At 34.9% G+C, this 72089-nt stretch overlaps 1 protein-coding gene and 1 long non-coding RNA gene across 2 annotated transcripts; both read right to left on the reverse strand.

Annotated features, from left to right (window-relative positions):
* Window positions 1-2923: 2923 nt before the first annotated feature.
* LOC121730596 (larval cuticle protein LCP-22-like) lies at window positions 2924-5230 on the reverse strand. Its single transcript, XM_042119705.1, has 4 exons — window positions 5126-5230; window positions 4744-4832; window positions 4232-4465; window positions 2924-3416 (listed from the first exon to the last, which is right to left on the reverse strand). The coding sequence occupies exons 1-4, from the start codon at window positions 5138-5140 to the stop codon at window positions 3194-3196; spliced, it is 561 nt and encodes a 186-aa protein (XP_041975639.1). The 5' UTR covers window positions 5141-5230; the 3' UTR covers window positions 2924-3193.
* A 15554-nt stretch (window positions 5231-20784) lies between these two features.
* LOC121730643 lies at window positions 20785-28702 on the reverse strand. Its single transcript, XR_006036140.1, has 3 exons — window positions 28605-28702; window positions 24384-24389; window positions 20785-20795 (listed from the first exon to the last, which is right to left on the reverse strand). It is a non-coding gene; the product is annotated as an uncharacterized LOC121730643 (long non-coding RNA).
* Between the last annotated feature and the right edge of the window lie 43387 nt (window positions 28703-72089).

Genomic DNA, 72089 nt, shown 5'->3' on the forward strand with positions numbered 1-72089 from the left:
AACACGGTTTTTTACATTAACGCGGCGTCACCTTAAATTGGGTTGCACGAACTTATTGCCAAAATGTGTTCCGTAATGTAAACGCACCTTAAGCGGGATCAAATTTACGTCCACTGAGTATCGTAAAAAAGTTAAGAAAGGTTAATAAATGGCTGGACCTATTTGGCAATGTTCATAATATATTTGAGCAAGAAATAATACGGTACGCAGTGCAGCAGCCTCGCTGCGGCGCAATGGCGCCAGCTACTTGGCAGCGCGTTCGGTCATCGTACCCCTGTCCCCTATGCCCATCCTCACAATCTTGAGCCAAAACAATTTCGCCGATATTCTTGCCAGCAGGTTTGAATTAGCGCTGGCCTAGTGCTGGCAATCGAGAGGTTGGATTTCTGAACTTAAATCAAATCAAAATCAAAAAATCTTTATTTTCGTTAAATTTACATATTTGCAAGGTGGTGGAGTTCTCCTTTTAAGTAGAACTTGTATTAGGAGAGACCCGCTCTTTCGGTCTAACATGAAATACATTATATATATAACATTACAGTGATTTATGCTTGTTTCATAATAATTGATTTTTATCTAAGATATAAAGGGCTAGTATAAATTAAATAATAATTTATACTAGCCCTTTAACTTTAGAGGTTTAATTTCTGAACTCTCGTATTCCTGGCGGATTATCCATTGTGATTTGGTGGTTTGTGTCTATCCTTCGTACTTATTTATTACTAGATGACGCCTGCAACTTGGTTAGGTTAGGTTAGTGTATTGTAGTATGTGGTTTATTGCGCGGGAACCGTACATTATTCTGGAATAAAAAGTAGGTATCCTACGTCCTTTCCCTGGACTGAAAGTATATCTATATTCTATATCCAGCAAAAACAGTTCAGCGATATGATTGTAAAGAGGACAGACAGACACACTTTCGCATTTATAATATTAGTATAGTATGGATTCATAGGTCCACTTGCATGATACGGGTGCAAGGATCTATGAATCATGACGATACGGATGGACCTAGACGACTGTCATAACTCATACCAGTCCAAGTCCAACTCATTGCTGCTGGCTTCAAGCACAGAATAAAGTTATGGCTTCTAGCAGGCCTTCCTTCTAATGGTACAAGTTGGAAGTCGACTACATGAAGCGGCAATACGAAGCTAGCGATACTTTCTAATAGAAATATAATATTATAGAATATTATAGTAGATAGTCGCGACACTATATAATATTATAGTGTCGCGACACAAGTCGTCTGCCGCCGCTTCATGTCGCCCACTGCCAAGCGGCACCTCAAAGGCAAGCAGCAGATGATGCTGCGTTTGCATACCACGCGTGCCATTTCAGTGGATCAGATAGAATAGGTCATGTTTACACCTGAGTGTCGATGCCTGCATATTTTAGCTTATCTTTGAAGACTTCGTTTTTGCTCTTTGCATAATTATTGTTACTTCAGAATATTCTTAAACAAAGACTCAATAGTAAATAATAGGGATGATGGCAAGGTCAAAGATTTGCGAATTTTGTTAATAAAATAAAGAAATCACGGTAAAAAATAAGTGTTCCCAAAATTTCAGCTTGATAGCATTTGTATTTTTTTTGTTATGCGCCTTCAAAGTTGGATATTCAAGTCGAATTTTTTTTTCAATTAAATTTCTTAATATTTGTATACAATTCGATAACTTATGTAATTAAAAGCAACTTTTTTTATGAAACCACTTTCATAAACGCAATATTTGATACCTGTCGAACAAAGTTGTCTCCCGATGCGTAAAAACTACGAAAGACTGACGTCACACTTTCGTAGCACTTTGCATGGAGCGTTTCGGGGTCTTTTTTATGAGATATTTGAATTGTCATATCTTGGTGAATTTTTAAGCTATCAGAGTCATTCTTTCAACGATGTTTCTATTTTTAAGTGTCTTTCAATTACCGATAAGAAAAAAAAATAGTCATCATGCCTATTGAACTTTTTTTAATGGCATAATTGAATATATTTTATATAAAAATTCTCAACAGAAAGTATTAAACAAAAACAAAATAAAACAAGGAAAAATCAAATTGGCAATTACGGAATATTTGATTGTAAAACAAAAAGTAATTTTGCCACTGTTACATTATAAAACCAGTATCGCTTTTATCCAAATATAAAATTCAACTGAGCTAAAATATTATTTATATGGAACTAAGCTTTATCTTCTGGACAAGGACGCATTCTTTAAAAAATCAAGTTTCTGCCAATAAAAAATTCCAAAGATTGCAATTTTATTTTTGAACACCAAAATATAGGTGTGTTGTAGCCTGTGTAAAAAGCGTCCGTGGCCTAATGGGCAGACCTTCGGTTCGTACTCCTAGAGGGTGCAGGTTCGAACCCGGGTGGAGGCGTGTACCTATGAGACATTTACTGATCTCAAGTACATAATACGGACGCTCGTACGGTGAAGGAAAACATCGTGAGGAAACCCGCACATAGTTGGTCCCAGACGTATTGACTAGTTCTTTCCTCTGGACTAGGCCGACTATGATGCGAGAATGCCGTATGCGCTTGGGCAACCATATGGACATTTAAAAATCTTGTCCCAGGCACTGCAGTATTTGAGGAGTGGTTACTTCGCTCTGGAAAATACTGTATAAATCATCCACAACGGATGTAAAGGCCTAGTTTTTGTAGCCTGTAGGTAATTTGAACACCAAAGATTTTATTTTGAACACTAAATAAAAATTTAATGGAAGGAAAATACCTAATTAGGAAACCCTAATTAGATATATTTCTTTAATTTAATTATTTTTTATTAATTATTATGAGTATTAATAAAATATATACTCGTATGTGTGAATAAAACAACTAAGTAACTAAAGCTAAGTGGACACTTGTCAGAAGTTGCAAGAGATGAATATCTAAACGGGAAGTGTAATAAAATACAGAAAATATTATAAGAAATAAAGTTTATTATCACATTTCATAAATAAATATCTAAACCGAATGATCTAAACTTAAGCCTAAATAAATTAAAATAGTCTAAAGCAAACACGTTATTTTTCGTGAGGAACTTTTTCTGGTACCCACATGGCATCGAACATTTTTAAATGACTAAATGCAAATGCCACATTCGTGCTGGAGAATCGTGATGTCCAAATCCTTTAATTCCAAGGTGGTCTACTTATATCAATACTGATTTATGAGGGGGCTGATAGCGATCTAGTTAGTCTTCTCGTAGACCCACTTTCCGGAGTAGGGGGTTTCCAGCCTCTTCACCTTGGGCCTGAAGCCGTTTTCGTCGGCGGTGTAGTCGACGCGGTACATGAAGCCGTCGGGTCCGATGTACTCGTAGAAACCGGATGAGGCGATGCCCTCGTCGATAGAGTTGGGGTTCTTGAGGACGGCGTTCTCCTTAGCGCGAATCTTGTTCTCGGTTTCGAAACTGCAACAAGAGAGGATGGTGTTATGCAAAATGCTAATGTACATGCAGCTGCTCATTATTCGAACTGAGAAATTTTACATAACGCTGGTTGAAACCAATTCAATGAGACCAATGAATGAAGTCGTTTTCAGTGAATAAATTCAAGTGCTATTGGTTCAGTCGTTTCATTCACCGGTTTTACGCTAACGATCAGGTCATTAAATAGTGTCGCGAACAGTGCAAAAAGATCGATGAACTCTCAAGTTCATTCAAGAAACTTTACTACAATATAATACAGCTTTATAGCTGATCATGATCATATTGACTTTATTTAAATTAACAGTAACTATTTAAAGGTCAACAGCGTTATCACTATTACGAAGAAACTGAGCAGGAATTTTTATCGTAACTCCAATAAATAAAGAAGCTATATTTGACATTGACCTTTAACATCTTATGCATTAAAGAATGACAAGGCCGAATATCTGTATCAAGAGATTAGAGCCTTGTCAAATTAAACTCGCCGTGTTTTGTTTTTAAAAGGTTGCTTCAACCTGATCGGGGTCAATAACCAATGCAGGCTCGATCAAAACATTACGATCTTTTTCGATCAACAAGTTTTTTAATGATCCCAACAAAACCTCTTACACCTCAACTCTTTTGAACCGAAAAAAAAATTACATCGATTTGTCAAATCGGCAATAAATTTTAACGACTTTAATTAATTTGACAAATTGCCATTGATTGGGATCGCTTGTGAATTGGGTTAATCCGTTGATTCAATTTTTTTTTTCAAAGACTTACGCGTAGGCAAAGATTTTTTTTTATATACTTACGCAAAGTCGTATTTGTCCTCGTCGTAGTGATGTTTCTGGTTCAGGATTTTGATTCCGTTGTTCCTGTAGTATCCGTCCTTGTAGTAAGGCAGGTCGTTCTCGGGGGGAGTGTACACTAGCTTGTAAGTATCTGCCTCCGGTACGTATGGTTCGTAGTCGTGGATGTAGGGGTTGTCCATGTGAATGTATGGGTTCGGTATGTGGATGTATTTCCCCTCGTCCGTTGGGATGTATCTGTCAAAGAAAATAGTATGTAGTAAAATTGCTTGATAGTTTTTTGCTTGCAACTTTTTTTTATACTAAATTTTTTTATGAAAATTTTAAATATTGGTTACGGTTGAATTTCGCTGGAGTCTCGTCTCGAGGTATCTTTCATTTCAATGTTTAATGTTTACTTTCTCAGTTAAATTAACCGGATACGTAAATGCTAAGTTAACAATAGCTTGTACCAATTGAGCAAGAATTCATTTTGTTCGATTGGCTTTTAACACCGATAGCTGACATTTACTTACTTGCCAGTGTTTCCATATTTGTAGGGATTCCATCTTCCGTCTTCGAGAGGGTTTCCTACCACCGCCACCACGCACAGAGCGAGGACATACTGTAACAATATTATATTTATTTTAGCCACTTTGTCGAATAAAACTAGTAGAAAATGCTTAGCTAATAATATGAGACATCCAAATTTTCATTTGAAGTGACTATCCGTTAGGCTAGATTTAGCCGTCTAAGTATTACTTGGTGTCGTAGATTTTCACGTTTTAATTTTTTTACTTTCAAATACGTTAGGATTCGAAACATCTAAAAAATTACGCCTCCATGGCGACGCGTTGCATCACCAAAATAAATTCCTTCCGATGTTCGACCGAAAAAAAATTTCGCCAAAAAAATTACCATGAACGAATTCATTTCGAAGTCACTTTTCAGAATTAAAAACACTTCAATTTCAATTCACTTCACTCCACTTCGCGATTCGAGTCGTGTACTCGTATGAGGTTTTCAAATGATTGTGATGATTTCGAAATCCGAGCTTCGCTTTTATACATTAGCAACATCGAGTTGTAAAGGAGCACGCACACACGCGCGCGGGTGACGCATACACGCGTGGCCTACGTATTTTTGCATACCATTGTGGTAGGAATTATGTTGGGATATCCGTGTCACGCACAGACGCCGGTCACAGTGCTCAGGTACTTTTCTTGGCAAACAAAAATATTTTTGCGCAAATACTGCGCAATTTTTTTACCAATTATTTGCTCCCCTTTTTTTTCGATTATTTTATTTTCTACACAAATTATTGTGTACAAACTACAAATTATAACGTAGGTATTGATATTTACCTATTCATTTAATAGATTTTAATTCATTACAGATTATAAATTCATTAATATTTTAACTAATATTAGAATATTATAACATGAAATGCAGCTGTGGATTATTATCATTGTAAATTTAAAAATAAAGTCACAAAAGTAAAATATGTTTTACTTTTGTGATTAAAACTTGTTTTTAAATAAAACAATTTGATAAAAGATTCTATCCCTAAATTAAGTTTTAGACTTTTAAAAGGCTATAAATATATTGTAATTACTCTCACTACATTGTAAATCCAGATTATCTGGCATCATTAAGCATAATTTAGTAATAATATTTAGCAAAAACATCAATAAAAAATTCTACAAACCCAAAAATAATGGGTTTTACCGAAAGTAATTAATTACTTTTTTTATCAATTTTTTTAAATTCTTTCTAAAACGTGTGTGTTGCGATTATTACAAAAATAATTATTATTGAAATTTTCTTAATATTTTTCCTTGTTACTTTTACTAATAGCCTTGATTAAAAAGAACCATAACTATCCATAATATCCACATCCATACTTCCACACTAATATTTAAAATTATAAATGTAATAGTGTGTCTGTCTGTTTGTCTGTTACCTCTTCACGCTCAAACCGCTGAACCGATTTTGCTGAAATTTGGCATGGAGATACTTTGAGAGCCGGGAAAGGGCATAGGATAGTTTTTACCCCGGAAAATGTACGGTTCCCGCGCGATAAACGAATTTTGGCGCAACGGAGTTGCGGGCGTCATCTAGTTCTCTATAAATCCAAAAGGTAAAACGAAAAAAGAAAGAAAAGCAAAATAGGTCACTAAACCTATTAAGTATAAAAATTATAATTAATTCAAAAAAGTAATTATTGAATCCAAAATATGTATTGTAGAAAATACCAGCTAAAAATATTTTCGAAACATCCCGAAAACGTTTTTGACAAATAATGTATTGATACACTTTGTAATATATTCAATTGTCTTTAGAGTTTAAACTTTACATTCTACTACTTATCTAACTCTATTGTAACTCATGTCCTTATTAAAATTAGTTGTATATCAAATCTTAACTGCTACTTAACATTATGAAACATCCAAAATAACCGTTCCAACTACAGTAAATCCAATTGATTCAACGTATTCTAGGAAAATCATAACATATTCATATTTTGTGTCTTCTTTAGAAAGAATTATAATTAGGAAGTAGATCGACGCCAGCCGGCGCCAAAGAGATCGCCTAAAATCCTTATTTACCATCATAAAGTCCAAAATAATTCCGGATTCGAGTCCGGCTGCAAATTCTTATATTTAAATTTATAATGAGTGCCATTCAACTTTAAAACAGTTCATGTACCTGCTCTAGTTATTGACGAATATAATTATGATAAGCCGATTTACATAACTGGATATTTTTATTGTGATTATAAATATTATGTTAGAAACTGTTTATTTTCTTTTTCGCTAATCTACGCATCCTATATATTTTTATGATTTGGCTTTGCCTACTTTGAATCAGCAATACAAATATGGTAACGTTTTGCTCCGGGGACCGGGAATGCCGACAAAAATTTGAAAAGTTGCAAAATTAGAAATTGCAGGCATGCGTTTTCGCCGCCCGGGAGAAAAAAGGGGATGTCATTTCTTCTCCTACTACTCTCCCTCTTACAAATTTTCGACTCTACTATTACAAAAAAAGAGCGCAACCCTTACGGGACAAAAGTCCCGTAGTCGAAATTTCAAATTTCTGCTTTTGACTTTTCCAAGCACACCCCCTTTTAAGCATTCATTTACTAGGCTATTAGCATAGGTAAGTTTAAATTATTTTAAGGTCTATTTACTACTCTTCCATTCTAAATTCCATCGCATAATATTCTTTTTTTATTAGGTTTATACTTATAGATATTTAGTCATATTTTTTGATGTAAAATCTTTAAGGCCTCTTATTATAATCGAAGATAAAATTCAAGAAAAAAGTAGAGCAATATTATAATTGATATCGTAATCCTATGATTAATTGAACCCAATTCAGACTAATCCACAACAAATCGTAGAAAGGTAAGAATTGAACGAAATACGAATCGATTTATAATAATACTAGATGACGCCGGCAACTTCGCTGCGCCTAAATTCGTTTATTGTGCGGGAACCGTACATTTTTCGGGTATAAAAAGTACCTAGGATACTTTCCCGGGACTCAAAGTATCTCCTTACTAAATTTCAACGAAATCGGTTCAGCAGTTAAAGCGTGAGGAGGTAACAGACAGATACACTTTTGCATTTATAATAATATTAGTATGGTAACGCCTCTGTGGTTCGTGAGTTCGATTCCCGCGTGTGAATGTTACTAGTATTTCCAAGTTTGGTTAGGACAATGCAGGCTGATCACCTGATTGTCTGACAAGTAAGATGATCCATGCGTCGGATGGGCATGTAAAGTTTGGTCCTGTGCCCAATCTCTCGCCAGTCGTGTCTTCCGTCCCACTGGGTTATGTAAAGGAATAGAGAGTGCTTTTGTGTACTGCGCATACACTTGGGCACTATAAAGTTGCTCCTGCGTACCTGGCCTGGTTTCAATGAAACTGGCCACCGTCACCGAAACCGGTGTGGGGGGTATTATAATATTAATATGGATAATGAGATTAATAAATTATCTTAATTTATCCGCAACTTTGTTGTACCGAGATTTGTTTATCAAGCACCGCACATATTCTTTTCTCGGAAATCAATATCAGTCGACAGTCCATTTACGCTTAAATCGGTGCAGCGGTTTAAGCGTAAATGGGTAGCTTACAGACTGACATACACACTTTCGCATTTATAATATTAGAGACTGAAAGGCACTGGAAATGAAAATGAATAAATGATAATGTTTTATATTTTCTAAATCGGTTAAAAATTAACACTTTTAGAATGTCTTCAGTGAGGCCTACCACCAATTGCATTTCAGCGCATTCCAATGCCCGTTTGAATTAATCCAGTAGTAATCCAATGCTGGATATAAACGATGGAATAATATAAACCATGTTATCATAGCGTAATAATTGTCAATTATATCGACGTAGCACACACTGATGGCTTAATATAAAATATACAATCGAATCACGTGTGACACAAACCGGTGTGATTTAACAGCTTTTGACTTACACACATTATTCATATTAATCTGGCACGTCAATGAATAGAGTTTAATTCAGCGGTAACACCCATCACACATTAAAGACACTTATGTAAAAGAACAAAAAATAAAATAATCTTACTCATAGATGGCGCCCGTAACTCCGTTGCGCCAAAATGAATGTGTCCCAAAATTATGTTTGCAATCCTATCTCCTTTCCCGAGACTCAAAGTATTCCCATATGAAATTTCAGCAAAATCGGTGAGGTAGTGGTTTGGGCGAGAATAGTCCGGAAAACAAACAGACACACTTTTAATATCGGTAATCAAATAATACTTATTTAAAATGTTTTCCAGTGTATTATTTAAGTACATAGGAACCAGCAGCAACGGAGCTCATTATGTAAAAATGTAATATATTAAGTATTAACCTACGAATAATAAAAACTAACCGTTAACTTACCGTTTTAAATTTGGTTCCTTTTAATCTGTCATGTAACGTCAGCCTAGTACCGCTCAAGGTCACCTAAATATTGCAAATGTATTGAAATGTGTACCTAAGGTACACTTTTTTGACAAGTATCGTGGAGCATGTTTTTTGACGGAGTTACTTTTCCTTAGTTTTTATTATTCGTAGGTATTAACCATTTCTGTAGTGTAGAGGACGCTGTAATTTCATTGGTCTTTTAATATTACGACGCATATTAATGTAATTTTAAAATAATATTTCTATGTAATCAGTAATCACTAATCAGTGAAAATTTCATTTTCTGTTTTTACACCAATGATTTTATAAGAATCAAATTGAATTATTAGAAACTAGGGTTGCTGAGGATTCCTCTTCCGCTTCCTCATAATGAGGAAGTTCCGCAATATTTTGGGTTCCTCAACCGTTACCGCATTCCTCATAAATAAAAATAAAAATTCCTCTTCCGCTATCGCTTCCTCAAAATTTAAGAGGAATTTATGAGGAATTACACTGCGCATGCGCGTCGCGTATCCAATCACGCTCTGGCGCGGCGGCGCGGCGCCGGAGCGGTGCCGCACCGCACCCGTGTGGTTTCTCCCTGAGGGCCCATAGAAGTGCAAAGATGAGTATTGCAGCGGCGCCGCTGCGGCGTGTGTCTAAACAGCCTAAGGGCCGCTACACACCAGAATGGCAGCGGCGACGCGAGCACTTTCAGTGTCATAAGATTTTAAACTTTATCTTCATTTTTGTAATACATAGTACAGCGGCCACGGGCGGCCGTAGACTTCTCAAGCGGTACTATGTATTACAATAATGAAGATAAAGTTTAAAATCTATACTAATATTATAAATGCGAAAGTATCTCTGTCTGTCTGTCTGTCTGTCTGTCTGTCTGTCTCGCTTTCACGCCAAAACTACTGAACAGATTGCAATGAAATTTTGTACACAGTTATTCTAGAGTCTGAGAAAGGACATAGGCTACATTTTGATGTGGGAAAATATCTTATTTCCATGAAAATATCGATGAAAATTACTTCGCATTGCGCGTGGCCAGCGCTCATCCCGGGGGTCCTGGGTTCGAGTCCCGCAGGCGGAACAAAAAGTTTTCAATGTTCCTGGGTCTTGGATGTGTATTAAAATAATATTTCAAAAATCTTAAATATATTTTATGTATAATATTATAAAAAATCCAGAAATATATCGACGCGATGCAATGAACATTTTAGTTCTAATACGATTCAACAGATGGCGCTTTTTTTTTACTTCGTTGTAACATAGAACTAATCATACTTATTAGTTATTATGTATTTGTTTATAGTTTTTAATACGTTAGAATATTATGTTTAATAATATTATCACTTGCTATAATAATAATCAATCTATCTTATCTTATAGAACTCCTACTGCATTTCTAAGGAGTTCGAGTGTGTTGTGTTGGCCAATATTCCATCCAGAAAATATTTTTACATTTTAATTCTAATATATGAAAACAGATGGCGCTTTATTTTTTACTTCATTATTATAACAGAACTAATCATACCTACTTTATTATATATTATTGTTTTTATTCATAACTAGCTGTTGCCCGCGACTTCGTCCGCGTGGACTTTAGTTTATAGCGGGCGGTGTCAACAAAATTTGTGTCAAATTTAAAAACTTTTTAAAACCCTGGTAAGTGGTACCCCTCTTAGGGCCGCGCAGCGCGCTACACCGGAATGGCAGCGCTGAAAGTGCTCGCCTCGCCGCTGCCATTCCGGTGTAGCGCGGCCCTTAATTAATCAAAATACCCAAAAACAGCTGTGCAGTATGCACATAATCTGTACTAATATTATGAATGCGAAAGTATCTCTGTCTGTCTGTCTGTCAGTCTCGCTTTCACGCCAAACGCCAAAACTACCGAACCGATTGTAATGAAATTTTGTATACTGATAGTCAAAAGCCTGAGAAAGGACATAGGCTACTTTTTTTACTGGAAAAAAGGGTTGTAAGGGTCGTAAATTTGTTCAAAAAATTCATAATAGATGGCGCCGTGCGTCTTCTACATCGCGCTGACGCTTGTTCAAAAGTCTTTCTATAAGAGGTGGTATCATCTTACATTTAAGTCTCGATTTTTTTCGATTGTTATATCTATTCTACGGTATTAAATAACTCAGTACTTTATCTGTGCAGGCAGTGACGTAACCTTAAGACCAAATTTCACCAACGACTGTTAAAGTTAATGCTCGAATTAGTATCACGATAGCTGTTTCGTTTTTCATATGAATGAAAGAGAAGACAGGATATTTTAACAAGCTGTTAACACTAACAGACGTTGGTGAAATTGGGGCTAAACCTATCAATGATAAATAGTTTATGGGTAAAGTTGTGTAATTGGGGGGCTAAATAAGCTTTAAAATTTGGCATAATATATAAAGTTTAACATACAAAAATGAAGTACTTATTGTTTGCACACTGCACAGCTGTATTGATTTAAGGGGTACCAGGGTTTTTTTATAAAAGCTTTTGACACCAATTTTGTTGACATCGCGCGCTATAAACTGAAGTCCACGCGGACGAAGTCGCGGGCAACAGCTAGTCATATATATGACACTGAAAGCGCTCGCCTCGCCGCTGTCATTCCGATGTAGCGCGGCCCTTATTGCTAGACTGATTTTGATTATTCTTTATTGTGTGTGTTTTGAGAATGGTTTAGAATTTAGATTCATAGTTTGGTTCACTGGAAAATGCCCTTTTAATTAATTTTTGTGTAATGTATGTACCTAGTACGTTATGTATAAAGTACAGACAGGACAAAAGTTTGGGTTGGGTCCGCTAGTATTTATAATTTTCTATCTTCCTCTTCCTCATCCGCTTCCTCTTCCGCTTCCTCATCCGAATCCTCTTCCTCATAAAATATCCTCTTCCTCATCCGCATCCTCAAAATTTGCGCGTGACAATTCCTCTTCCTCCTCCTCTTCCTCATAATCACTTCCTCAACAACCCTATTAGAAACTCATCGTGAATGCTTTACACAGCGGCTGCTGCGATGTCTATAGCATGCGCTGGCTGTATGAAAGTAATAACATAAATTTTGCCCGAGTGAAAAATTGCGATCTTAACACTTACATTTGCGTTAGAGATTTTTGGGTTATTTTTTATTGTAAACCATAGTTAACCATGTTAACAAAATAATTAATTTAAGTTAGTAAGCGACGGTAACGGTAAGACTTAGGATGACTCAAATCCGGCTTAAAGGAACATCAAATTAATAATTATTAATATCCAAAACCTTAATCTTACATTTTTTATCTCAGTATCTGGGAAACGTTTTAATGTTGGCCTTATTTCTAACTAGTTGACGCCCGCAACTCCATGGCGCCGAAATTCTTTAATCGCGCGGGAACCGTACATTTTTGTGGGATAAAAACTATCCTATGTCCTTTCTCGGGACTCAAAGTATCTCCATACCAAATTTCAGCAAAATCGGTTCAGCGGTTTGAGCGGGAAGAGGTAACAGACAGACAGACACACTTTCGCATTTATAATATTAGTATGGAAGTATGGATTTCTATTTTCTAGTCGAATTAATTCTAGTTAGTTCAATAATTATTTTTAGATGGTTTACTAAAACTTTAGAACTTAGAAATATCGTCATATCAGCATCGTTATACACGTCAAAACGATGATAGATTTAGCGATGCATTTGCAATAAAAAATTAAGATACGAAATAGCGTGACGCCATTTTATAAATTTCAATTTGGTGTCGCTATTATCATTGCATCGCGCCATATTTCGTGTGAACATACTCTTTAGTCATGTTGTATTCATAATTTCATCAGCAAAGTTAGAAATGAAAATGAAATATTTGACATAATATTATTATGGCTAACTGACATAGATAGCCCTCGCAATGTAGAGATCGCAGGGGCCGCACATTTTTAATTTCTAACATCACTGCTATATCGAATGCAACGAGACTAAATGCACTTATATTTTTGAATCAAAATTCTGCAGAAACAATTAAATAGTTGGTGATTCTAATAATTGGATAACTCATAAGTCATACGTAGTTATGTTTACGTAGTAACTATTTAGTAGTCAGTGTGTTTTCATACACCTTTGACCCCACTAATCTGACTGTTATCGTTTCCTCAGAATGTTTGTCACTATATTTTACCTCAAACAATGTCAGGAATTTTGTTGTTAATCTATACACTGAAATGTTTTGACGATTTTTGTTCCATGTAAATATTAGTATGGTATGAATAATATAAAGTGGGGTTTTTGTGTTGATGCCGCAGCCTACTGGTTAAAATAGGCGTTCAATCAAACAGCTAGCCCTTTGATCACACGTCTAGCTTTTAAATTGAAAATTCGACTCGCATTAGTTCAGCGCTCACCACTGCGGCGCTAGGTGTGTTTTGTTAACAATTTTATGCTTTCAACTAGCCGGTGTTTGTGGTTATTTTAAGATATTTTTCGGAAAGAAAGTAGTAAATATATACGTTATAAGTTTTATCAAAGAGACAGAAATTGAGGTCACATACGAGTAGTACGAGTGAATAAAAATTTTAACAAATATTCGAGGAGAAATTATGAGATTATGAAATGCATCAATAAGGTGTTCATTGCAATTCTATAACTTAAACTAAACCATGAATATTCCTCCAAGAATTTACAAAAAGTTTTCCTATTCTCTTAAATTACATAGGTACTAAACTAATAGTCACCGTAGTTCATTTGCCATTTAACCAGTTGGCTAAGCATCGTCTAGCTGTAGTGTTAAGCGTTGCAGTCAACAAGTCGGCTAAACGATAATATAATTATTGAATGGCGTTGTTCAGTCAAATGGCTAGCTGTTTGATTGAACGGCTATTTGAACCAATTGACTGCGACATTGATAAATCATATTATTCAATTAACAAATCAAAAAGTGACCATAGTATTTTCAATAATTTAATTATCGATGAATATTGACTGGACCTGGACCTTGGCAGCTTTAAAAAAAGATTGAATCTTCATCCATTTGCTTGCTTCGATATAACTGCCAAACGCAGGCACAGACAGACTTACAAAACAACAGATGTTTTGTAAGTCTGTCTGTGCCTGCGTTTGTTGGGGTTTTAATTTATTATTTAACCTACCTCTATAAGTGTATCCATACCATAACATAATATAGGTAATCGCAGCTATATGAAAAAATACCTGAACGCATAGGATTTTTATTTGAAAATTTTCCGACTATGATAATTGATAACAAATGCAAGGGAAAAACTGTATCGAGTGTTTTATGAAACTTTTAAATATAGAAATATCCGGCTTTGAAAGCCAAAAATATGTCAAAATATTTGTATTTTAAACTATCAAATATTTTTTATTGGAATATTTGATAGTGATAGGTATAAAACTCAAGTGTTAGCTTTACTAGCTATGTTTTGCAAGATTTTGTACGCGCATAATATTTGTAGGTTTGCGTACGTTTTGCGCAATAAAAAGCCAATTTTTTCAGCACTTCTAGTACCCTGGGCGCCGAAAATATCTCGCCCAGGGCGCTGGTTATAGTACTAAAACCGACACTGAATCAAACCCAGTAGGTGTACTACGCGGAGCCTCTCAAAACACCACCACCAGTCATTTTACGAAACCATGCCACTTGATTTTTGGCGCAGACTCTCTATCTATCCACTACTTGCCACAATGGCTTTGAATTTTATTTTATTTGGGTTCCGCCAAAAAATCACTTTTCAAAAGGGTTTCGCCACCAAAAATTTTTGAGAATCGCTGGTGTATGCGCTGTGCTATATTCACAAAAATTTTGAGAACCGCTGGTGTAACCGCTGGTGTGTATTCACTCACTAGTGAATAGCTTGACTTGAAGGTTTCGCATCAGTTTAAAATTTAAGGACTATCCGACAGTGGTTATCTTAAATCGTATTTATTGGGCCATAAAGCAGGTTTCCAATCAACGGGAATAACGGAGTTTGTCGCCTGGACGCAGTTTACCTAAATACCGATATTACGCGGCAGGACGCTTACGGTACCGCCGAATAAATATGCATTATGTCCAAGAGATTATGAAACAAAAATGCAACAGCAGCATCAAGGAAGCAAGTTAAGTCAACAAAACAATTTTTGTATTATTATTTTAGATGGTTTTCTTCCCCTTTTCGAGATTATGTAACAATTTGCAGCAGCTTGAGAGTAAGTTACTTTTTTTAAAATAATTGGGCAAACTAGCGAACGGGTCACCTGATGGAAAGCAACTTCCGTCGCCTATGGACACTCGCAGCATCAGAAGAGCTGCAGGTGCGTTGCCGGTCTTTTAAGAGGGAATAGGGTAATAGGGGAGGGTAGGGATGGGACGGGAAGGGAAGGGAATAGGGGAGGGTAGGGAAAGGAATAGGGTAGGGATTGGGCCTCCGGTAAATTCACTCACTCGGCGAAACACAGCGCAAGCGCTTTTTCACGCCGGTTTTCTGTGAGAACGTGGTTTTCTTCGGTCGAGCCGGCCCATTCGTAGTCATGGGCAAAAACAAATCGTTATAATATTATTTCAGACGATTATCTATCCCTGCCCGTGGCCTAATAGACCTTTGATTTGCGTTCGAGTTGATTAACACGGAATCAAACTATGGCAGGTTAATGGGCAGATGGTAAAACTCTCTCAACTCAGCTGATATAACTTGACATAGCCAAACCTAAATAATATAGCACAGGTGCGTACTCCGGTAGGTCTACACTCTACGTATCCGTTGTCCAGACCATCCGTTGGATCGCAATTTCAATATTATGTTTGATGTATTATAGTTTATAGTTAATAAATAAATAAAGAGTTTAAAATATAATTTGGTTACTCCACAAATAAAACAGCATGTCAAGTGTTATCTTAAGTTGAGAACTTAAGATCCTAAATCGTGTTAGGTATGATTCAACGTATAAATTAAGATGTGATCTTAACGGGACGAGATCCATCTTAAGACGTGACCGATGACATGGGTCCTTTCATCAGATGTTTAGAAGCGGAACATTTATTATTTTCACACCATTTCTTTACAGTAAATTGTTTTTGACACCTGAGTTTCCTTGATATAAGATACAGAACTGAGTCATCTTAAAAAGGTAGGAGTTATTGTTTTAACTTACTTTGTAGAGATATAACTTTGGCAATGGCTATTAATCCATACAATGAGAAGCTTGGATGCCACTGTTAATAAAATTTAAGTGGACAATATTCTTCAAATTTTTATGTACTTAATATCACAAAAGGGGTATGAAGATTTTTGTATGGAGCCTGGCCGACTTCCTGTCCGCTAAATGTTTTTTTTCGCGTTCACGAATATTTTTTTCAAAAATGGATAGCTAACATCAATACAAACAAAAAATAATCTTGGACAAAACCGCGTAAGGTGTGATTTCAAAGATTTGAGCTGCCAAAGTTGCAATATCTTAAATTGGTAAAACTTTTGTCTAAGATTATTTTTTGTTTGTATTGATGTTAGCTATCCATTTTTGAAAAAAATATTCGTGAACGCGAAAAAACACATTTAACGAAAGTAGGTCGGCCAAAATCTTGATACCCCTTTGCTACAAATGTTTTGTCTAATAGAAAGAGACACGCAAAGGAGATGACACTATATTTATGTAACTCATCTAGAAAAATAGCCAAGGTCCCTGCAGAAACACTGAGAAAATGTATTTTTATGGAATTTTTTCCTTTCTTATTCTTACTGCTTCTTGAGACTTTTCGCTGCAAAAAATGGCTTACTTTGCCTATAGTAGGTATTCTACCCTTGTTTTATCTTGGTATAATTTCACCCAACATATTTCAAAGCGTTCGAGCGACGATCGAAACAAGATATCGAAATGCACGTTTTTCTAACACAAACTTTAACATGTGAGACGAATCGAGCCCACGCCGAATTTACATACCGATTTAGTTATATATAATATATATTATATAGGTCCGAAGTAGGAAGTACAACAGTCTTTATGAATATGTAAAATGTCTGCTAGGTCCGTCTTTAAATTCTTTATCAAATTGAAAACGACGTAAGTTATAGGCCAAGTTTTATCTATTTAAGAGCTCACCTGACTCTAAAAATCAAACATCGTCCTTCTCTCTTCACACTCACGCCCGTCTTTCATATGCCAGGTGAAAAAGGACGGCGCGGAATCATCGCCGAGTTAGTTTTACTTGAATAAAAGACGAACTATAATGATTATGAAAAAAGTGTTTTGAGTAAATTTAGGTTTTATCAATACCTTTTTAGATATTAAGGGGAGGTTATTCCTAAATTAGCAGGCCGATGTCTGTCAGTGCGAATATCGACGTAAAAGACATTAAAATAACATTCATATCAGCGCGCCTTGTACAGTGGCGGTTACGACGATCGCCGCGTCCATGATAGGGCGAAATAGGAGAAAAAACCTTTTTACTTAGATAAAAAATAGTATAACTAAACATGTATCCGTACATTTCCCTGTAAAATTTTAATAGTAATCGAACTATCCAAATTATTTTTTGATTGAGTCCCTGTAAGTCCTATACAACTGAAAATGTTTTTAAAATCGAGGTTGTTTCGGAAATTTTTTTTATCGAGTAAAATTATCTGTATTGTGTTTCTAACCGTAAAAGTCACTAGTTAAAAGATGTATCTATACATGTATATATTTTTCAGTTTTTTTTAATGACGCTTTCTTTAAAAATTACTCATTCTAGAAACGTGAATTTGGAATAACCTAGCCTTAAAAATATTAAAGAAAAGACAGCAAACTTCGAAGATCCAAGCAAAAATGTGTCTAAAACAAGGTTTTTTGTAAAAAAGAAACTATCGAGCATTTTTTGAGTAATCGTGTTTTCGTCTTGAGCATTTAATCTTTATGAACTGAAGTTACTTGTGTCAAAAAATCAGTTTTCTAGACCTTACAGATTTTGAGATCTAGGTTAAAGTATGTAGTCAAGTTAGGGTCATATGGGCTCTTAAGGCTATTTATAAGGACAATATTATTAAGGTAATTTAAAATTCGCTAAGTAGTGCGAGCTAAAATTAAAATGTCTAAGTAATAATTTATATCTTTACTATAGATACTTAATACTATAAATGAGAAAGTGTGTCTGTCGATCTATCTATTACCTCTTCACGTTTAAACCACTGAACCGATTTTGATAAAATTTTGGAACGGAAGAATGTACGATTCCCGCGCGATAAAGGAATTTCTTCTCCCCAACTAGGTTTCGGGACAGTAACTAGTTATGATATATTATAAACATTTTATTTACTAGGTCAGTGACTTTAAAACAATGTTTTAAACTCACTAAGCTATTGAAATTCAAACTAGCTAAGCAATATTTCATTTTTAAGTATTTACTTCCATAGAATTGCTTTGTAGCTTCCAATTAATGATATTATATTCATATTTGTCCGAATTTTTAACACTTTTTTTGTAAATCTAGCATTCGTTTTCCTACTGGCCCGGAAACACAAAAACCAAAAAATATTTATTGTGTTAATGCAACAAAAAATTCGAGGAGATATTAGTATAATAAATCATTATTTATTACCTTGTTTTATCCTTTTATTGGCGCCTTTTTCTTTTATGTATTAATAAACAACAAAAAATAATAATCATGTAGCATTTTGTAGTAGATTTATCAATGTCACAAAAATGTCACCAGATTATATTGTGATTTTTTAGCTTTCTCGGACTTAAAAGTTCAAAATATAAAGCTTCGACACGAATTTATCATCTGTTGCCTACAGTGTCCTCCTAATACCAGAATTTTTGGCCACTTAAGCGTACAAAAAGGAAATCTCCTATTGACTTTTTTTCTGTCTACAATGAGAAACATCTGTCAGAAAAAGTGGGCTATGCCAGGCGGCATCAACTAATTATATAACATAGGCATGTTATATAATTTGTTGAATTAATATTATATAAATAATTAATATTTTCCTTAAGGAAAGCCACTAAGGGTCAATTTATACTAGCGCAGAGTTGAAGCGAATTCCCAAACACGGAACACAGAAAATTCAACCTTAAGGTTGAATTTTCTGGAGTTAGCTCCAGAGCGTAACGCATATGTCGCAGCCGACTGGTTTAAATAGCCGTTCAATCAAACAGCTAGCCCTTTGACTGAACAACGCCATTCAATCACACGGCTATACGTCGTTTAGCCGACTTGTGGACTACAACGTTCAACACTACAGCTAGACGACGCTTAGCCAACTGGTTTGTTTTTGTTTTGGCGGGGGGCTGCGCCCCCGAGCCCCCCTTTTCTTTGACGGCGGTCGCCGGCTGCTACCGCAGCACGCTCGTTGCGCTCGCTCGGCTCCCTCTGTGTTGTGGTCTAAGTTCTAAATAAACCTAACCAACTTTTGGACTTTCTGGATTGTGTTTGTTTTTGTTTTGACGGGGGGCTGTGCCCCCCGAACCCCCCTTTCGGGGGAGGCTGCGTCCATCCATTTTATAATCCCGTAATTTCTCCTCGAATATTTGTTGAAATTTTTTCACTCGTATGTGCCTCCACAATTTTTGTCTCTTTAATAACACTTGTAACTTTTATTAACTACTTTCTTTCCGAAAAACAACCACAAACACAAACAAACACGGTCTGCTAGTTGACGCCATATTGTAAATAAAACGCACGGTGCGCGCTGATTTACTTCAATTAGACGGCGGCTTTTGAATCAGCTGTAGTGTTGAACGTTTTGAGCGACTAAAATATTCAATATAAAAGCTAGACGTGTGATTGAATGGCGTTGTTCAGTCAAAAGGCTAGCTGTTTGATTGAACGGCTATTTAAACCAGTCGGCTGCGACACATACATTACTTCTGCGAGGTCAATCAGCTTTGGTCGGGCGCATCGACGCGAATTCGCGCGGATGCGCGCGCCTTTTTAAATTCTCAGAAGTAATAAAGTGCGTTAACGGTTGAATTTGTTATATTCAGTTTTAATAATTCACTTCGATGCGCTTCGACTCTGCGCTAGTATAAATTGACCCTAATTGTTTTTTATAAAGGAACCGTATAAGAATTTTATTTGCGATATCGTATCGGTCAATCGCAAATAAGTGGCCACCCTTATAGATTCTCCAAATCAATCAATACTAAACCTAAGAAATAAAATAAAGAAATCAAATCGTAATAAAATTCCAATGCTAATATTATACAATAAAATGAGTTAAGGGTTTATTATTGTGTTATCGTGGTTTGAATATTGAAAAGCCTTATACTTCCGAATACAGTATTTATTGTACAATAACTTTACTGACTTTGTAAAAGTATTTTTATGGGATTAAACAGGAAGTTGTAAATTTTATATTTTACAAATAATGCAATCTTTTTTATTTATTGCATGTTTTTCCAACACGAAAAACGGGAGTTTTAAATATACTTAAGGTTAAATGCATCTATTAGCATCTATTTTTAATTGATCGCGCATAACTTTTATCAGAATATAAGTAACGTAATACGCGTAACAATATGCGTTTTACATTAACGCTAATTGAATATTATGTATTTTTTCACATTTTTTCATCACTGGGACAGTCACAAAAACCTCTACAAAATTTTAAATGTCTCATTAGAGAAATTTGATGAGACTTTGTCTCATATTATTTTGGCAGCCGGTATTTGGCCGTTAGTATTGTTCAGGAAGCACGTTCAAATCTGGGAATGAGTTATGAGCAAAATCCGAAGATTTGCAGAAGATGCGGAAAATCCACTAATACCGTTCTTTAGAACTATATGATGAGTCAAGAGCGACGACTGACGAGGAAATTGACACCATATTAGCTATAATAAGATTATGTAGGTACTATAAATATATATTCTACTTCGTCCGCGTCAACAAAATGTAAAATACATAGGTAGAAAATAAAAAAGTAAAAAATATCCTCCCCCTTTTTGGAAGTCGGTTAAAAAGTAGCCTAAGTTACTCTTTATTACATCAGCTATCTGCCAATAAAAGTCCCGTCAAAATCGGTCCAGCCATTTCGGAGATTAGCCAGAACAAACAGACAGACATACAGACAGACAAAAATTCTAAAAATTGTTATTTTGGTGTAAGTACCGTCTAAATATTCATATGCATGTAGTAAAAACGGTTATTTTAATAATACAAACAGACACTCGAATTTTATTTATATGTATAGATTATTATGTGTCATACACGTAATATTATAATAATATTATGTCTGCGGCATCTTAGCTATAGTAAACGGTATAATCAAGTTTAATCTAGTTTTGCTTGAATAGTAATTAATTGAAGCTTATTTTGTTATAGTAAATATATTATTTGCTGTTCATCACTTAAAAAACATAATGTTTTAGTCCTACATGGTCTATTATTTTAATTTTGTGTATTTTTTCACTGATACCTCCAATACTCAAGGAATGAGAAAATACCCTAAAACCAAAATTACAACAACTTAGTTTATGCGGCACGCTTAAAGGCAGATTTATATAAATAGACACTTTATCATTAGATTTTAATCACATATTATAATTAGAAATAGATGCGTAAACATCATATTGACGCAAAATCCAGTAGCTGTTTTCTTAATTAAATGAGCCTTGAACTTTGGCTAACCTAATTGTAAATTTTATGTGTGCACTAATTTCCCTAAATCATATAGCTCATGACGACGTTAATAAAAAAATCAAGTTGAAGCCGAATTATTAAAGCATTTTTAGCCCCAATTTCCCCAACGACTGTTTCAATGTTCAATTTAATATCACGTTACCTCTTTCGTTTTTCATTTGAATGAAAAAGAAGACATGGCATTTTAATAAGCTGTTAACACTAACAGACGTTGGTGAAATTGGGTCTTAACTCGCCAATTTTAATCGACCGTTATCTGATATACAGGATGTAACAAAACAGAGTGATAATACTTTAGGGTATGGGAAACTGGCCAATCAAAGACGCTAGCGTCGTACTTTCATCAAAATGTTATACTGACAACACTATCAAAAGGTTCTGTCAAAAACCCCTAAGAAACTGGCTTTTAGTAACCTTACCATTTTGAGTTTCCAGTTATTTTAGCCTACGTCTGAATTACTTATTCTGATCCAGATTTTCCGAACTATATATATTTTATACGTGGGAGAGCCATGCTTCGGCACGATTGGGCCGGCTCGACCGGAGAAATACCACGTTCTCACAGAAAACCGGCGTGAAACAGCGCTTGCGCTGTGTTTCGCCGAGTGAGTGAGTTTACCGGAGGCCCAATCCCCTACCCTATTCCCTTCCCTACCCTCCCCTATTACCCTATTCCCTCTTAAAAGGCCGGCAACGCACCTGCAGCTCTTCTGAAGCTGCGAGTGTCCATGGGCGACGGAAGTTGCTTTCCATCAGGTGACCCGTTTGCTCGTTTGCCCCCTTATTTCATAAAATAAAAAATAAATAAAATAAACTATTACGTGCGTATAAGGTAGTATAATAAAGGTCTTCATGAATTATTTAAGAGATAATTTCTTAGGTCCTAAGAAAATTTAATATAATGTTTAATTTCAGCTATATTAATTGATACAATTAGTTTTGTTTTAATCTGTATTTTTTTAAGTGCAAATTTTCCGTGTAATTTTTTTAAATTAATCATGCAATTCTCGATCTAATTTTCAAAATCCAGTTTCGAAGTACTAAATGCTCAGATGAATAATAAAAAGGCATTTATTTGAAACGGTACAAGTTTATTTCGGGTCTCATGCAAGGAATTCGGCCTTCGAGTCGTCCTTACGATCTCATATTTTAGTGCCGCGTTTCGCCCACAAAACATGGCATTTAATATAGTCCATCCTCGGGACCACAGATACTAAATGATAGAAGTGGCACTGTAAATTATTAAAATACTGGACGAAATGAACTATTGCGTGGGAATTATAATTTTTTCCAGGATAAATAGTATTCTATGTGTTTTCTATGATATGAAAGCTACGAATAATAAAAATGTAATTAAATCCATTTTATTAATACAAAATGAAAATAAAACTAAGGATAAAGTACATTACAAGAAAACAAAGAAATGCATGATATTTGAGGAACTTTAAAAACATGGAGACGCAGATTACAAAGCCGTGTCTATTATATTTTGATTTGTAGTCAATCCTCTATCAGAATTGCCTTAATATTTAAGATATTTTCGGTAGCCTAATATAAATAACAAATAATATGTATTTACTTTGAAGTTTCAGCTTCTTTTGAACGTGTTGTGCCTACCAAAGCTTAGGTAGTATTTTCACAAACACTTAACTTTAATTAAAATATTCAACCATTAATTTAGATTTTATTAAATTAAATGCGTTGATATAAATAATAAGTTGCGGATTATTAAAATCATTGGTTTTCAATAATCACGCTAGCTTATCATTTTTCGGCAATAATCACATCTTTAATTTTTTTATGAACGTAATATTAGTAGTTTAAGCGTTAAGGACATACAGAAACACTTATGTATTTAAAAACAAGGAATAGTTAACAATGAAATCAAAAACATATCCTAAACTTATCGAAGAAACGTTTCCATTTTATGGCATATAAACATTTTAGATTTAAGCACATGTTAATTGCATTTTAAGCTTAAAACACCATAGATCACTTCCGGACCTGTCGACCACAATCAAAGTTTCATCATAATAGGATTATCCACCGACCTTCTTCCAACTTGTTTACGGATTCTATACTACCAATTTGTTTCAACAATTGACGACCTCTAGAAGGAATTTCTATTATATATGCATTTATTATAATCATTACCACGCGTGTATAATGTTGACTTCCATGTCATACACGAATCATTTGTAATTGAGTCGTTTTTTGTATGCACAGCTTTAGCAAACTTTAAGAAGCTGTACCTACAGAATCACTTAGCATTTCCGGTATATTAACTTAACTAGCTTTTGCCCGCGGCTTCGCTCGCGTTATGAAGTATTATTAGACAAATTAGTTTGGGCTAGGACCTAGGCTATACTAGTTAATCATATCGCGTAAAGGAAGAACTAGTTGAGCCTAGGCAAAACTGGTTTATCCTGAAATCGGATTTGGCCGGTAAGATATACGATCTTTCATCCCCTATTTAGTGGAATTTATCAAAATCCTTTTTTCGGAATGCCTATCTCCTTATTCATAGTAGCTTTATGCATGCAAAGTCTCAGCCCGATCGCGGTTTTAAATTTACGAAGCTTCATACAAACGTTCATCCCTTATTCTACCCGAATTGATCAAAATCCTTTCTTAGCGGATGCCTAGATCATAACATCTACCTGCATACCAAATTTCAGCCTGATCCATCCAGTGGTTTGGGCTGTGCGCTGTGTCAGTCAGTCTGAGTCCTTTGAGTTATACAGTGTGTTAGTGTAAACACCGTTATCCTTTAAACCATCAAATGAGCCCGTCAAAATGAACGACTTTTGCTATGAGAACAATGCTGGGAACTCAAAAAAAAAATACCGTCTTCATACCCATACGGATGCCCGCATCGGCAATTTGTATTTATATTTACCCTGTATAGATTTTACTGTAAAAGTAGCAGAGTCGAAATAATAACTTTTTAAAACTTATGTATGGATAAATTCATGGAGCTCTGGCCTCTGAGGCGCTTGCCCATAGAAGTTACAAAAACAATCTATTTCAGGCTGCTACTTTCTAAGCGGGTTCCATTTACTTTGTTTTGTGACAGCCTATATATTATATTTAAAGGAATGAAAAGGATCAAAATATGTGTAACATTGGATTAGAAAAATTAGAATTCTAAATCTCCCATCGTAGTCATTGCCTTAATAAATCCATATACAGCCTTATTAAGTAAATTATTTTAGGTAGCGTTTGTAAAACCCTTTATAATGTTAAATTATTGAAGGGAAAATACCCTTTAACCTTTCTTACTCGTATTGTTATTGGAGTCTCGAGAGTTGAAAAGATTCGTTAGTAATGTAAGCAAGTATACGTACAGAATGGACACTCAACAGGTTGATACCTATGTTGTGAGAAATGGGCATTAACGATTAATCATTAAGCAGTAATGTACCCTTGCACGTTGGGTTATTATGGAGAACCATGATTGTGATTTGTGATGCACGTAGCATGCACATTGCACAATTATTGACATCTATCACGGATTATCATAATAATAACTCACACACCGGTTTCGCTGACGGTGGCCGGTTTAATTGAAACTAAGCCAGTTACGCAGGAGTAATTTTATAGTGCCCAAGTGTGTGCGCAGTACACTCTCTATTCCTTTACTCACATAGCCCAGTGGGACGGACGACCGACACGACTGGCGAGAGATCAGGCACAGGACCGACTTTTTACATGCCCAACCGATGCATGGTCATCGGCTTACTTGTTAGTTCAGGTGATCAGCCTACATTGCCCCAACTGAACTTGGAAATAATATGTTTCCAACGCGGGAATCAAATCCCACGACCTCCGAGTCAAGAGCCACGCTCTGAACCACTGGACCACGGATGCATGAATACGTGATAATCATAGACGATAATATTATATCCAGTGTGTAACAAAACTAAGCGATAATACTTTAAGGTGTGTAATGGGCCCCTGGCTCGCTATGAAAGTAACAGAAAATTTATGACGAATTATGAATTAACAGTATACTCTTTATAAGAGACATAATTAAACACTGCCTAACTAAAGTATTACCGCTTTCTTTTAATACGTCCTGTAGACTTTAGAGTGGGTCCAAGCGAGACATTCCATATAATATAGAGTTGACAGTTAGGCTGCGTTTCCACCAGATATGTATTGCGAGGAATGTGTTTTTGAGAACCAATAGAATCGTTTCATTGACGTGAGCTTACATGACCTCGCTCAGCGCAGAGATTCTATTGGATCTTAAAAACACATTCCTGGCAATTACACATCTCTGGTGGACACGCAGCCTTAAAGTAGCAGCGCCGAAAGAGTTACTTTTTTCACTCAGTTTTGTGATATCCTGTACACCTTTACATGTTTATATATTGGATTAGTAAAAGTAGAGATAAAAGATATGTAGAAAGGTCATGTAAGAGTATAAGTCCAAGCCCCAAAAAATTTTTTTTATTTATATTGATGACGTAGTCGTAATTTATTTTATGACTATTTAGTTTAATTTTCATTCAATTGTACAAAAATATTTTGCGTCATTCGTGTTACTGCTGGCTAAAATAATGTTTTTTACCGACGTCACTGTGATAAATTGTGTCAGTTTGACCCTATTTGTTTGCTCATTCCAGGATGCACGCTGGCGCCTATTGTCGAGACGATGACGAGAACTAACATGAAAATATCAAGACTACGAAAAAGTAAGTGTAATTAGGTTTTATTTGAAAAGTCGTAACCAAACTACTCCCTGCGTTTCTATTCATGTTTTAAGTAGTGTGGGTTAATGAAAATTAAGCGGCAATACTTTAACTTCACTGTACAAATTATCATGCTTAATCGGTACACTATTTTGCCTCTAAATAATAATAATAATAGCTCCCACACCGGTTTCGGTGACGGTGGCCGGTTTCATTGAAACCAGACCAGCTACGCAGGAGTAATTTTATAGTGCCCAAGTGTGTGCGCAGTACACAAGAGCACTCTCTATTCCTTTACTCCCATAACCCAGTGGGACGGAAGTCCGACACGACCGGCGAGAGATCAGGCGCAGGACCGACTTTTTACATGCCCATCCGACGCATAGATCATCTTACTAATCAGACAATCAGGTGATCAGCCTGCATCGTCCTAACCGAACTTGGAAATAACATGTTTCCAACGCGGGAATCGAACCCACGACCTCCGAGTCAAGAGCCGCGCTCTATACCACTAAACCACGGAGGCGTTACCTCTAAAGTAGATAATTGAAATAGAATAGGTGATGCGGCTTTTATTCATATAGCTATAGGAATAAAATGAGATTTGAGAGAATATATTTTGAAGGACAGATATTAAGTCTCACCTTCACGAACAAAGCCTATATAAGAGTTGCAACATCTCTGCAACATCTCTAGTACACTAGTAGATCGCTTTTCGATCTCAGCTAAACTTTAGATACTCTATCTCGTTGCTCTTTGATCAGGACACATAAGGCTACAATATTTATGCGCGCCCGCGTCTGCGCGTTGGCGCCTGCACGCCGACGCGACATTCAAAACATTTAATGATCTTAACATTCCGATCGTTTAATTCCTGTTTTCGGTGGTCAGTGGTCACTGAATTCGAAGGAAATCCAACAGGATGTGATGATTCAGTTTTCTTTGTGGATTTCTTCAAAATATTATTCATTTGATTTGAACCGTTATAATTATTAATTGAATAATATGTTCACATTATTGATTGAAATAAAGGAACCCAAACCTTTAGTGGAATTCGTAAAGTTTTGGTATTTTATTGATATTATCATACATGAAATATACAATATTATGTATCTACTTACTAGATTTTAACAACTATTTTCAGGACCTGAAGTTTTATTTACATAATATTAATATACTTCCAGTTCACAAGTTCATAAACCAACATTATATTAATATTTGTATGATGTTAAATACTTATGTAAGTACCTACCATTGAATACCGATGGACCATTACCAAAATGCTACCAACTGTTAGTGCAACTTTTTTGCAATCGCTTACTCCGATTATAACAATTTAGAAGCCGGTTTCCTTTGTTTTATTTTGTTACACAATTAAGTAGATTTATGGTTCAATGTAACCATAAATTGTGACATGGACAATTTGTGATTTAAATCGTTTAGGAGAGTCACTTGGGTGCGATGGAGGTTACTGGTTAGGTGACGCGGTAATGACTAAGGGCATGTTTCACCACTTCCTGATAAGTGCCGAATAGGCTATTCACCAATTAACTTGACAGATGAAATATGGGGAATCTGTCAAAAAAGCTGTGAATAGCATATTATTCGGCACTTTATCAGAAAGTGATGAAACAGGCCCTAAATATAATATATTTAGGGCCTGTTATTTTATACGTGGGAGAGCCATGCTTCGGCACGAATGGGCCGGCTCGACCGGAGAAATACCACGTTCTCACAGAAAACCGGTGTGAAACAGCGCTTGCGCTGTGTTTCGCCGAGTGAGTGAGTTTACCGGAGGCCCAATTCCCTTCCCTATCCTCCCCTTTTCCTTTCCCTTCCCATCCCTACCCTCCCCTATTATCTTATTCCCTCTTAAAAGGCCGGCAACGCACCTGCAGCTCTTCTGATGCTGCGAGTGTCCATGGGCGACAAAAGTTGCTTTCCATCAGGTGACCCGTTTGCTCGTTTGCCCACTTATTTCATTAAAAAAAAGTCAAATTTTGTGTTTGTCATTACTCATTATATTCTGCTATCCTTTAGTCTTCAACCACTATGCTACTCGTAGCTATAATAACATTTCACTCACAGATTTATACGTGTTAAATCATTTAATATCACATAAATAATCGGCCAAGTGCGAGTCGAACTCGCACACGAAGTGTTCCGTACCGGTATTACAAATACAAATGTCTTTATTCACCATGATAATTTTACAAACATTTTAACAAATAACGGTCCCCCAAACTAGGCGAAGCCTGTCCTATGGGGGAGTTTAATTGAGTACAGTAAGTATTGCGGCTAGAACAACAGAAACATAAAGAAAACAAACAAAATAACAACCTTAACAACAAATCATCCTTATTCTTAAAAAATATATAATATATATTTATAAATATAATTATAAATGTGTAAAATGTGTGTGTATGTGTGTGTGTGTTTGTGTGTGTGTGTGTGTGCGAGTGGTTATTAATTGTACACTTTTATTAGGTTTTCGGCTTCGGCGTATGACCATGACAGCAGTGATTGGGTAAGAACTTTTTTACCTTTATGTACAGAGTATAGTTTCAAATCAAACAGGTTTACAAGTCTATTATAGATGTATGGAGACAGAAAAATTCCAAAGTGGTAGGCGAAAGAAGTAGATACAGAGACATTAGGTACTTTAAAAATTCTTTTTTTAAGCATTTCGTCGTAAGTATGTTGACATTTAACTATAGATTTATGTACTGCTTCAAACACTCTTACTAGATAAAGATTTCTGACACTTAGGACCTTGGTATCATCGTATAGGCTTTTAGTAGGATATCTTAAGGGCTTCTCCAGTGCTACTTTCAGTACTCCTCTCTGCGCTCTTTCCAGTGGAAGAAGAGTGAAAGATGGACAGCCTCCCCAAGCCAGAATGCAATAATTGATAACCGATTGGCATAGAGCGAAGTAGATAGTTTTGAGGGTCTGACCATCGACCACACCTCATAGGTTCCTCATGACGGCCATTAATTTTCTAACACGCTTGGACGTTTCTGTTGTGTGCTGTTTAAAGGTCATTTGGTGGTCCAGGATAACACCAAGGTAGCGGATGGATTCACTGCGCTGGATAGCAGAACAATTATAGCAGTTGATGTTCTGAACGGGAAACGTACACATTGAGGAATGGATTTTTAACTCATTAAGCGAGGAAGGGGCGGAGGCAGCATTTTTGTGGAAACAAAGAAACTTGGTTTTGGAAGTATTAAGAGAGAGAAGATTAAAGTTTAACCAGTTAGATAGAGTAGCCATGCCATCTTCAGCTCTCTTGCGGACTTGCTCCCATGTTGCATCATAAAAAATAATGGTTGTGTCATCTGCGTAATATTGAAGTTTTGCGTTTTTAAGAGATAGGCTTGATATATCATTAATATAAAGAAGAAAAAGCGAGGGGCCCAGGATGCTTCCTTGAGGTATGCCATATTGAACAGATCACATATTACTTTTAACTCCGCTAATTTGAATGAGTTGACTTCTGTTAGACAGATAACTTTCGAATCAATGTAATTGATTGCCTCTTATGCCGTAGCATTCCAGCTTTTTTAATAAAATAGGGATCGAAAGAGAGTCGAATGCCTTGGCAAGATCGAGGAAGGCTCCAATGCATTTATGCCCATTATCGAGATTATTAACAACTGAGTTTGTAAGTAAAGTCACAGCATCTTCTGTGGATTTTCCCTGTCTGAAACCGAATTGATTATCCGAGATTATGTTATTCCTTTCTAGAAACGACACCAATCTTTTGTTTATTATACGTTCTAGGAGTTTGGATATATTGGACAAAAGAGAGATAGAGCGGTAATTGGAGGGGTTAGATTTTGTGCCGCTTTTATGTAAAGGAAATACAGCCGCCACCTTCCATATTTTTGGAAAAGTTCCTGTTTCTATACTAAAGTTAAATAAAATTGATAAGGGTTCGGCGATGTATTTGCATAAAACTTTTAGTATTTTGTTATATATTTTATCGAGACCTGGAGAGCTATTTGGTTTAAGGCTTTTTATAATGTCACAAATTTCATTTGGATCAGTTGGAGCTAAGAAAAATGAATTAGGGAATGATTTGTTTGAAAAAGACAAAAATTAATTATTAATTTTAAATATTAGCGAAAGACAAAAAATTGTGTTTTTGTATGGAAGCTCCTCCATTAAAGCACAATATAATTAAGTATTTTGTGAAAATTTCAAGTGCCTAGCTGTTACCATTATTGATTACGAGCTAAAAAGGCCATAAAATCACGTTTCTTGTATGATGACCCCCCTTAAATATTAACTTTATTTTATTTTTAGTATTTGTTATTAGAGCGGCAACAGATATGCCTCATAGTTTGGACTACTAGGGCTTTGTTACACCTACCGAGTAGAGTGGCGAGACAGTGGCGGGACAGTGATCTCAGCCAATCTAATAATCTAATAATCGGTAGGTGTAACAATGCCCATAGGAAACGTGTAACAGTTATAGCACTGGTCACACGTCCCTCAATTATTTAATAATTGAATAAATTGATTTCTTAGAAATGAACTTTTTATATTTAATACTTTTTCTTACATAGTATTCTGAGCAACACATGGCATTATTAATAAATAATGACGGCAATTCAATAGTCAATTTCACTTGTTCAAGAGCATGACTAAACCATTTATTATTCCAAAAGTACTTGTGTTATTGAAAAGCGGTTGGTGCCTTTATTTTTTGCTGTAGGTACTCTAGCTGTTGTTGTTAATTTAAGTTGACATTAACAAGAGAGACATCATTTAGGCTACAAAGAGCTTCTTCTAAATCAATTCCATTGGATAGTAAACTGTAAATCTGCTTGTGAATTTTAATAATTTTGAATTTCCTTTCATTCAATCATGTAATTTATTTTACCCAACAGAAAATAAGCATTAGCCACGTTAACTCTTGCTAATCTTCTGAGTACTTATACAAAAATATTTTATGTTATTAACGTTATAAAACATAAAAATAATTGAAATTGTTTCTCTTAATTAACTTAATCGAAAAGTTTTATTGCCTTTTTAACTTGGATAAGATAATATTTATATGGTCCATTACTCAAACGAGAACCTACTGGTATTAATATCAATTAGTAAATTAATTAAATTAAATCTGCAGCGTGATAATCTTTCAATTAAAAGTTTAAAAATCGGCCAAGTGCGAGTCGAACTCGCGCACGAAGGGTTCCGTACCGTTATAGCGCAAAAATAGGCAAACATTTTGTTTTTTTCCCCTATACTTAAATTTAAATTTTAGTCCCCCTTTAATTCAAATTTTAGTATTAATTATTAAAGTACTCAATATATAATTGAGTGTATTGCGAAAATTTCAAGTACCTATCTATTGCCATTTTTGATATCAAGCAAAAATGGGCAAATAAATCATGTTTGTTGTATGGGAGCCCCCTTAAATATTTATTTTATTTTATTATTAATATTTATTGATATAGCGGAAACAGATAGGTATACATAATCTGTGAAAATTTCAAAAGTCTAGCTGTAGCGGTTCTTGAGATACAGCCTGGAGACTGACAGACAGACATACAGACAGACAGACGGACGGACAGCCAACGAAGTCTCAGTAAAAATAGGGTCCCGTTTTTACGCTTTGGGTACGGAACCCTAAAAAGTTACCTCAATGTTTTTCTTGTGAGTAACATTATAAATTAAAATCTTATACCTATATTATAACTTATTCAAACTTTATATTACTTATAATAACTACAACGTATTACATATAATAATTTAAATGTTTTAAAGAAATTTTGATAAATTTATGACTTTTCTTTTGATGCAAAGAAGCGTTTTTCCGGATTCTTATCGTCTTTGTCTCTTTTGCAGCAAATTTTGACAAAATCATTATGGTGTTACACAGACAATTGATCATTACAAGCAGAATACAAGTATAAATAGCGTAGTCAAATAATTAAAAAGACCAAAAGGAAAATGCATGTTTCAAATACGAATAATATTTACTTTATCCTACACCTCATCAGTTATCTAATACGAAATATGCAGCAAAAACAAATACAAGAATTTATAGCTATCATGCTGTGGAAAAAAACTTTTAAGGACTATAAATTGTCAACGCGTGTGGCGCCAGACTAAAAAAATACGCAAAGGTAAAGAAAAAAAGTGTGAGCTTTATAACGGACTTATAATCGTTAGGTATGCAGGCCTTATACGACCTTGCTGAACAGTTACTTTTACACAACTTTTTAATCGTGGGTTTTTTACGGAAAGTGGAGTATATACGTGTTAGATATTAATAATGATAATATTATTATTGTACTCTGTGAACGCCTCTGTTGTTCAGTTTATGAAAGCCATTGCCTACTTGTAGTAATAAATATATCTGGTCTCTGATACCATAGAGTAATATCTGCTTGTACCAATATTGTATGATGATTTTTAAGTTTATGTTATTATTATTTGTGAATATTCTGACTTGTTGCCTATTATATGTTACAAATTCGAACTTATATTATTCATCGCATCAATTACAAAATTTAACGCAGTTGCACTTTACGATACATCGTAGTAATTATTATCTAAAGCCTAAACACATTTTGTCGTAAAAGTTAAAAATTTTGACCAACTTCCAAAAGGAGGGTAGTAATATGTTGAACTTATTTTACGGATTAAATAAGAGTAGAGCCCGCATAAAAGTTTTTACCCTTGGTCGGCTATAGCAAGCGTTGTTCGCAATGACTATACTGTACTCGGCGAAACATGGCGGTAGCGGTCATTGACTCCCTGTCAAAAACTTGTCATTTTCTATACAAAACCACGATTGACAACATCTGACACTTCATTGTCAGTCGCTGTTTATATAGAAAATGACAAGTTTTTGACAGGGAGTCAATGACCGCTACCGCCATGTTTCGCCGAGTACAGTAAAGATAATATAGAAAACACTCGTATGCGAACGATAGATTAGATCGCAATTTGTAATAAATATTTTGTTTTTTTATAAAGTTAAAATATGTGTTTTTTGTAACACAAGCAATTTTTGCCAGTGTTGTCTGTGATCGGTCTTGTCTATGTCATTGTCATGTTTATAATAGCTGTCATCCATAGTCTGTACTTTATGGTCTCTTCCTCTGTGCTCTCTGTAATGGCTCGTTACTTGCAATAAATTGTCTATGTTTTTTCAAATCTTGCTATTTATTTCAACATCCACGCAAAATTCTTCTGTATTTACGTCCGAAATTAATACAGTTGAACATTGTAACCTCTTCCATTTCGGAAGTCGGTTGAAAAATGAATGTGTTGTAAGCGTAGGCAAATTTCTTGTGTCCAATGTCCATTGTTCGCTGATCAATAGAATCACATGAACAGTTAAAACATCATTAGTGGACATTGGTGTATCTATTTCGATAATATGACTCATGAGCAAAGTTTTGGTCATAAGCAACGGTATATTATTAATAAATTATGTTCGACATAGTCCTAATAAAGCATTACATCGTTTTTTTAAGTAAAAACTTTGCAGTGTTGTGCATTTATTGAGATGGGTAAAAATGGTAAACTTGCATTCGGACGGACAAATTTTCGATCAGGTCACACCTGACTGAAAATTTGTAAGACGGAGAACGACCGAGGCGGTCGTCTCTGACCTACTGGACTATAGCGTAGGAGAGGAAGTATAATATTTCTACAGGACGACAAAAGCTGATGTAATGTTCTCAATACTTTCGGCACTCCCGGAGTACAATGCACAATTTAAACAACTATTGTAGCACAATATATTGCACGAGCTTTTGTCCGCGGCTTCGCTCGCGTTAAGAAGTATTATTATATACAAACTTTCATCCTCTATTTGAACCCCTTGGGGTTGGAATTTATTAAAATCCTTTCTTAGCGGATGCCTACATCATAATATCTACCTACATGCCAAATTTAAGCCCAATTTGTCCAGTTCTTTGGGCTGTGCGTTGATAGATCACTATGTCAATCAGTCAGTCAGTCACCTTTGAGTTTTATATGTATAGATTATAATGATCCATTGCGGTTATCTGGTAACCCGAGAATTGTTTTTCATTTCAATTCATCCTAACATTTTATCAAACAAAACTTTTGAGATTTTCAACGATATTAAATTGAAACAAATTTTGAGATACCAATTTAATTTAAATGAGGTTAAAGATTATAAGCGCATTTCTTTCCAAATATATTATATTTCGTTGAACATTTGATGCATTAATTACCGATATCGTGAGTTCTAAATCTCGTATTGACATCAATACAGTATCGACAGTGCCGTTAGTGTATAAATTGCACGCAGCCAAATCGGGCTCGTATGAGTAACTCTTTGAAAATCAAAGAAATATTATCGTGTCGATTGTTATAAATGATTCGTGCTTAGATAACGGTGAGGTCCGATAAAATCGAATTAGGTCTGTCTTTATTTTGTTTCTTGGTATCGAGGTCTTCTGGTCTTTCCATGGCTTTACCTACGTCGATCACGGATATGAATGTTAAAGTAACTTTATCTATGGCATTATGAATACGTAGATTAGGACCTCCAGCGTAATTACTCTTAGTTTTATGAATTTAATCGCCACTTACCGCTATCACCTTAAAAGCCTAACTCCACACACATAAGGGTTGAGTAAAACCATAAAGATAACTCAGTTTTATAATAGTATGAAAGCGATAAGCGTTTGTTTTGCAAAACCAGCTTCTTCGACCTTCAGACGGAATGTTTGGTGTCATGTGGACAAGTTATGACCTGGACTAAGTTGTCATCATCATAATCAGGCTCATCTTCATCTTTATTATCTTTGTAATCATCTTTATTATCATCATAACTTAAAAATATTTTTTCTTTGCGTAGACGATTTCGTTTTTATTCCACGGTAGCTAGAGAACTATCATCTTTTTTTCATTAACCATTAATGGCTCTATTTCAATAATTCTTCCACGATCGACGGATTAATTGAATCAAAATGTATTTTTCCGTATTGTATACAAATGGTCCATAATATGCCATCTTATCTGAAAACAGTAAACACTTTTCAATAACACCCGTTATATTTATTAAGTAAACGGCCTTCTGTTTGCGAATTTTCCTAAAATGAATAAATTAGATCTTGTTTATGACCGACATTTTATCTCATAATTTAATTAAATCTAAGAATTCCATATTTTGTGCGATGTCGCCAAAAGCCGGTTTGATACGGTCTCTATTAGTTTTTTTAATGACTCGATTATTTTATTAATGTCGCCAATCATCATTAATATATTTTGTGATTGATTATCATCATCATCATCTTAGGGACATTGAACTAAGGTTCCAGGTTTTCTCATTACTAATATTATAGGAATTTGGTTAAGGTGGTGAGTAGGCAGAACACAAGGTGCATTGACTTATTAACATTATGAAATTACCTTTTTCCTTTTAGGAACAAATATTATTAAAGCTCATAATATTATGCATTAAAATTATTACTTTTAAGTACAGTATCAATTTATATTGGACGAAAATAATTATGTTTTGTGACTTTTTCGATTCGCTAAAGCTATGTCACTATATGACGTTATATACGTAACAGAAATCTGCAACCTACAAACACATAACCGCTTGAAAAACTCTCACGAACTGCGCAAGCTTTTGAGCTACAAAATTTGATTCAGCCTCAATTTTGTGCACAATATCAACAACACTTTTGCATAGAAATTGGGGTATGCAGCAAACTTGAATTCCTTTCCAATTAGTTGACAAAACCAATAGATTAACTTCAAATTCGGTTTGGAAATTTCAAATTTTAGGAAACTGAAAATAAAAAGATTTGTAGAATTTACGTGATTAAAGTGTAGTGTGATTGTGTGTGTGAATGTGTAAATAATATATATTAGGATAAAATTGTTCGGCGTGCATCTGTTGTATGATTGCCATAACACAAGTTTTTACTTAGCATGGGATTAGACGACGTGATGTACGCTACCTAGCTTTTATATACTATTGTATATTATTGTATAGTTAATAAAGAATTTGAATTTGAAAGAATTTGAATTTGAGAATTTACTCAATATATTTTAATAAGTAGTAAATTTATTGTAATAAATGGCTCCCACAACTTCGTTGCGATGAAATTCGTTTATCGCGCGGGAACCGTACATTTTTGCGACAAAAACTATCCCATGTCCTTTTCTGTCCTTCTAAGTGACATGTAAATCATGTAAATAGTGAAGAGGTAACAAACTGTTAGACACATTCGTATTAATAATATTAGTAAGGAATTCTCGGTCCTTCCAGAAAGTTTATGTAGATTAACTTTTTTTTTTGTTGAACATTTAAAACATTTTTTCTTAATTAATTATTTCTTTGTTGTAATCCGAAATGCCGTAGGTTACAGTGTCAGGTTGGTCGGCGACCGCGCAAGGCCGCGCCGATACGACGACCTCACATTCATCTACTACATAGTGGAGCGGGTACTATTATTATACAAGGTGTAACAAAACTGAGTCATAATACTTTAGGGTGTGTATGTGTTCCTCATAAAGTGCTTAGAAAGTAGCAGCGCTTAACGAGCAAATTTTTTTTTAGAATTTGCCTAGGCAAGCGCCTCAGTTTCATGAGTTTACCCACACAAAAGTTGAAAAAAATACTCGTTTCGCGCTGCTACTTTCAAACCGAACGCTATACACTCCCTAAAGTATTATCACTTACTTTTGTTACATTTTATGTTGAATGTATCTTATTGTTATTGCCATGTTTTTGCAAATAAACGTTCTTATTTTTTTATTTTTCCATATCTATACATATTATAAAACAAAGTCGCTTTTTTCCCACATGTCCCTTTGTTCCCTTTAATCTTTAAAACTACGCAATGGATTTTTATGATTTTTTCAGTGTTAGTTAGCCCATTTATTGAGGAAGGCTATATTTTATCACGCTAAGACTAAGAGAATGTGGAAAAAACGGGGGAAATTATTTGAAAGGGCTTATCTCGCGAACTACTGGAGCAATTTTTATGTTATTTAGCACAGGTAAGAAGTAGACCACCTGAAGGATGATAGGCTATAGATTTTAATCATTTTTTTCAGTGGCTATATATTTTATACCCGTGGGACGCCGGGGCGGGTCGCCAGTAATCTTAATAATGGGGGAGCACTAAAACACGGTGCTGCTCGACAGTTCTTTACACTTGAACTTGGCTTGACACAATATTGCGTGTCCAGATAATTATTATAATGCATTTAATAATGTTATAATAAACAATATATATTACTCGTATACTTTATAAATCGTATACTTTTAGTGATAGGTAATGGATTTGTAATAAATTGACGTTGCAGGAATAATATAAAAATCACTCATAAATCGACTGGGAAGTAACAAAAAAAAATTAATGAAGCTGAAAGCGTAATAAATTTTAAATATAACAAATTATAATACAAATAAGTTATATTCCGTTAATTTTTCGCGGCTGAGATTTTGTAAGCATAAAGTTTTTCTCATTTGTGCTCCTGAGATTTAATCGGTTATAATTTATGTATACCATCTTAAAACTTTGAGTATTTTTAAGCAACAAAATGCTATTTATTTTAAGCTTTACGTTTATTTATATCGCACTAACCAGTTTATTATGTAAATAATTAACTGTAATAAATTTTCTAATTTATATCTCAAAAACATTATTTTAATTACCACAAAATTGTGTTAATTAATGAAAGCTCGTTTTTTTCAATATTGGAATGTTCGTAAATTTACATTCATTTACCTTGTATGCTTCTTATTTTAAAACTATCTTATATCAATAGAATCATATTATTACATTTCTAGCTGACCCAGAGAAAATCTAAAGATATAATAAAGACGCTTCAAAAATGTACAACACAGACTTGCAATATATTAAATATACAAGGCATAAGACAGATCACAGACGTCGAGAAGCATAATTTCGTAGACGATAAGACTTTACGTATCCAAACGCCTATCCAAATCGCGCATTTCGCAGTTCGACGTCACCAAAATCCAATTAATTTAATCAAAAGCGTGTTATTCACAGTACTGTTTACATGAGGCTTTATACAAAACAGTACACAATAGAGTCTACAATCCAAGAACATAACTACATCTGGTAATAAAAAATATCGTGGCTTCAGAAACCAACTTCTTATAGTAATTATAGTTTAATTATATGTTACTTTCAAATAATTATAAATGATGAATATTAATAATATTTTCAAGTGATTTCGTTTTGGTAATAATAGATAATATTAAAATTTAGTTTGTTATTATTTTTAGCAATATTCCGCGAAATAAACTTCCACCTTTAAGTAAATGAGTGAGTGTACGCATAGGCATGCGTACAGCACCTCCCTCCTCCCAGACTGCCTATGCGTACACTCGCATGCAAGAACCTGCAAACACCACTACCACACAAGCAATAATGTTGACAAATCCGTGCAAGGCCCCTCACCACCATGCAGGTTCAAAACCTCGACGCGCGTTTCGCCCCAACACCGGAGCATCCTCAGGATGTGGACTCTACGAACAACGTCCGTTAAGTCCGTTAAGTTAAGAAAGCTATGGATTTCCGCAAAGTAACGCCTGATTCCATTAACTAATAAATAATAATTATTAATATTATTACTATACCTATATATTAATACGTGAGCCAAAAACTTTGTATCACTTTTGACGAAAAATGGGGAAACGTAGGTGAATGAAATTTTGCATAGAACTATAGTTTATATGGTGAAGGAGTGCATTGAGCTAATATTATTTTGAAATTATGCTTTTATCATACATTTTTTAACAAATAAAACATTACACACACTACAACACACACACATAGAAAAGATGACAGATTTTTGAGTGACAAGCCTGTACATACGAATTATACTCTTTTATTTATGGTTGAAGTCTATTGACAACAAGTTGACAAATTGAAAATCTAATTATAGTTTTTTTATTGAACCTTAGAGACAATGTTTACACGGCCAGTCTGAGATCAGCTGAGTCCTACAGACAAGAGTTGAATAAAATATGATAAAGTCAATATTTTTTACAAAATATAGGTATTAGGTAGTATTCCTAATGTCGTTGAAAGTAAGGTCGAATTTCGACCATTGGGCGATCTCTAGTTAATATTATCATAAGCTAAAATTTCGAATGGTAATGTTGGACCAATAACAAGACGACTTCTGTGGCTCAGTTGGTGGGCTGTTGGTAGCTCAAGCCGGGTTCACGGGTTCGAATCCCGCCGACGGAACAAAAAGTTTTCAAAGTTCCTGGGTCATGAATGTCTATTAAATAATTATGTGTATCATATAATAAAAATCTTAAATATATATGTATAGTATAAAAGTTTTAAAAATATTTCCGTTGTCTGGTACCCGTAACACAAGTCCTTCAGGTACTTAGCACGGGGCCAGACTGACATGGTGTGAAGCGTTCATAGTTTTTTTTTAAATTTTCTTTTCTCCCTTGCCTCCCCCTCCCTCTAAAGTTGCGGGCTTGTGACCAAGCAACTTCAGTTGATGAGGAAGTTTAATCATTAATTGATAAAAATTTACGGACGATGCGACATGTGTTGAGGATGACTGCATTTTGTAAGGTGATGTACGTGAGAGGGTGAATGTCAAGTGTTTTGAGGGACGTATGTAATGTTTTCGGTATTATATCTACCAGTAGTCGAAATAATTATGGGTACGGTTTTGACTGAGTTTACTTTCCACTGTCAGCCACTGTTATTATTATTATTAATCATAGCTTGTCTGATAATGAATTTAGAGTTACGCCACCTCTTAAGGAAAATGTTTTAAAACTTTGGAAGAACTTACGCATGTTTCTTTTTTTGAATAATAAAGTATATTACATCACCAACTGGTAAAGACTACTAAAATAGTGATATTGAAATTGGAAATTAATCATTTTATATTTTTACATTATCTTTGAATAGCAAAATAATATTTAAGATAAATATTAATTGGAACGCAATGATTAGCTTCTTATGACAATATTTTTGTTTTTAATTCAGTAGGAACTAGACAAAAACATTAACTTTGAAAACATACCTACGGCGCCAGATGTTATGAATAATGTCGTTCAATGGAAAAAATAGCACATATTTAATATGGAAACAGATCATATTATGAGTCAAAAGACTCAAAACAAACTTAATGTATGCTAGTGTAGGCCCACACAACATTCCATACATTTTTCGCGAATATATTTTTTGATGTTTTGGTATAACAGGATGCGAGGATTTCGAGGAATTGATTCGTTCGGAACAAAGAACTGCAGTCATTGATCTGATATTTTAATTATTAATCAATTAATTTAACAAATCTATACAAACTTTTATAGGACCAGTGTTTTTGTTTGCATCGAATAAGTTCTAAAAGTACTGGGCCAATTTTCATAAAATTTGCCACAAATATAGATTAGACCACGGGAAAGGACGAAGCATATTTTTCCGCAGGAAAATGTGCAGTTCACACGGAATAAGTACTGTTGGTCTTGGATGGAGTCGCGCAACTTCTAGTCACTCAAAAAATAAGGGCCCTTCTCTATAATATGTCCCATGATTGCCATTATGATAGAAAAGATACTAATCATTGTCATACAGTTATTAAGATATTAACGTCCGAAATGTCCGTACCAGCTGCCGTTATTGATTTTGAGCAAAAAAGGCCAAAAAAATACGTTTATTGTATGGGAGCTCCCCGTAAATATTTATTTGTGAAGTGAAGAAACTTTATGAAATGAATAGAAGGTGACTTTATAAAGTGTGTCTGTCTACCTGTGACCTCTTTACGCCCAAACTGATTGTACCGATTGTTCTTAAATTTGGTATGGAGATATAATTTGAGTCCCGGGAATAGACATAGAATTCTCGTGATCCCTGTCTATCTGTCTGTCCGTCTGTTCATAAAACTAGGTTAGATTTGACTTGGCTAGTTTTAATCAGAATTAAAATGTTCAATAACTTTATGAAATGACTGATGTAATGAAAACTGGCAAAGTGAGATCTAATCTACTTTAAGATCTCACATTATTTAAATAACATCAATTGTTATAGATATATTCAATAAAGCAAAGAAATAGACTCTATTATTTGTTCTTAATGTTATATTATGGTTCCTATTCCTATACATATTTCAAACTTCCATAGAACTTGGCACTCATTTTGACCTCCATCCTTTTTACGGCGAAGTCCATAGACAAGAATAATGTTTGTATTGAACTTGGCTTTCCATTTTTACATTTATGTTTTTGGTGGGATATTACCTCTTCACGCCCATTAACACGTTGAACCGATTTTGCTGAAATTTGGTACGGAGATATAATGAGTCCCAAGAAAGGGCATAGGATACTTTTTATCTTGGAAAAATATAAGGTTCCCGCGCGATAAACGTAACGCAATATTATTTTGACGCAACAGGGTTGCGCGCGTCGAATCTAGTGGCATAATAATATTATTGTTTTATTTTTATTTATCTATTTATTTACTAAAAAAGAATAACATATAAAATTATAAATTATATACACTTAATTTACTACTGTCAATACGTTTTCAATCGCTTGTATTATAAGTCCATGATGGGCCGACATGGACAGGACACGTCGTAAATCACAATTCACAATATGTATTTTAATTAAAATAATGAAAACAGTGGTATCACTGGTAGCACCAAAATTCTGTCTATCTTATAAATAAGTAGAGCACACAAATATATAAGCTATTTATTAGTAACTTGATATCTTAATAAATAAAATAATATTTATCTTAGAAGTTGCTTTTTCACCATGGGTGGTCTATTTCTAGACTTCAAATTTAAAACCAAATTCTATAATTTTCTTTCAAATCGCATTCTTGTGTAGATATTAAATACGGTATCTTTGTCTCTGCCACGTCTCTGCCTTGATTTTATTTGACTTATTTATTTCTCTCGCGTTAAACAACATAGTTATTTATTTATAAATGATAATGTAAACACTTAATAGGTGTTAGTTTTAATTTAACATTAGTTTTGTTGCGACAAGATTTATTTAAGGACCTTCGACCATTGAGAAATATAAATTAGTCGGCCTTTTTCATCGTGATAGGGTAATCCCGTGACTAAGTATGAAAAACCCGACACTTAGAAAAATCTATTACCTAGATCCGGAGTTTTAAAAACACTACTTTGTCTATTTTGTTCCAACTCACTTTGTAATGGTGAAAAAAAAACTTGAATTGAAGAAAATATTGTAGTACTTACCCCAAAGCAGCTTATACAGGTTGTTTGGGTCAACACCGTTCTTAAAACCATTCAATGAGCCCGTCAAAATGAACAGCTTTTTCTATGAGAACAATGCTTTGATGGTTTTAAGGATAACGGTGTTCACCCTAACAACCTGTATTAATTCGACGATATCCAAAAATCCACCACGCCGTATAGTTACCGTAGCAAAACCGTCTTCGGAAGAATTGACAAAGCAAATCTGTCATTTAGTTCCGTCTAATATCTGTATGTATTTTTATTTCGCATTTCTTTTATTCACAGGGGCAGACCCAAGAAAAGGTGGCGCGACGAGTTAGACGCTGCAGACAAAGAGTGGCCAAATACAGCGAAGACTAGACACACGAGGCAAGAGGCAGGAGAGGCCTTTGCCCAGCAGTGGCCAGTGGGACACTAACGGCTGTTAATAATAATAATTTATTTTGTGGTCATGTGTAGCCTAAAATCATTTATTGTGATTATTGATTTGTCTTAGCGGGCCCCTAGACGAGCAATTTTATTGTGCAATATCACGTATTGCGTAATAATTTGGACCGTCTGGGGTTGATATTGAACATCGTGCGTCTTCAATCTTTTTGTCAAATAAACTGTTCAACATAATGAAAGCGTGATATTGCCCAATACAATTGATCGTCTAGGGGCCGGCTTAGTATAATAGCCAACTATAAAATAACATTATGATAATAATATTAATACTGTTACATTATCAGGTTTAGGTCATTAAACCCTTTTTTTAATCAGGGAAGTAATTAGTGGTCCGATAACAATTTTTTTGTGAATCTGTGGCCAAAATGTAACGGTCCCTTTATTGACCTCATTCGAGATTTATACCAACGTTGTTACACGACAGAATAAAAGCATTTAAGTGTATAGAACTTGATATATTTTAATCCGTATTCCATGTTTCTGTGGCCATCTGTCTCGTCTGGAACAGGATAAAATTGTATTTTTTGTTGGAATTATTACATGTTTCACCCCTTGATTGTGTCTCATTCTGCGTTACATGGTAATAGGACCCCATTTAGAAAGTGTGCAATGCCTCCGCGTACTTTTAACTTCATTTCGCACGTATTTATCAGCTATTGCAGGGTTTCTCAAACTTTCGGCTCCACGAACCCCTGTTAAATTTCCAGCGAACCCCTTACTTATATTGAACCACTGACCGGCACAGCGGTGAGGAGTTGCCAGACTTCGGCACGGTATTTGTGTGCATGCAACTAGACGTATGCGAATAATGAATATTGCATAAGTTAATAAAAATGTTATGCAATAACTTTACTACGACAGTGCCCGAGTGCCACACGCATTTTTTTCCATTATGTGGCTACTCCACGTTGGCCGATGATGGGGACCAATATAAGCGATTATAAGCGACTAGATGACGCCCGCAACTCCGTCGTTTATCGCGCGAGTTTCCGAGATAAAAACTATCCCATGTCCTTTCTCGGGATTAAAAGTATCTCCATACCAAATTTCAGCAAAATCGGTTCAGTGGTTTGAGCGTTAAGAGGTAACAGACAGACAGACACACTTTCGCGTTTACGATAATACTATATTATGGATTACGAGCGAGTATTTCATTTTTCTTTATCCAACAATCAGATCAGATAAGGTAAAAAGAGAATTTACCCACTTTTTGCTACGAAAGTATTAAGTTCAAAATACGAGTAATATTAATATTATGTTCTAGTGTGTTTACCTTGATGTTCAAAATGATTTCTATATTTTATCGGCAGAATGCAAAAACAAGCCTATAATACTAAACTGCGATTATGATATTGACCCAATTTTTTATTTACCGGTGATTTGAATGAAGATGTAATATATTATGTTAACTTTATTGTTATTGCCGATATCAATAAATTCATTAATCAATTTGTCAAGGAAGGAGCTACTTCTAATGGCAAGTTCCTTTCAGTGCAAACGAGCGACCGTTGGATTTCTGTGACACGTTTTGGACACTAGTCAGTTATAATTTAATTTGTGTGTTGCTTGATTTGGATGAGATGGTAAGAGCTCTATAAGTTTAAGCATTATGGTCGACAAGGGGAACTTAATGGTAATTAGCGCAAGCTATGAAGCATTTAAATCCGCCTCCGAAGCCTAATAACATTCAAACATTAGATATATAAAATTAAAGAAGATGCCCATATTTTTATTGTCGTATTCTATCATCAAACTTAGTAAATATTTTAACATAATATCTAATGTTATGTAGTACTCGTAGACTGTAGACATTACATTACTGGTAAAACACTTTACCACATTAATCACGTATCTACACATTTTTCAAATTCTTATTTCACTAAACCAAGCCAAACCTTAGCCAATCAAATTGATTTAGCAGCATAGGCGTGCAAAGAGATCATACAAACAGATTGACATTCGAGTTCATAATGTTAGCTGCCGCTTCAAGCGGTAGTGGACACACAGCTGTCGCCCGTTTGCACTGATCTCTTTATTAAATTATGTAACTATTAACAAATATCTTAATTAGGTCGAATTCTGATTGATGGCGATGAATATTTAATAGCCCGATTGTTATCTTATTTACTTCAAACTGCTCGTCTGTCTGCAGAAAATTTCGGACGCCCGCTGGAACGCACTCTGTTCATACATTTTGTTGTAGACCCGCATACTATCAGAATTCTGACGTGTAAATGTATGAGCGGGGCGGGGCGTCCGAATTTTTCTTATCAGAAATTCGGATAATGTGCGGCCGGGCGTAGGCCGGGTTAAAGAAGCGATAAAGAAAACGTCAACGTAGTCAACGTTGACGTTTTTAGTAAAGAAAATGTCATTATTTAAATATAAAATAAGTACCGTTTTAAAATTGAGAAAATTTTCTATAAGCAAAGGTATATCAGTACACTTCTTATAACGCTGTTTTTCATAATTAAATCATTTTATGGCTAAATTACACACTTTCTAGAAAAAACAAAAAATGTAGTATATGTGTCGTAACCTAACGTAAACGATTTGATATATTTGATTTGTGAAATACTAAAAACAAAAGGTTTTACTCCTATTTTCTATTATCAAGGCACGCGGCGAGCGCGTAACAGCCACTGTACAAGGCGCGCTGATATGAATGTTATTTTAATGTTCCGTCGATATTCGTACTGACAGACATCGACCTGCTTATTTTAGGGACTACTGGGCCTTCATATTAATAAAGAACGCTTATTTGTGAATTCCAAACAGTTAATTGGCTATTCTAATAAGAAGCGATGTGTTGACTAGGGGCTCTAGTTTTAAGCTCTATGGTTCTGTAACTATTCGTAATTGGACCCAAATTTAAATAAGCATACATGACTCCAATTTTTATATAATTCTAGTTTTAAATGTTTTATTAAATTATGATTAAGTATAAATAAATCGTTTTGATTCCGACTTTTCGAATTTGGATGAACTAAGATAATAAAATATAATAGTAGGACTAGTAGGCAAGTGAAAAAAATATAAGTACTTACTATATTTTTTTTAATTATTACAGTTTTCAGAAACTAAACTATTCATCTGGCTAAAGGGCATTGGACTTCGATACCTTTAGTCGATGCATTTCTAGAAATACTATCGGTCACAACGTGATTCAGAAGCCAGCCTGTCACTGGCCAAAGCAATAGCTATTCAATTGATATTTTTATTATTGAATTATTATTAGGAAACGTGAGTCCACCTTAGAAGAAATCGTTTGTGGTTGAACAAAATAATAAATTGTATTATTAATGCCTTGCAATGGCGCCAGTGTGACGCATTGGTTTACCAATTCTGTATGGAAATACCAAGTACAAGGGTTATCTCAATCAAAATGGAACCTATATTGTAGCCAGATTATACTAATATATTATATCTTTAAGTATTGCGACAAGCCTAAGGTCACGTATTTAGGAATTTCTATACTATTTTGCACCTTCTATATTATAGGGTTGCCAACCTAAAATTTAAAAAACTAGGTTTGAAGTTACAAAAACCAGGACAATTTCGCACAAAAACAGAACACAAGACTCGCAATAATAGAATTATCTAGTGACAAAAGACACTAAGGTTTGAGAAATTAAAATAATAAATTCTTTTAATAAATAAAATAATAAAGTTAAACATTTTAAACTTGGATAATTTGTAGTGAACCCAGGACGCTATCCAAAAAAATATCCAGGACGTCCCAGGACACTAAGAAAACTAGGATATGTCCTGGGAAAACAGGACGGTTCGCAACCCTACTATATTATGGTCTTTGTAAAATTATGTACTATCAGACTCGTTGATTCCTAGGCAGATGGAGGACCTACGTAGTTTGTCACGTTACGTCAAACGGTTAAGCCCATGTTAGAGTCTAGAGATTGTAATATTTTTAAGGGTAACATAATCAAAATGTACCATAATAAAATTGTGGAAAAACCAAAAACAAGAATTTTAAAATGATTTGTGATTAAAAGCTTCTTAGTTAGATGTTATAATAAGATATTCTCTTTTTGTCGACAGTTGTTGTTGGATATTTATAACTCGGTATAAAATAAAATCCCCATAATCATGTTTCCCATTCATGTAAAAAAAAAAAGAAATATTTTTAATCGAAAGCCAAAGTCCACTTGACCGGTCAAAATCATTACTGTGAAGTGTTACAACAACAATGATTATTGATAAAATACAAATAAGTTACAAGCTATAAAATGTTTTATTCAACATTCAAATTGACTTTAGAACCTTAAGAGGCCGGGTGCCATCGAAATTCTCATACATACGTAATACCAAAATAAATTTCTCATACGAAAATATTTAACATGTTTGAGTTATTTTTCAGCTTAGTGTTTAAATATTTTGTAGTAAATTTTTGTATAGGAACCTAGGTAATTACTATTAGCTGAAAAATAACTCAAACTAATAAATTTTTCCGTATGAGAAAATGATTTTGGTATAACGTATGTATGAGAATTTCGATGGTACCCGGCCTCTTAAAATCATGCTCATGCTGCAATTTCTTTGAAGACATTTTAACAAAATCAATTTCGCAATTTTATTCTAACAGACAGATTTGATCCAGTGCGTTCAAACTTCAAACAGAAAAATATGAAATATTGCTCGTCAAAAAAACAAACAACGTTTTTTAAAATATTCAGAATTATTTTTCATAAAATAGTGTTGAATGCAAATCTAGTGCTAATTTTAATGTCCCTGTGCATTTCAACTCGTTATATTTCATCACCGTTAACCTTTTGTGCATATTAATGTGACATTTTTATGCAGATCTTTATGACATTTTATAAAAATACAATGACCTCCTATGATATAAATCAGATGTTTGATGAAGATAGAAATACCCCGTTCCTATTAACAGGATGTAACAAACCGAAATAAAAATTCTTTAGGGTGTGTAATGTGTATGAGTCTCAAATAATACCTAAGTACTTTAGTTTTGGGTGTGTCTCCTGTAAGTATAAAGCTTTCACTACCTACCCAATTCAATGCCCAAGTATAATCACTTTGTTTTGTTATATCCTGTATTATAATATCAATATGGAGTAACTCTCGGCGTAATCACTTTTCGACATTACTTAGTTAATTTGTGATCATATTTTGTTCTCTTTAATTCATAGGAACTATATCCATATCGGGCCTGTCCCACTCGCGCCTTTAGGTATCGAACTGTAAGTACCCCTTTAAAGGGGCAGATCACAAGTGACTCACAAGCGAGCGGTGACGCGCGCGCAAGATTTTTTCGTCGCATATATCTACGTACTGATTTAACCGCTGTGACAGAATCATTATTAATCTGATAAATATGAACAATTGAAAAAAGTCAAAGAAATATTTCAATAAAGTAATTTAAGACTTTAAAATACAAAAAAAGATAAAAAAAATACACAAACATAGCAAATAAACCAATTTGTTACAAACAAACCGCATACTACACATAAATAAACACAAGTTACTATGTTCAAGTTGTAAAAAATTCCTGACCAGCTCCTACACTATAATCGAATATAAAACTATTATAAAAATATAAGTTGAGTTACTAAAATTTGATTATTACTATAAAAAGGTTTGCTATTAGTAGCTATAGTAATTAAAAGAAGATTATTTTATTTTCTAAAAGGTGACAATCTTGATTTCGTCAGAAAGGGTACCTCTTACGCGATAGAAAGAGAGCGCACATGTAGGCAAATATAATTGTAGGCACCTAGCACTGCGCGGTCTGAATTTGAACTTTATAGTTACGCAGCAAGAGTTGTTATTTTTTTAAACGGGTTTCACGAGTTGGACTTCTGTTGGTACTACTAATAGATATATATTCTGTGCCCATACTACAAGTAATATTACATTTAAAATATCTCATAACTCTTCGCGCTTAAACCACTGCACTGATTTTACTGACATTTAGTAAGAATTCCACTTGCACAAATAAGTAATAATGTTCTTCTTCTTTTAAAATATGGCTGCTTGGTGAATCGCCAATGTCAGAGTGATTAATGTTAACCCTGTGTGAAAACAATAATCCATTTCTTTCACAAATACAAGGAACGGGAGAATTCATACGGGAGAATTAACTTATTTTAACTCAGGGTTAACTTTAATCCAGGGGCAACTTAGCGCAAGTGGGCCTCAGTGCAAAGGATTTTAGTAAGTATCACCCGGTTTCTGAAAGGCAGATCAACACTAAAATTAACTAATCGCATGTTAAATCTCTTGTCAAGTAACAATTGGGTTGCTAGAAGCACGGTTACTTAGTTTAATTTGATCAGCGCGTCAGTTGACGGTAGATGTTCAATTTGACTCGAGAATGATATGTCAACCGCCATTTTTAACCGACTTCCAAAAAACGAGGAGGTTATACAGTGTGTAACAAAAGTAAGTGATAATACCAAAAAAAATTTTGGTCTTTCAGCGCTGCTACTTTCACAGTGAACTCTCTACAAGGAACACGTACACACCCTAAAGTATTATCACTTATTTTTGTTACACCCTGTATATTCGGCTGTGGATATTTTTTTATTTTTTATTTTTGTATGTTCAACTCCGCCGTTTGTGAACCGATTTTCGAAATTTTTGTTTTGTTGTATTAGGTTTTACTCCAATTTGGTCCCATTTTTACAAAAGTGGGGACTTGATGATGGGAACCAGAAGTAATCGAGGGAACTCCTCGAAATTTATATGGAAACATATGGTGATTTTGGTTTTATGAGAAGCATCCTAAGCATATGCTACCAAAACGCAAGATTTTGCACTGAGGTATACTATGGTTCCGAAGATACTAAGAGAACTCGTTTTATTTGCAAAAAATGTATATTATAATTCAAAATATATTATTATTATTATTTGTATATTATTATTATTTGTATATTATTTTCAAAATTCTTGTGATCGTTTGGAAAAAATTAATATTCATATGGCCTTTCAAATTATCAAATTTTGCTTGTTTGTACCAAAATTTACCTACTTTCTAAGGTGTTCTCCAGTTTGGAAATTTACCAATAGTTTGGCCTCTTTTGACGCAGCCATCCGTAAAATTTTGACCCATATTTTTAATTGTTCACTTACGGATAGGGCGTGGTGCCAAGCATCACTCCCTATTCGCTTTGGGGGCATCGGCATCAGGAAAGTGTCAGATGTTGCTCTTCCAGCCTTTCTATCTTCAGTAAATAGCACCAGTCCATTGACCCGCCAAATTCTCTCCCCTTCTTTTGGCAACTTTGATTTTCCGTTTTATAGTGACGCGTTAGAGGCCTGGAGAGAAGCTAGTGCCAATGGGGCCGTTCCAGCCAACATTTGTTTGCAGCGTCTTTGGGATGAGCCGCTTTGCCGTGTTGTATTTGATAAGCTAGTTAACTCTAGTTCCGACGCGGCTGAGCGGGCCCGTCTTCTGGCTGCTGCAACTTGGGAATCTGGACTCTGGCTCCAAGCACTTCCATCTCCAAATTTAGGCACGTTACTGGACAATACCACCTTCTCCCTTGCCATCAGTCTGCGACTAGGTTTGCCAACAAACCTTCCACACTGCTGCCCTTGTGGATCTATGGTAGATCGTCTGGGTCACCATGGGCTTTCTTGCCAGCGGAGCGCTGGTCGTCTGTCGCGCCACGCGGCATTGAATGATGTTGTACGTCGGGCTCTTGTCTCCATCAACGTTCCGGCTATTTTAGAGCCGAATGGTATTGCCCGTGATGATGGCAAGAGACCCGACGGCTTAACATTAGTTCCATGGAAAAGTGGGAGGTGCTTGGTGTGGGACGCAACATGTGTCGACACACTGGCGGCCTCCTATTTACATGGAACTTCAGTGACGGCTGGTGCGGCGGCGTCCGAAGCGCAAACGCGTAAGCGGCGAAAATATGTATCTTTAAGCCGTGACTACATATTTTTGCCGCTTGCGTTTGAAACGTTAGGCCCGTGGGGGGATGATATGAAAAAGTTTTTCAATCTTATATCATCCCGCCTCATAGATCGCACAGGTGACCAGAGGGCTGGAGCGTATTTTGGCCAGCGATTAAGCCTGGCCTTACAGCGGGGCAATGTGGCTAGTATTCTGGGCACTCTCCCTAAAGGCAGCAGTCTGGATGACAACCTTTTTTATATTTAAACTGTTCTCTTTTTACGCTAGTTTTTATTGTAATTTAGTTTTATTGTTTTAGTTTAATAAACGTAAAAGTGTACCGTGTTGGCCTATATTCCATCCAAATAAAACATCAGTTATATTATAATCAATTCCATTTCTGTAATGAAGAAGAATTTAGGATTCGATATCGTCTGAAAAATTTAAATTCGGAATTCTGACAAATGAACAAAAATATACAAATTGCATGTCAAATCAAAATGATCACAGATTAGTTAATTTTCGTCTGATCAATGTTTCAAAAAGTATCAGATTTGAAATTCCCAGAACATTTTTGAAAACAATGACAGTCTGCAATTCCTTCTTTTGACATTTAATTTGCATTTTTGATAGTTAATAGTGAAGCAATGAACGAAAACAAAGAAATCGCTAGTCAAATTAAAAATGATCATAGATTAGTTAATTTTCGGCTGATCAATGTATCAGAAACTCAAACTGATTTGACATCTATGCTAAATTAACAGCAGTGTTAGTTGATCAGTGATTTGACAGGCCTTTCAGAAACCGGGGGTAATTCTTTCGGCTTATATTTCAGGCATATCAGATACAAATTCTGTGAGGACATCTGGATACCGGAGTCGGAAACCGCACGCTGCAGGAATACTCGAAGTCGAAATTTGCAAGAAAATATTAATATGTACTGATCGTTCAAGCTTATTTTGCCTCCGACAAGAACTTTTACGCTTATGAAATAGGGATCAATACCAAAGTAATTTTAGATAAAAAATCGGATCATGGCAAAGAATTATAGGTACTGTTTTAATAACATGACATACAGCAGACTTTAAATCTAGAAAGGAAAACCAAGGGTAGGTCTTGGAAAGCGGGGTAAATATTACATAACGTTATGAAATAATATGGAAATATTATGTAGCAACTACACATAAGCGAAACCACTTAGAAAATAACAAGAACTAATAAAAGTTATGCTAATTAAATTTCATATTGCGATAATATGACTATACTGTGCGCAGCTTGTACCTATGTACCCTCGAAGAAAATGATTCATAGGAAGTTTGAAGACCTATGTCACTTGGTCGGATTATGTCAATCTAATGTATACGTGATGGTAAGTATACTATCGATGAAATTAATTCCTATTTCCCGCCCCTATTTACGCAAAAAAACGGCAATTTTTAAAACTGTTATTTACCTGCTTCTTCCTCTAACTCCAAATACATAATAATATATTATAAGTTTTTTTTTTATGAAATAAGGGGGCAAACGAGCAAACGGGTTACCTGATGGAAAGCAACTTCCGTCGCCCATGGACACTCGCAGCATCAGAAGAGCTGCAAGTGCGTTGCCGGCTTTTTAAGAGGGAATAGGGTAATAGGGGAGGGTAGGGAAGGGAAGGGAAGAGAATAGTTGAGGGTAGGGAAGGGAATAGGGTAGGGGTAAGGGGATTGGGCCTCTGGTAAACTCACTCACTCGGCGTGAAACAGCGCTTGCGCTGTTTCACGCCGAGTGAGTGAGTTTTTCTGTGTGAACGTGGTATTTATCCGGTCGAGCCGGCCCATTCGTGCCGAAGCATGGATCTCCCACGTATAGTATATAGAAGTTAAGGCATACGTGTAACGCCAAAACTTCTAAAAATTCTAGGAAATAGCTACTATACAAGTTCTCGGTCATACACAAATTAATCAGCTCCAATTACTTTATTGTAAACAAAAAACAATACATAGTAGTTAACCTAATCATTAGTCAGTATCATAGTTATTAGTAATATCAGTATTAGTAGTACTAAATACCTGCAGGCCTCAAATCCATCAATAGCGGACTGCGAGTGGCAGATGAGCACGAACTCTCGCCGCAGCCGTGATGTCCGAATAAATTCCTGATTTATACTCACATTCAATACCATATAATTTGTATACTCTTAACATGATACTGTTTTATGTTTATAGATAATCAAAATATATCAAAATTGTCAAGTCCCTATTGGAAAACCCTTTATAAACAGTATCACTCTTTCGTCATACTAATATCATGAAGGCGAAAGTGCACTGCACGCAAATATTAAAAAATTGTTTATCAAAGGCTTTTTAGTTCAAAATAGTACCTACAGTTAACACTTCATGTACGGAAACCCACTGGATATAATTACTGTGATCAGAAAGTTTTATGCCTATAAAAACATATTATGAATTCGTCCATTGGTTAACTATCGCAGGAAAACGATAAGTATACTATCGCGCTCTCTGTAGAGAATATTTAAGGGCAAGTGTAACAGACTTCTTCGTTGTTCGGTGTCCGGGCTATGGTAATAAATAATAATTAATATAGGAAAAATAATAAGATTTCCCTGTCTGAAAACCAAAAGTATGATAGGGAGTTAATTAGTAAGATCCTATAGTAACTTAACATAATATTATAGACTACTAGCTATTTGACCGAGCTTCGCTCGGTATTCGATAATACATCAATAAAATGACATTTTCTAAAAATAATTCCTAGCTTGATCGATTTATCGCCCCCGAAACCCCCTATACTTATACTAAATTTCATGAAAATCGTTGGAGCCGATTCCGAGATTCCAATTATATATATAATATATACAAGAATTGCTCGTTTAAAGATATAAGATTTAGTAGTACAGACTACTAAATAGTCTATGTAAAATATTACTAAACAATGCATTTAGCATGCTACTTAACACGTACTTGAATAAAATTTAAATTATTACTTCAACGTGTTAAGATGCATGCTTAATGCATTAATTAAGACTGAGTAAATCCTTATTTTAAAAGATTTATTAAACCAATCTACACACGTTTTAACTGGAAACGAACGAGTTAACCTAAATTTGCCGGTTATCAACGTTTTAACACGTTATAAATCTTATAGACGTTACAAATTGGACTGTCTCAGATAAAAGAACTAGAAAAACCATTATTGATTTATTGATTACTGGTTTGAACTACTGTTTAGGTCCAAACTTCCGCGTATCTTCGTAGAATATATCACTATGTGTCATATTCGCAATATTCAAGTTTCAAAAGCTTTGTAGTACTTAATTAAAATTATCAAAGGAGCTATTATTTGATAAATTAATATACTAGCGGGGTAATAAAGATAACCAGACGATAACCGCAATAGAATAGAATAACTGGCAGAACTAGGGACAAAATGTCACTTTGTTGATGTGATTATGGTCATTGTTATATTAATACGCGAGCGAAAAACTTTGGATCCCTTTTGACGCAAAATGCGGAAACGTAGGTGAATGAAATTTTGCACAGTTATAGTTTATATGGTGAAGGAGTGCATCGAACTTATATTATTTTGAAATTATGCTTTTATCATTTTTAACAAACTAGTTGTCTCGGTGAACTTCGTGTCACTTTAAAACCTTCCCTGGACTTCTACGAATATTTTAAGACCAAAATCATCCCAATTCGTTCATTTTGAGTTTTAGCGCGACTAACACATTTGAAAATCCATTTTTATATATAAGAAGAAGAAGAAGATAAAACATTACACACTACAATGTGCACCCTACCATATTTTTGAATGACAAGCCTATACATACGAACTCTTTTGTTTGTGGTTGAAGTCTGTTGTCAAATTAAAAATGGATTGTTTTTTTTTTATTAAATCTGAAATAGTTAAATATTTTAAACTGGGAGCCAAAAGAAGAAGATAATCTATGTATTAATACGTGAGCCAAAAACTTTGTATCCCTTTTGACGAAAAATGGGGAAACATAGGTGAATGTTATTTTGCACAGTTATAGTTTATATGGTGAAGGAGTGCATCGAGCTAATATTATTTTGAAATTATGCTTTTATCATACATTTTTTTAACAAATAAAACATTACACACACTACAACACACACACTAGGAAAAATGACAGATTTTTGAGTGGCAAGCCTATATATACGAATTATACTCTTTTATTTATGGTTGAAGTCTGTTGATAACAAGGTGACAAATTGAAAATGGATTTTTTTTTTAAATCTTAGACAATGCTTACACAGCCAGTCTGAGATCAGCTGAGTTCCAGAGACAAGAGTTGAAAAAAAATACGATAAAGTCAATATTTTTTTACAAATACTAGTAGTAATAGTCCTAATGTCGTTGACGCTAAGGTCGAATTTCGACCATTGGGCGATCTTTAGTTATAATAATTAAAAAGTATTTCTATTATATAAGTATACTAGGACTGATTTTGATAAAATTTAGCTTAAAGATATCATCCTACAATATCATATTATAATGTGGGCTACAGGGAAGGATACATAATAATTATAGATTAGATACGCTACATTTTGTTACGAATAATATGATTCCTAATTATTATTACTGTAAATCAATACAAGTAGTTTGGAAATATCATGCGACAAAAATAAATTTTCATTCAACCTCTAACTTAAAAAATTCTAATAAAAGTTTTTTTGCAAGTAACTTGAACGTTAGTGATTCAGTAATCAAGTTTAACTGGAATGTGGAGACATTAAGAGTATGAATTATTAATATAGTACCAGGAAGGGACACGTTAATATGCTAATTATAATTACTAAGTATCCTCAAAGTTATATAACACATCTTTATCTGTATCATCTGCAATTATGCAATGAGAAAATAAAGAATTATTCGTTGTATTAAACTACACACTCAGTGATATAAGGCCATTGATTCGAGTGAATATTATTTCAATAGGAAATATTACGCAAAAGTCGTTACTTTAACTATATTTATTATTATTATAAGCCTAAACTGTCCCACTGCTGGGCAAAGGCCTCCCCCAAAGAGGGACCATTCCATCCATCTGTCTCTCTCCTGCGCCACCGCTGGCCAGCCTGGCTGGTATGCCTCCAGCTCATCGCGCCATTTTTTTAAACAAAATGTCAAATGAACTGTCAAATCTCTAGTGAAATTAAAAAATGGACGCCATATTTGACGATAATTATTAACCTTAACATTAACTATAACAACGCCTCTGGTGCAACACATTACCCACCGGTAATGGGATGCACTAACTTACTTTTACTTTAACAAAATGTCAAATGAACTGTCAAATCTGTAGTTAAAGTCATTAACGGACGCCATATTTGACGATAACCAAAACCTTAGCTATAACAACGTCTCTTCAATAATCCGACAGATCCGATCAGAATTTTAACAGTAATTATCTAGTTGATGTCAACTAGATAATTACTGTTAAAAATTTAAGAGGTGCAGAAGAATTTAAATGAAGAAACTATTGCCATCACGCTTTACCCTGCGCCGGTAAGTGTATTGTGATAAAGACAGATACAGTAAATCGAGGTAATGTAGTACTCTGATTCCTTCTTCAAAATAGAGCCTATCTAATTATTATTATTTTAAATATCTTCAGGAAGAGTGAGTCTATGCCTCTACGTTTTTATTTTATCTTAAAGATTTTTTATAGTCGGTGGATTGGCGGGGTACGGGCATTCATTTTTTGCGATTTTTGAAGGGTCATATTTCTTTATTTATAAGTAAATTTAGAAAAAATCGAACATAGAGGCATAGCTTTAACAGATCCCAATATTGTGTAAAAAAATCATTTCTCTAGACGCATTGTCCAGGGCAATGAGTTTCTAAAATACTAGAGTAGCAATGTCTTACAAAAGATTCTCAGAAATGCGTAACCACTTTTTTGTTCAAAAGACAATGTCAAGTCATATATTCGTTATGTCATTATGTATGTGAGATATGCCTGCAGGCATCTTCGAAGTGGCAACGCGTTGCTACCGTAAACTTCCAATCTAGTTACGTTAGTAACATAGAATATCATTGGTCCAGGGAGAAAACAGGGCAATACGTTTGTATGGAAAAACATTGTTAGCGTTTCTTCTTTAGAATTTTGTTTAGTTTAGTAACTGATTTGGCCCGGAGCAGCAGGCAAACTCTGAAGACTGAACTGACTCCTGAAGTTGATATTCTAAGAGTTTACTCCTTCGGCACGCTTTGAAAATCTAGAGCTTAACATGCCGACAACTCATAGGCAATATATAAGTTTAACAGGCTATACAATAACTACGTCATACCTAATGTTAAAGCGACTTTAAATAAAAAATAATTCATAAGCTCATTTCTTGGGTGGGCAATTATTTTTTTGTTTACATTCTTAGTCATTAATTACCAAAATATCCGTTATGTTTTGATAAACCTACATTATTTCGCCTATGTCAAGGACATAAAGTCATACGGCACAGTATAAATTACATACAGTAGACTATGAATAACTTACAGCACAGAATATATTATAATAGTACTCCGTACTTACATTAGACAAACTAACACTGTATCCTTCAAATTAATATCGATGAACTAGTATTAAGTTTACGTGCACTCGACGTATGCTGCTTTGATCTCTAAAAATATATGTAAACTAGCTTATGTGTGCGTGCGCGCATTTTGGGTGGTTAGGTATGAAAACAGTATACTGTGTATAATTTATATTGTGCACATGATTAATAAGGGACAAAACGCTACATAACAGTATTCAGTATAGGTCTCAATAATATTATAAATATCTATAATTTCTCAATGTTGTATTAAAATATTTTACGGCGTCACAAAAACTTAGGTAAGATGAGTCACTGGTCACACAAAACGGTATTTAAGTTTTAACCTAGTAATTGTGTTGTCCAAAGTTTATTGTTTTTACCATAAACAAAAAAAGATGAAAGAAAGTAGCAAAAACTATTTTTATCAATTTTTGTCGCTTATAAACACTTCAGTTACACTGTATACACGTTATACAGTATGTTAGTGTAAACACCGTTATCCTTGAAACCATCAAATGAGCCCGTCAAAATGAACAACTTTTTCTATAAGAACAATGCTGGGAACTCAAAAAATGCCGTTTTCATACCCATACGGAAAACGGTATAATGAATACGGTTTTTTTTTTTGAGATCCCAGCATTGTTCTCATAGAAAAAGTTGTTCATTTTGACGGGCTCATTTGATGGTTTCAAGGATAACGGTGTTTACACTAACACACTGTATAAAGTGAAATAAAATAACATAATATTATAATGTTTTAACAGCTATTAACATCTACATTCTACACACTTATTTTCATCATTCATCACTATCCCTGACAACATCATCGAGGCATTGAAAATTTTTTTTTCCAATATCTCTACTATGTTCTACGATAGCCTGTACTGCAGATTCTTTGCCAAAACAGAAATCGCGAACATGTAGAAGCGTATTCGTCCAATGTTGCCCACGTGCGACAGTTTCACAATGCTCCAACGTCGAAATACTCTACAAAGTCAAACAAGCCAGCTAAAGACGTCGCTTTTATATTTTGCCGTGGGACGTAACGGCACTTAATATCGTAGACGTCATGGGCGAAGGCCTGACCTTTTCTGTTGACGGCTGGCTGGGCTGACCGTTAAATTACTAATTGTACTATTATATTCTATTTTGTAGTTAAATTAAGAGGAGTCCACACCGCCGTTTTTCCATACAAACGTTGTCCCCTGTTTCCTCCCTGGATAATGCCGGTAGAGTTATGATTTTTTTCCTCAACATCTATAGCCTCTATTAGCATGTCTCTTTGTTTTCTATTTTTTCATAATTTTATTATTAAAAAAGATAAGAACGTCCAAAAACCCAAAAAATGGCCAGATTTTCCTCTCTTTTCAAACACCCAGAAAACAAAACTGGCTAAAATATACAGAAAAAAATAGAACATAGGAACACAGCTCAAGCCTTGCTTTAATTCTTAATGAAAAAAGTACTTAAATCGGTTAAGTTTTGGAGAAGGTGTCAGCGGACAACGAATTGAAGATTTTCTGTTCTTTTATTAGAACTTTTGTCGTGTTGTCTCGATCGCGCTCTGCGGTGGGAGACTTCAGATTGGTGAGAGAGCAATACATTTTCAAATACCTATTTTCAATTTCTCTCGCCCTTGGTGTATCCTCTTAAGTATCTGCATAAGTTGCTTTTACATTTTACCGTGACGGAAAAACGTGCCGTGTCGTGCCACGTCAAATAAAAGCGACCAAAGAGTGCAGTGTCAGTAGAAGCTATCATGTGTAAGCCATTACGGTCATACATCACGAAGTGAATTTGTCTGAACCTCCATCAATCACAACACTTAAGCGGTTGAATTACTTTTATATCAGCGGATCTCTACGTTGAAATATCACCAGTCGATTCGTATGAAGTGGATATTTAAAAGGTCTTAGCAGAATTTCCACCGTGGAAGGTTTTCAGAATAAAGACGTGTTAAGACGTGCGCGTTATTTGCGTGTTTTCTGAAACGTTAGAACAGTGGGGCTAAATTAATGGTCGCTTTGGAGAATAATATTATCAATCATACCGTAATAATTTATTATGATTGAATCGCAAAATGGTCACTCTACTTGCAATTCATGTCTAGTAATTCGTACTAATTTGACATTTGTCAGTTTGACAGTTTTGACAATTCATTTGTTGAATTGATTGAGAGGAATTGCTAAATGTGACCATTTTAGCGCACCTGACCATTTTAGCCCCGCTGAAAACACGCACGTCTGAACTCGCCATAGCAGACATGAGACAAATTGACAAGCGAAGATCAATATATACTACTTTTGCCATGGTGATTCATGCTATGTCTTTACAATAATAATTATTTAAACATTACATAATGGCTAATAGTTTTGAAATAAAATACTTACTCGCTTCCTACTCATCTAGAAAATATAGTAAATTTTATTTTTATTTTTTATTATTAAACATTAGTGCCTCATATAATAATTATAGGTCTATATAGGTCTACCAGGATCTGATGACAAATTTTGATGGTAGATTCTCAAAAAATATCCTTGATCATCATTGGATATTTTTTTTATATGTATTTGCATGTTTCACACACAGAATCAGCCGCTATAAGGAAAAAAAGTATCAAAATGCTTTATTCCAATTACTCCGGTATTGCTAGAGTCAATTTATTTTCTCATTATTTGCCATCAGATTCTGGTAGACCTGTATAACCTAAAGCCTTCCCCTTAAATTGAAAATATGCTGACTGAACGCTTTTTATATAAATCAAATTGAAGCTAATCATAATAATGCGTACATTATCAAACAATTTAAGAAATTATTTCACTGTAACATAAAATCTATTAATAGTCTAAAGAAATAAAAGCTGAATTAAAAATTAAATATGTTAATTCATTCAAAAAGCAATTATTATCGGAATGATCGTCCCAGTTCAAAACTAATGGTAAGGCGGAGGTTATTAATTTTAATGATTCTGATAAATTTTCTAGAACTTGCCCCCTTTAATTGAGTGTTGAGCTCAGAGCTACTAGTTTTGTCTGCAATTATGCTTGTAATATTAGTAAGACATAATATTATTATTAAGTATATCTGCATGGTACTTACAGCTTGCGTTTTACTCAGATGTGGTGGGTTTGATTCACGCGTGAAAATAAATAAATCGTTTTCAAGTTAAGACGCTCCCTTTACGGAGATGCCGTAATTTACCGTGCTTAGAGCCTTATTAACTCATAATTTGAAAGCTACAAAATTATAATAAAAATACAGCAATAATCTTCAGTATATGAACGTTCCTTTCATAGTTATCAATTTTTGTTTTTTTTATACTCATGATATCAGCTTCCAAAGTAATACCAATTTATTTAAATTCAAGCATACATTCAGTGTCTCCCTAGTGTTAACAAATTACGGTTATTTGAAACACACGCCAATGGATCGACAATTTTATTAATTAAATACTACGTTTGAATTTTTTTAGGTCAATTTTGACCTAAGATAATTAAAAAAAATATAGGATTTAGAAGTGATCTTGGCAACGCGGCAAATGTACTATGGTCAAGGTCGTTTGCTCTGGGGATGGCCTTAAGTTAGGAATGTAAACTGATTACCTGATCGTCTAACAAAAAAATAATAAGCTACGACGCCACGGCATATACACACAGGCCCTTCAAAATAATTATACCACCCACACCACAGAAATAATTTGCATCGGAGTAAAAAATTAAACCCAGAAATTCACCCAACAAGAAGTATTTATGACAATATTCTTGTTATAATCGTTGTAAGTTTCATAATAATGTCTCCGAAAAGTTTAGCTACTTAACGAAACTTTTCATATTATCTTCATAGTGCGAAACTGTATTAATTACAGTTATTTCCTTGTTTTCCGTAGAAAATTAACTAAGCAAAACATTTTCATTAACCCTTCTAACGTTATGATACTTATAATGTTTAAAGAGCGTTATAATGAATTTTTATGATGCCAAACCAACATTAAAGGTGAATTAACATTACAATCATCATCATCACTCGAATTTTCATCATCAATGGAACTTGGATTTCTTCCTAGACTTGAATTTTAATAAATGAGACAATCTTGTACACTTATAAAATTGATGTCCATTCCATACTAGAGGTTTTAGGGATATAATGCTATTTAGTTCTATCGTGGTTCTATCTCTCGAAAACACGTAATTTCACCATTTTCGAGCGTTTTTTTTATTCTTCGAAAAGTTTGGTCTCCCGGTTCTATTATTTGACAAAAAACCGTACATCTTTGAAAATAGTAGCCAACGGTAATGTTTCTCAAATCATTTAGCTGATCTCAAACTAATCTTGGCAGTAATTTCATTAAACAAGAATAGTTTCCAACTTCAGACGGCGAAAGCAAAGATCGCTCAGCAAAATCTCCAGAACTCCATCTAATTCACTCACAGAGAATTTAAACTTCGAATTCACTGAAACACTAATCCAACACTAATTTAACATCATTCTAGATTCGTCAGTTAATTTTTTATTGAAAATTAACTGACGAATCTAGAAATCTAGAAATCTAGAATAATAATTGATTCATAGGCAATGTGTGGGCAGCACTCATAGTGGACCTACCTTTTGCACATAGGCGGATATTTTTTCAAACTACCCACATTTTCAGTTTTTAAACATTTGACAGCTGACGCTGTCATCTGTGACGTTTGACATAACTTAGTAACGATTGCAGAGTTTTCGTCAACGCACTCTGTCATTGGCGATTCACTAAGGACAAAGCCAAGTTTTTAAAAAGAAGAAGAAGATAATATGATATTATATCGATCACGCTGAGGACTTTTGTTATTAGTTATTACAATATCAGTTTTATGCGTTTAAATTTTTTGTATGAAGTAAACCCTTTACATTGTGACAAGGCAAGGAAGTTATTAGTGTGAATAATATCAAAGACTGTGTTTTTTGGCGATTGGTATCGAATCTGTTTAATTCCGAGTTGGTGATCTGTGTGCCGTCTTTTGTGTTTGGACTGTAACTGTTCGTTTCAACAACGACGTAACATAATATCCAGGTAGTATGGTGTGCATTTTCTTCGCGTGCTCTGGTTAAAGTTCTATTTACAGTTTTTCAATACAATACAATTTATAGGGTTTTGCTCCATACTTATCAAACTTTACTTTAATAAATAATTATAAAATAGATTTTTTAACAAAAAAATCTCACCATATTATATTAAATAAGTTTTGGTAATATCGCTATATTTTATTGTTATGTTCTTTAGCTTTCATTTTTTCAAATCAATTTTACACCTCCTTTTTTAGCAATTTTATTTGCTCAGCTCAAAACTATCAAACTACACATTTTTTACCACACATTGTGTATAATAAAAATATCTACTAATATTTCAACACAAAGAAACTATTTGTTTAGTAACAATAGCAATAAGATATAAGTTTCCATTATCGCCTATTATGTCGGTTGTCTCTATCAATATAGTCATTATGTGAATTTATTGCTAGCTGGAAGTTCGAATATTAACATGTGGGCAAGGATTTGAATATTAAAGCAATAATTTCCTTTTTCGTTATGTAATTGGAGCAAGAATTCGCTTTTGTTTTGTATTGACGACGCCATTTTGGACCACCGTGAAGGACGAAAAGATGATTGAACTTATAATGCAAATTTTGTCTATAAATAGACTAGGTACAGGCAATAAACATGCTTTATTTCACAAAACATAATACACAACTCAAAAAAAAAAGTATCAATCATTATAGTTTACAATTCTGAAACTTGCCATGATTTTTCAGCGGATGAGGAATGTGTCTCCTTAATAATAAGACGTTATAGAACTTTTTTTACGGGCAATTAGCCCACCATACATTCCCCTCACTGCAGCTTCTATGTGGCCAGGATCAACAGTGGTAACCAACCACGAAAACCCTTTGATATTATCTCAGGAGTGTCAGGTTTTACACCTTGTTCATTCGCTTTATTTATTCAATTACTAAAATAAGTTACGAGACAAATCTTCGATCAATAAACACAGAAAGACAAGTCATAACACACCCTAAGGATACCACATTAAATAGGGTTATTCAGTAGTATACATACATTCCTAACATAATTACCGTCTCGTTCTCGGGGCGCGATGGCGTCTGACAGTTCCAATTAGCAGCTTCCGTCGCGTCAGTAGCCAGTATCCCACTTCTGCACTTCTTCAAAGGACATGACGTGGGGTATTTGGATGTTTGTATGTTCCCAAATTATTTGGATATGAATAAGAAATAATAATACAGCAAATCGGTTCTTCAAAATATGGTTTATGGTACAAAGGGGACGAATTTTAGTTGACGAATGGCCACAACTGTTCTTTATGAATAATACTAGTTTTATTAATTTTAGCTTATTTTAATGCACTTTTTATTTACTATTTTATTCACATTTTAGAGAACTACATTTTTGGTAATCTCCACTCAAGATTAATTAAGTGATATTGTTTGATTAATTGGTGAAGTGAATTTTGTGCCAGATTAAAAACCGCCAAATTATGCTAAGCTGCGCCAATGTGGCGGCAATAAATAAAGATATGACCCGCCTAGACTTGTTCTACTTTATTGCAAAGACGATTAAAATTCGTTGAACTATGATAATTAGACAAGGCCGTTGGAGGTAGCATTCCTCGGATTCCGACCGCACATCCTGTACGAAGGTGAAGAATAATTTGGTCGTTAAAGAATTTTCCAGCTTTATGGAACACAACAACTCGTCCCAGGTGATGTACACTGGGACGAGTTATTGAACATTGGGACGAGTCTCCGTATGCAAGGGCAGCCGCTTCAGAAATTAGAATGTGCAAAAAATTATCAATAAGGCGACGCCCTGATAATTTGGCTGTAGCGATATCGATTTTTCTCAGCAATGACTATAGCTAAGAAATGAAAGTTCATTGTCAGTATTCATCATGTCTTTGTCTTTGAATTACCCATAGCATAACACGATTGGTTAACTTTTATAACACAGAATAATTAATCAAAAAGACCTATGTATAAAAGGGATTCCTATTTTGCCAACAGATGAGAGTGATTTAAGCTTCCAAAATTTGTACATAGATTGGTTCAAGTATACACTTTAATTTGCCCATAGCTTATATTATGAAATTTATTTATGGTTTTTAAATTACTCGACAAAAACCATTTTGTCGCTTACGCCCTTTCCATTTTTTGCTGTTCCATTGCTTGTTTTCTATGAATCTCTCATAGAAAACAAACAATCTAAAACATATCCAACACGGTTTTTTACTTTAACGCGGCGTCACCACTTCATTTTTCAGGGTATGTAGATATAAATTATGTGTCTTTACAATAGAAAAAACTAATGATTGTGATAGTATAATCGACTGGATAGAACAAAGGGCCTATTTCACCACTTCCTGGTAAAGTATTTATACGTGGGAGAGACATGCTTCGGCACGAATGGGCCGGCTCGACCGGAGAAATACCACGTTCTCACAGAAAACCGGCGTGAAACAGCGCTTGCGCTGTGTTTCGCCGAGTGAGTGAGTTTACCGGAGGCCCAATTCCCTTCCCTATCCACCCCTATTCCCTTCTCTTCCCATCCCTACCCTCCCCTATTACCCTATTCCCTCTTAAAAGGCTGGCAACGCACCTGCAGCTCTTCTGATGCTGCGAGTGTCCATGGGCGACGGAAGTTGCTTTCCATCAGGTGACCCGTTTGCTCGTTTGCCCCCTTCTTTCATAAAAAAAAAAAGTGCCGGATAGGCTATCCACAACTTTTTGACAGATTGTCCATACTCTATCTATCAAGGTAAGTGGTGGATAGCCTATCCGGCACTCAACAGAAAGTGGTGAAACCTAGGCCCTAAGTAGGTGAGTGTTGCTAAGATTTTTAGTTTAAAATTCTTTTAGTAAAAAATATCCTTGTATAATATTAATTATTATTAAAAGCTTTATAGTATAGACTATAGAGCATAATATAACACATTTTCAGTTTATAATATTTTTAGTAAAGCCTTGATGGCTATATAAAATCTTAAAATCCAACGTCCAAAAAATAATAATTTATATGCTCCCGTATTCGGTTTTACTACCAATAAACCAGATTTTTTCTAGTACTTACAGAAAATATAAAATTTCAGAAACTTTGAACGTATTTTATATTTTAAAGGCTTAGCTTTAGATGACTTAGGGTGGGTTGCACCAGATGCGTTGTTATAATTACATTTATCGTCAAAGTTAAGGTTATAGTTGAAGGAAGCCTTTCGAAGCGAGCGTCTATGACGCCGCGACTGTGAAAAATGTATGGTTTTGCGTCAGTGACGTCACAGTCTGCTCGTTTGTGTCGCTGTGCTTGACGCCGAACCTTCAAGGAGTGAGCACACTGAGACGGGCCGTGCCGGGGCTCAGCGTGCCGGGGCTCATCGCAAAAATCCGCCTCCATACAATTTGTATGGAAGCGGAAATCCGCTGCGCCCCGACACAGTGTGCGATACGTGCATCCGAGACGGGCCACGGCCCCGTCCTCCCCGTCCGCTCAGCGTGCCCCCGGCACTCAGCCCCGGTCTCAGTGTACTCCCTCCTTTACGGTTAACTTTACTATGACCACAGAATTTGAGATATATCTGTCGCTAAGGTTAATGGGACTGAGAGTATTAATTTAATAATGAATTATCCTGGATACAAATTGACATGACATTTGATATTTTGTTTATTTAAAATTATAGTTAAGTTTACTTTAACTTTAGCTTTTACTACCCTTAACGTACGTAACTATAGCTTTAACACCTCCATCGTGGGTATCGCACACACAATAAATTTTAAATTGTTGCTGCCGCTTAGGGATTGATGGCCTAACTATAACTAAATGTCAAATGAACTGTCAAATCTCTGGTTAAAGTTAATGATGGACGCCATATTTGACGATAACCGTGACCGCGCAATGTCGCTCGGATAAAGTTAAAGTTAATTTGACATAAGGCTCACAGTTTCCATAAAAAAATATTGTTTCATAGTAGTAATCAACAAGGAATTGTTGACTAAAACGGAACCCTAACCAGCTGACTTTTTTATATTGGTAGGTTAATACTTTACATAATTTAAAAGTAGTTACGAGTAACTGCATTGTCCTACAAATACAATCATATAACAATCCATATTTTAGGACCATCAAATCGAAATATTAAATCTTTTCTATCTCTGTAGTCAGCTACAACTTTCTAGAATTTTCGCAGAGGAAATTGTTGTTCGTCTTATCAAAATGAAGCTACTTACGAAAAATTAGCTGAAAGTAATATGTGGCGTAGGGACTATAAGTAATTAGTATACGTTAACGTATACAATGTATTAGTATAAGAACCCATGTACCTATTAGGTTTAAGTGAGGATTAATAAACTGATCGTTAACCGGGAATGTAGTCTTCTTTGTCCCAACGTCATATGGCGACCCTACCAGGATATATTAAAAAAAAATGTTCTAGGAAACCTTTACTATAGAGGTTAGCTGCGGCTGATTCAAACGTTCTCGTTTATAAAATTAAATATTTTGAGTGAACTTTTGGTAATTAATAAACAGTTTTTTCCATACATTCAGCATGTTAATTCACTAATTAAGCAATTTATATTTTGAAAATGCATATTCATAGACATTTAAATAATTTTAAATAGAACGATTTATGACTAGACTTGCAATGAACTTTGAACAAGTCACATACGAGTAACATATTATAGAGAGGATTGTAGGGAATTAAAAAGTATACTATTAAGTAAAATGTTATCAAAAGTTAATAAAATGTATTAACATTTACAACGGATAATTATATCCGACTCATCAAATCTAAAGTAAAGTTTAAAGCGATATGATTGCTATAGATTAGCCTATCCCAAAGTCTGAAGGGGGGCGCTGTGGTAACCAGAAAAAAAAATGGGGGCGTTGTGTAGAGGCTTGGGGGGTGATTTATTTCAACTGGATGCATTTTTACCGACTTCCAAAAAGGAGGAGGTTATATGTTCGGCTGTATGTATCTTATTTTTTTTTGTATGTTCAACGATAACTCAGCCATTTGTGATCCGATTTTCAAAATTATTTTTGTGTTGTATAGGGTTTAACTCGAATTTAGTACCATGTTCTTAAAAATCGTGATCTGATGATGAGATCCTGGAGGAATCGAGGGGACTCCTTGAAATTTGTATGGAAACATATAGTGATTTCAATTTTTTCTGAAGCATTCAAGGTAAATGCTACCAAAAGTAAGATTTCGCACCAGGTTATACCCTGGATCCGAAGGAACCCAACAGAACTTTTGAATCCTTACAGATACAGGTCCGGGGATTTCGGCGTTTTTTAAACAACTGAAAGCATAACACATCAATTTATTTTATTATCATCATCAAAATCATAATTATGCCATAGGTCATCACATTACGACCCAATTATTGATGCTTTTCGTGATATTTAGCATCGAAGCAGATGTTTTTGATGATTATTTCGCTGTTTGTGGACCGATTTTCAAAATTCTTGTGTTGTTGTATAGGATATAATCTTGATTTTGTATAATAATTACAAAAGTGGTGAGCTGATGATGGGATCTATGAGCAATCGAGGCAAATCCTTGAAAGTTATCAAAAGACTCATAGTGGTTAAAATGTTGTTTCTAGTAACTTAAACATATGTTACGAATAAGAGAAAGCTCATAAAAAGGTGTCTCTTGGTCCCAAGGGACTGAACAGAACTCCTGAACCTTTAAAGATAAAAGTTTTTAAATTGCAGCATCGCTTAGATAACTGCAAGCATTTACTACAATTTCGCTTACAGTAACATAATGTGAATAGTTAACATTCGTAGTGGTTATTTACGCATATAGCCTTATCTTGTAGATAACTAAAAAGAGTGAAATTATTATTTTTAACAAAAAATTAAAACCGACTTCCAAGGTAAAAACAATAATAATATGAACTAAAAAGTATTAAATAACTCTTACTCTATAATAGTGCCTTTTTCAGAATTCGTCTAAATCTCAACTATTTCTGTACATACTACAGTCTTCATTATTTTGAAGTCGGTACCAGTCCCAAAAGCTTCAGATATTCTGACATTGACTGAACTCACGATAAAATTAGCTGGTACCGACTTCAAATAATGAAGACTGTAGTATGTACAGAAATAGTTGAGATTTAGACGAATTCTGAAAAAGGCACTATTTTAGTTCATATTATTATTGTTTTTACCTTGGAAGTCGGTTTTAATTTTTTGTTAAAAATAATAATAAAGTGAAACAGTGGGGGCGCTAAATCATTTTTTTTTCTTAAAGTGGGCGGTAGACAAAATAAGTTTGGAAACCTCTGCTATATTATGTACTCCTTGTTATAAATAGTACCCTTCCTTACGTTGGAATTAGGTACAATAATTCGAAAAAAACTTCCAAAGTCTTAACCTGAATACCAAAGGATTTAACTTACGCAATTCGATTATTCGATAAGAGGGGCACTAACCTCCACTACTTCTGGTCCTTGCCTCATAACGGGACCCTAATTTTAGGGCACCGAGGGCAATTGGCCTCAGCTCATTGGTTCTTAATATTCCGTAATGACGAAAATGATGTATGCAATTTCGGGATGGGCGTGCATAATGTGCATAAAAATAATTGAGGAATAAAGGAAGTGAATTAGAAACGCTTTCAAGCCATGAGACGCACACAAGGCACACACAAAATTCTTATTATTGTAACCTTTATAGTTTATATAATATTATATTATATAGATTTTCTTACTTTTCTTGTGGTTGAGATCAGTGGCAGAGTAAACAGAACTAACGAGAAGGCCGACTTATACGAAATGTATTATATGTTTGATGTCATAATATGATATCGGCCGGCGCGCGCCGTACTAATGCGCTAATAAAGATGGGTTGCACTAACAAAATGTCAAATGAATTGTCAAATTCCTGGTAAAAGTCCATAATGGACACCATATTTGACGATAACCTTAACCTTAAGGTTAAGATTATCGTATATAGTTAACTATAACTACGCCTCTGGTGCAACTCCCCCTAAGCATTGTGAAACATGTTGAAAATGACATTAGCTTTGTCGACACTGTGCCTTTTTCTGTTCGTCTAGGGCATGCGTTATAGCGCAGTCAACAGCGAACGTGAGGCATGCCCGCGACGCATGCCCTCTGACCGTATGCAAAACTGTCGCTTTGTCATTAAAAATGACAGTTGGCGTTGCATTTGTTGACGTATTAAATTATTGAATACACCAAAACTAAAGTTGAATAAAAAAAGATGACGGAAATTGAAGACGAAAGCGCATAGTGTGGACATAGCTATTAGCTTCCAACTCGCGTACATAATTATTAATTATATTCGCCCGTTTGTTTGAAGTCGAGGTACTCTTTAGTTCCGTCTACTCTACCATTGCGGTATCTAGATACTATAAATGCGAAAGTGTGTCAGTCTGTCTGCCTGTTACCTCTTTACGCCCAAACCGCTGAACCGATTTACGGAAATTTGGTATAGGGAAACTCTGAGTCCCGGGAAAGGACATAGAATTTTTTTATTCCGGAAAAATGTACGATTTCGCGCTATAAACGTATTTTGTTATTTTTGGCTTGTTAAAGCTAAAATTATTTCATTAAAAAAACGGCAAGTTTCATCTAATCTCACATAGAGTTCGTACGTCATTTTTATAAATTTTTAATTATGTTTAAATTAATTATATAATTATTATAATTCCTTCCGCGTTTTAATAAATAATTAAGATATTTTTGTATAATAATATGTGGATTGCGTGAGTCATCATTCTGCACAGACTTATTACAACGGAAATCTAAACTTATTAATACTGAACTAATTTGGAATACTTATCCATTGGGATTAAGAGTCCCTGAAAAGGACGTAGGGAAGATTTTAACTGTTGAAAAATGTACGGTTTTCGCACAACAAACGAATGCCCTCAGCCATCGAAATTGGTAAAGTGGTTTAAGTGCTATGAGGAAACCGATAGACAGACCTTCTTCGGCTTTTATAATATACTATACATTTTTTTTAATGAAATAAGGGGGCAAACGAGCAAACGGGTCACCTGATGGAAAGCAACTTCCGTCGCCCATGGACACTCGCAGCATCAGAAGAGCTGCAAGTGCGTTGCCGGTTTTTTAAAAGGGAATAGGGTAATAGGGGAGGGTGGGGAAGGGAAGGGAAGGGAATAGTTGAGGGTAGGGAAGGGAATAGGGTAGGGGTTAGGTTATTGAGCCTCCGGTAAACTCACTCACTCGGCGAAACACAGCGCAAGCGCTGTTTCACGCCGGTTTTCTGTGAGAACGTGGTATTTATCCGGTCGAGCCGGCCCATTCGTGCCGAAGCATGGCTCTCCCACGTATAAATATTGAGTTCAGCCTACCCAGCATATTATGCCAACGAGATATCTCACTCTACATGTTTTCTCGATATTTGATGGTTTGTCTCTTCATCTCCATTGACCCTAGCATGATAAACATTTTTTCTCGCGTAAATCTATCATCGAAATAACACATTTTTATAGAGTTTTGTCGAGATAATGTCGAGATTTTGACATTATGAGACGAGTAGTTTTTAATTATCTCGAGAGTGAGCTATCTCGTTGACGTATGCTAGGCAGGCTGATGAGAGTGACCTCAGTCCACGTGACAAGGCCGCGGAAGACATAGGACTGGTTCTAAATGGCATATTTAGGAGGTGTGTTATTAGGCTCGCGTCACACTACTTACTATGCGATCGACATATTATATCGCCTAACGCTGCTTTTTTGTATAAAATAAAGGGGCAAACGAGCCCCTTTTTTTGTATAAAAAGGGATATAAAGTTTTTTGCTTGCGTATTAATAAATATATAGATACCTAGCGGAATAGAACAACAATCTCGAGCTGTCAAATGAAACCGAAATTGGTATACATCTGTGTATAAAAATATTACGTACATATACACTTACACAAGCATGATTAAACATGAATTCTATGAGAATAATAATTGATTGTCAACGTGCCGATAAGTGCCGACTGGACGCCAAAAAAAGAGTTCTGCTGTCATAATTCACTCGTCTCTTTTTACAGTGTTACTGATAGTGTCATCTCGCTTACTCAGGCCTTTGTTTCTCTATTCCGCTCGGTATATTAACTTTATGATCACAATTAACATTGAATTGACACGATCCGACCAAATGACGTTGGTCTGTCAACTGCCTATAAATCAATTTCCTCAATGGTACATAATGAAACTAAACACGTGCTTTGTCGCAAATAACTACAAACCACTAGTGACCTTTCCACGCTATAAACTAACAAGAACTGACATCTGTAATATATTACTCTAAGGAAGATCAATTAAAATCAAACAGATATGCTTTTATGTAATAAAGTAATTAATGATTTATTAATTATTGTACTGAACACTACCGTAGCTGAGCCTATGGTTCTACTATCGTCATATTTATCTTCATAATATTATATTAAAAAGACAATGTTTACTATCTTTGTATGCTTGTGTCTTCGAATAATTAAC

The sequence above is a fragment of the Aricia agestis genome, chromosome 9 (genome assembly GCF_905147365.1).
Source record: "Aricia agestis chromosome 9, ilAriAges1.1, whole genome shotgun sequence".
In the NCBI taxonomy this organism is placed as follows: Eukaryota; Metazoa; Arthropoda; class Insecta; order Lepidoptera; family Lycaenidae; genus Aricia; species Aricia agestis.

Bases quoted from the DNA above. Each gene is read 5' to 3' on its own strand.
- LOC121730596 (XM_042119705.1), bottom strand. The intron at 4,466-4,743 runs GTAAGTAAATGT...TTTCTTTGACAG, and splicing joins AAATATGGAAACACTGGCAA to ATACATCCCAACGGACGAGG. The intron at 3,417-4,231 runs GTAAGTATATAA...CTCTTGTTGCAG, and splicing joins GAGGACAAATACGACTTTGC to TTTCGAAACCGAGAACAAGA.